This window comes from Stegodyphus dumicola, chromosome 11 (assembly GCF_044657685.1).
Source record: "Stegodyphus dumicola isolate Sdum_Otavi_A_Nest chromosome 11, ASM4465768v1".
NCBI lineage: Eukaryota > Metazoa > Arthropoda > Arachnida > Araneae > Eresidae > Stegodyphus > Stegodyphus dumicola.
Window position 1 is genome coordinate 70,596,233 of NC_140778.1, and position 72,089 is coordinate 70,668,321.

The following is a 72,089-nucleotide window of genomic DNA, read 5'->3' on the forward strand; positions in this document are numbered from 1 at the left end:
CGATTTCATCAAAAATCTGTCTGTCAACAACAATAAGACAGGAAAATTGTTGCCAAAATCGCATTTTTAAAGATGTGAGATGTGAGAAGTGTACTCGGAAGCTTCATTTAAAAGATCTTTTAAAAATACAAAATATTATCATTTTTCCAAAATTCTTTTTGTAAAAGCATTCGCAAGGATGAAAGTTTAACGTGTCCAAAAATCAAAGAAAAATAAACTGTACATTTTTAAAAATAAACTTTTTTAGAAAAAATCCCATTGAAAAAGTGTTAAGCTCTTTTTGTTCAATAAATTCGTATTTAATCGATTTATTAAAACACGAAATTTATTTTAAGTTCGTAAAATAGCTAAGTTCCTACGTTTCATGACGTTGTGAAAATGTAGTGTGTAGAGTAAAATCTCGCATTCCTATAGCCCATTATGTTTCAAAATGATACGATTTCGTCACAAAACATGAAATAAAAAAAAATTCGAATTCGAATTTCGAAAAAATCGCTTCGAAGTGCACTGGCTCTTGTGTAGATGTACCTATGTACCAAATTTCGTAGCCGTGGGCCTATTAGCTTACGCGCAGCGCGAACGAAAGGCACACACACAGACACTTTCTTTTATTATATGTAGAGAAGATATGTAGAGATAAGATTGTTTAAGGGAAGGAAACTTTTAAGTTTCGCAGCTGTACCTCCTGCGGCATTAAGACGGTCATCACGGAGAGTCTAGCCTTTTGCAATTCTCTTGAGAGCTCACCGAACAATATTTAGTAATCAATCTCACTTAGCGGAATCATTGAAGTAAAATTCTGGGAGGGATGGGAAATAACAAAAGAACTGCTTGACAATTTTCAGAGGTTTAGGGTTATTTTCGCGACATTTTACGGGAAGTTCGGTCCAAAACTAGCGACAGTTTTAAAGGGACTCGCAGAAAATCACTCGACAGGCTAAGGGTTAAAGTATTAATTTGAGATTGGTGCTTTTTCGCTAGTTATTTTGATGCAGAAGTACCTGAGATAGCTGCCACAAAAATTTTACAAATACATTTTCAAACAAACGTTCTATCACTTGCACATCTTTTTGGTAAGTAATTAAAAATGTACTTGATGCATTTTTGCTAAGCAAAGGATATTTGGGAAAATACAGATGAAACTACCTACTTTTCCAACCAGAATAAAGATATAAAAACCTAACAGAGTTCGATGATTCAATGCTACATGTTGAACTACGAGGGCAATTCGCAAATTAACCTCGTTTTGCCGTAAATAAAAAGCCCGCATAGACTCTGCAAATTTTTGTATACATGCGAAAGGTACAGCTACCTCTATTTTTTAAATGGTCACCCATTGTACATTCAACCATTTGCGATAGCGTTTTCCTAACTTAGCAAATTTGTTCTGCAAAACTTCAGCCGCATGCGACTTCAACCAACCTGTCACAGAGATTTAAAGTTGCTCATCATCAGCTAAGTGTTGTCTCCAAAGCCACTTGTTCATTGCGAGGAACAGACTGTAATCAGGCGTTCTATTCTGTTTTGTCTGTATTCGTACTCTGTTCAAAAACTCCTCCCCTGCCGTGTGGTACCGGGCAAACGTCGAGACTGCAGGGGGATGTTGAAACACGTCCCATCTGAATTGGCGCAAAAAGATCGTGTGTTCACTGATCACTGTGAGAACCCACCCCGATGTCCGTGGGCCGTGACTTTTGTTGTGGATGGCCCTCTTCTCAAAGTGTTAAAGTATACTTCAGGACTGATTATCGAACCACTTTTATGGATTCGACAAACAAGATTCCATTAGCATTCCTAATCACGGCGACCATAACCTTTCTTCCATGACGAATTTCGACAGGCTTTTCTCAGCCGGGATTGCCATTGACCCTGTTGTTGCCATGCAGTTGACTGTTGGTCTCAGCGTTCACATGCGCTACCAAAGTCTCATCGTCAGTCACTGGTCAGTTCAAAAATTCCTCCCCTTCCATATGGTATCGGATAAAAAAGTCCTTAGACTTTTTTAATCCGATACCATCCTACCAGTCCTCAGACTTTTTTATCCGAGTCAGCGACCATTCGACTGGTTTTGTCGATCTTCGTGAGAATTTTCGGTACCACCATCAACTTCTGGTTCTGGTAGCCTAATTTTCCGACGATTACCCCGTACAAAACAGTCCGAGAAATGTTCGGAAATTGTTGCAGAATTTCCGAGATTGTGAATCGACGGATCTGACGGATCTTGTGGTCATTATAAGTAAGATACTAGTGTCATCAACAATTTCTCTAAAATTACTTATACATATACAAAATTCGTAACAATACTGATCAACACAGGAGAGAAACTTCGTGTGTTTTGAGGAAAAGTTACACTAAAAAGAACATATACTTGTCTATATTATAAGGCATATTGGATACAGGAAAGAAACTTCCCTACATGATGTACATAATTTCTTATTTCATCTAAGTGTTTAATAAATCATTTATTCATTTCCGTAAAAGAAAAACTTATTGTAAGCAAAATAAATCTCAAGCAATTTTAATAATCGTATAGCTTTATCGTTTTGAAATTATTCCGAAAGTTAAGCCATTTTGAACCGTCATCTCCACAGAATCAAGGAATATGGTATTTTGGAACTTTAATATGAATGCTATCAGAGTTAGAAATTTTTTCTAATCGAGGCGCTCGTAGGTTGTGACGACTTCAACTTTCGAAAATTCTTCGGTTTTTTTCTTCGCACGAAATTGCCAAAGCAATACCTTTTCTATTACTTGTGTAGTTTCAAATTCGATATCAGATTTCCCAAGCTTCAAAAGTGGTTTAAGCTGTTGATTCATTAAGGCTAGGGGCTCAAATTTAATGAAGAGAATTTCTATAAGCTCATCTAGCATTTAATTCTGTGTTGATAACTCAGGTTCTAAAACCTAAGCCAGCTATTAACTAACTTAGGGACAGTTCTTCTCAGCGATTTGCGCTTACCTTTTAATAACTTATATGATTGTGCTTCGGCCATATTTTAAAACATATGTGAATTTCCAGAATACTGTAAATTCAAATTAATTTCAAAAGATAAAAATTTTCAGTAAAACTCAGTTTATTCGAATGTATACAAAACACAATTAACTTTATCAATGTAAACTCACCTTATCAACTCACCTTTAAATTCGAAATGTTAAGCTTCAGTTTTTCTCAATGATAAAATAAACACAAGCTCGACATTCAAGTTATTTCAAAATTATTCCTAGTTTCGATTTCAGTATTATTAATTATTCAATCTAAAATTAATTATTTAAACTCAGAGTCTCGGTAGAGATGTCATGTTCAAAAACTATAACAATTTTCAATTCAAAATTCTAAATTAAGAAAAAAGATTTCACTTACCTTTTTTCTTTCAAAAGTTTTTTTCGAGGCGAGTTTAAGAGGTAGAAAATCATCAAACACTATTTGAAGCCTAATTTTTGTAGAAAACACTTTTATTTTTATAATTCTTACATGTCGACACGAAAAAAAAATATGTACACAGAAACAGACGATCGAAAACGAATTAAGCCGACGTGTAATGTCATTGATGTCAGCATTAATGACATGAAAAGCATAACATATCGCGCCGCGTGCCATCTGTTGGAAATAGAAGTGCTATTCCTTTTAATTATGTTTTTTTCTTTGGAGGCTACTCTCGACTGCTCATGATAGGCGGAGCTTAGTAATTAGGTGGTGCTAAAGTTGGAAGTTATGGTCTCTAACTAGGAATTACAGAGCTCGCAGATTTAGATTTCACTATAGCTGAAATTCCGGTAATAGTGAAAACAGTGATAAAAATCTTAATTAATATTACTCGTACATAGGAGTTTAGTTCTTTCAATGCTAAGAATTTTAGTAACATCTGAATGAAGAGGCGTAGTCAATAAAAAGTACCGCAGATAGACGGTTCTAATTGTTAGATTTATTATTGTATATCATGGCCAGAACTTAAAAGAGAAGGGCTAGCTCATAGAGCTCTTCCCCCTGAAACAGGCAGTGGGGAGTGATGACGTAGCAATGATGCCACTGAGCGAAGATGCAGTTGACAACATAGAAATTAGCGTTTTAAATTTGAAGAACCAGCGTTTAAAATGAGCTGTGTGTGAAAGATAGCTATAATTTGGAAGAGACAATGTTACTGCAGTATGCATTTTACACTGAACATTAAAAAATTTAATAGTTCTTAAACAATTTTATAATAATCGATAAAATGCGCTAATCTTAGCATAAAAGTTCACCCCTTCTTTTTTTTTTTAATTTGCATAGATTTTTTTTTCTTTAAATGCCTGTTTGTTTCTAATCATTTCTTTTATCTGCATGTTAACTAAGAGAACTTTACTACTGCTTCTAAGATAACTATAATAACAGCTATTTAAAATTAATCAATAAACAACCTTAAATTGGCACAGTTTTAAACATGTATGGTTATATATGGCAAAATTTCTGCTAATCTAAGTTTGAATTTCAGCGTAATTGTAAATTTTACATTCGCATATTTTTCTCACGATTCAATATATATATTCTTTATATTAATAAATTAATTAATAACAAATTTATATTAATATTATTAATTTTGTAACTTAGGCTTACATCAATATTTCATTTAAATAAATACATGTAAGGTTCTTATCTTAATTTAGACAAAACAACTTTACTCACAGTACCTAAAAAAATTATTTAATTTTTCAGAAGTGGGAGTTAAGGGGACAGGTCTTCTTATGCCATTATTACTTTAATGTTATACTTTATATATATATATATTGTCTGGAATGCTAAGCTAGCACAAAATCGAATCAATAATAACAGAGAATACAATAAAAATAACTGTAACAATAACTTAACAGAATTAGTTCTCATCTGAAATATGCTTTACGCTATTAACTTCTAAAATGTCATTTAGAAATACAAATCAAAACATATTATATATACTTACTTGTACAGTCGCAATGCAACTACAAGTTGTTGAAACATTATTTATTGGCTGTCACATTCGAAGCAATCCATTTTTTTACCTTTTGTGTTGCTTTGCTTTGGGAAAAAACATATGCATTTCTATTTAAGAAACATATTCTAATAAACGTTCGCACTCTGCAAAATAAACGAATTGCTTCTCTGTTAACTTCAGGATAATGTTTCTCCAGTTTATTAATTAAAGAGCCAATTACATGCTTCCATTTATACTAAGTTGTACCATGAACTGCACAAAATATGTTTTCGAACTCATAAACTGTATTCATCCTTGAATGAGAAGGTGTAGTCGAACTTCCTAAGGACAATAATTTAATCAATTCTGAATTAAATATTGGTTCAGGAGCACTATTTTTAGATATTGTTCCCAATGATGGGTCTTTATCTCGCACACGATAGGCAATATAACCTGCAACATATGTTAATGCTTCTTTTCGGGGGTCGAAAATTGTCTGTCGGAATTCAATTCTAATTCCCAAGCCATAGATGGTTCCTCTATGAAATCCAAATCCAAATCATCAATAGCATTTAATGGAAAAGCATCTTTCTCCTCAGTATTGAAAGCCCTTTCAAGTATTTCTGATGTTAAATATGAATCAATATTTCTGCTTTCTTTAGCCATGGATACTTTTGAAGACAAATTTGGCAGCTTATTAGCGAGTATTAATGGCTTTAAGCGGCGTATAACTTCACTAGGTGATGGATGGTCATTAAACCTACCAAGCCTACGAATCTGAATAAAGAGACTTTCAAGTGAACCCTGAGTTAAGCTAGAGTTTAAATACATTTAGCGTCATACGATGATTTCAAATCCTGGTGTAGGCCAAAAAGAGAATTTATTGAAATTATTATTCCTTTTTGGAAAGGCAGTAAGTTGGCTTTTCCCTGAACTCTTAATCAACCAATGAATTTCTTCAGTAATTCCAAAACTTGAATTTTTTTTTCATGATGTTCATTTAATCCAAATGCTGCTTTAAGTATTATCTGAAGGAGGGTATGGTTTGGCACTATTCATAATATCGAAAAATTTGTCGATTAACTCAAAAAAGTCGGATGCTTTTTATTTCCTGTGAGTGGAGTACACCTTTTGCGGTAGTTCTTGAAAATAATGTTTTCGCTGGAGCGACCTTTTGTCTCTCGTTTCCCTTGACCATTAAATAATTTGGTTTTAGCTTATGACGCAATTTAATTTTTCCTGAATCTTTATTTAAAACCTCTTTAATAATATCACCATTTTAAAACAGTTCCATTTTCTAAAATAAGTCCTTTATCTAAAAAGTGGTTTCTCAGTAAATTGCGGCGGGTGCGCTAAATCTGCAAAAACCCATATATTTTCGTTTGCAATACTGGATTTGGAAACTGAGAACTATTAATCGAAATCTGTAACTCTTTCCGCAAATTACTAGATCCTCCTTAATCAGACACGGTTGCTTTCACTTCTACTCCAGATTATTGAATATGTCTTATGAGTGAAAAAAGAAATTCTTTCTTCATTGGAGTGTTAAAATCAAACAATATTGGTTGTTTCCACCGCGAAATGAGACCTCTGATTAAAACAAACTGCACTTTTTGAAAAGGACCGAGAATTTGGTCCAGTTTAGAGTCATAGCACAGTTTAGAATCTACGTGCTATTCGTCGAAACTGAGAACGCAAATTTTTTCTACAGAATTCAAATATTCGCATCTTTCCTTCATTACAGCAAGAACATCACTCTGAATTCCTGAACTACATGAAAATTTAGCGCACATTTAATGTGCTAGTGCTAGATAAAGGAATTCCCATTTTTTCTTTCCAAAAATCGTAGCTTTTAGATGACAGAGCTCTTATGACAATGCAACGTGAAATATCTTCACTAGTCCACATGATCTTTTCCTTCTTCTCTAGCAATGCGTTAATCTCCGTCTTTGTAAAAATATGCTTTAGACATTTTTCCAAATTCTGTGATCTTTTCTGTTTTTTTTTTTTTTTTTTTTTTTTTTTTTTTTTTTTTTTTTTTTCCCCTAAATTTTGCTGTTCGGGATTTTAATTTCTGAATTTCCGATACAAATTTCTTTCTAGATGTCGTCCACCTTCTTTGTCGCTGAGCAAACGTTCTAAATTTTTTCTTTTCTCTATTTTTCAATATTTTATTAGAATTTTCTAAGGATATTATTTTGTTCTTCAAATTATGAATACATTCTTGTTTATCTTTACACTTAGGGCATTCAGGGATATTGTCACATAGGGCATTGTCTTTTGTAAGTTTTATTTCAAAATCATTCACATTTGATTTATTATCATCGGCTTCAATTTTGTTCTCGGCCTCAAAATAAATTTTCTTTAGGCTAAATTCATGTAGTCTTTCAAAAGCACTCTGCATTAGTTTTCTTTTCAAATGTCTCCGATTTCTTGGTGTTATTTCGTTCACTGCACACGATAAATTTACTTCTGGCGCAGTATTGCATTTCAACAGGTTTTTTTTTTCTTTTCTTTTTTCTTTTTTTTTTTTTTTCTTTTTTTTTTTTTGGCAATACAATCAAGCGATTTCTCAAGTCATCTTCATAATCACTGCACAGAAAATGTTCCCTGCAAATTCTTGCGTTTTTCACATTAATAGAATCCTGCCTTCGACATTTATGTATCCATTCTTTCGACAAAAGCAAACTGTCCTTTGGGAAAGCATGAAAAACAATATCTCTTCCTCTCCTATTTCTATAAGTGTTACGGCACGTTGCTAGAGCACAAGAAGCCATATTACATAAAGAATACTTTAAACATAGAATTTAAAAGGAAAACTGACTAAAACTATAGTACACAAATTATTAAATACTTGCATTATTAGAAAATAAATAGGTATGATTAAAATTAATTTGGGATATGCGACCTCCAGAAAATCGTCTCGCAACTGAATGAAACTACAGTTTTAAACGCGCGAAATCAGAGCAGGTGCAACAGAGACACGTCAGATTACTTCCAGTTCACCCCCTCCATGAGTCTCGCGTCGACGAGGAGTCGGAAAAAGGAATGAGCTAGCCCTTCTATTTATCCCTGTATCATGGCAATGAGAAGGAGTCCATTATGTTTTTAAGTGTAAAAATATAATGTATTTATTTAACTTTATCATTTGTGAATGGCACTTAAAAAATTACTATGAAAAATAACATTAAATTTTACAAATGAAATGTTTCTCGGTATTAATAAACAACAGACACAGGAAACTAAGTGAGTTTACCTGAATTTATCTATTTATATATCAAAATTGGCAACATGTACTAGCTTCCCTTTATAGGTATTGTAAAGCACCTAGGCAAGCACTTTAAACTCAGTGTCATTGTCTAAAGAAGCTCGCACATGCGCATTACTTTTTCTAAGCCACGCCTATTAAGGCTATGTTTTCCACCATTTTTGGTTTCCAGTTGGCAGCAAGAACATCTCCATGTGTCTTATCTCCTTAGCCAGCTAAAAGGATGGACAAATGCCAGCTAAAAGGATATCCAGTCTCTGCAGATTATACAAAATAAGATTCTCGGGATTATCACTGGAGCCCCGAACTTTGTACGAAATAAAAGTCTTCACGATTACCTGAAATTTGAGCTCCTCTCCTGGTTTCTGCACAGACTAAATTCAAAATTTTATTACTAGGCCATCAGAAATACGTCAGCCTGCCTTTCGGACATCTTTGCCTATAAAATACTGGATGAGGACATTAATATCAGGCCCTACGCAGCATTTCTTCAAAAGTCAGAAAATGCAGAGCCAAGACATCAGCAGCAGATTGTCCTTTTTAAGACCATGCCTTAACGATTTCTTTCAAAATAATTCTATCATTTAGAGAAAAAATAATTTCCAGTTCATTCTGTTCAATTCAATTCTTTTCTGCCTACCTATAAAGTTCTGCATAAGATTTTTTATTTATTGTTAATTTAATTTATTAGCTCGAAGCGGCATTTTGTTCTGTTTCACTATAAAAGTCGTGTTTTCTTGCAAATTGTTGTTACCAAATATTATCGCCCTGTGTTATATTTAAAGAAATTAAATATAGAAGAATCTGCATGAATACATGCATGTTTCTCGCACTGTGACAAAAACGACGGTATCTAGAGCCATCAAATTTTGAATGATGTAATCTTCCACCCCAACATGGGCCTCTGGACGGTCGAATTTCGAATTTGTTTTAATCTATTTCATATTTTTTAAAACTTTGACGAATTTTTGATTAACAAACACAACGTGTTCAGAGCGAGCGCTGTACGGAAAATAACAGCTTTATCTCCAGTGCGGAAATTCTAAAAATATGCTGTTTTCAAATGTATGTGGTTTACGGGCGAAGAACATGATATTCAATAAATATAGGTAACGCACAAAACGTTAAAGAAACAGTTCCTTTTGTGCGTAATATAAAATCTAAGTGCTTCTAGATTCTTCTAGATTTGATCTTTTTTTTTTCCCCCTTCATTACACTCAGAAAATTTTATGCTCCGAATTTTATAAATTATTAAAATAAATAATGCACTTTAATGTTAATACTTTAATGATGATATATTCAAATAAATGATCGTTTTCCAATGTTATTATAGTTTTGAAAATCACTTCCTGAAAATGTTCATTAAATTTTTTAAAAAAATTATCCGATCTTGTTTAATTTTACGTTATTTATTTCAAAGCATCACGTACTATCAACCTTATTAAATTTTACTTAATTTTTACGCAATATTAGGTTCATAAATTTTGTGCTTAGAGTTTTTACCGTTTTACCAAGAATTATGCGTGAAAAAAATGCGCGAAATGCAGTAAAAAGTGCTTTAACTGTGACTTTCATAATCTCATCACTATACAACGTACTACATTTAATAATTAAAAACAGTTATGTGATAACAAACGTTATAGGTTTCAGTGTTAAAGTAAACCAGATCGTCCCTACTCTTTCTTGCGGACATGTCGGTGACGCACGCCCCGCCCACTGGTTTAGTTTAGCTGTTATAAGAACATGCCAAAGTATCTCTTTAGCCTAGACGGTTCCCGAAGAGTGCGCCGCGAAGGCCAGGTGTGGCCCTTCCTTACTTCACTTGCGCTGAATGCTCGGGAATAATTTTTATTAATTATACGTTCATTAATTTTATTCTATTTCTTAAAACACTAGTTAATAAATTTTTCTCAGTATTTTGATTTCAATTTGTCATCTAATTCCATTTAAATTATATTTTTATTTCTCCTTTTAATCTAAAGTGCTTACTATCAAATTCCTTTCTTTTAAAGAACTATTTTATTCTATCACCTTGCAATAATTTTATGTGTTTGTTTCAGATTCTACTCGATTATTCTCATATACTTAACTCCCTACAGATTCTTTGCTATCACTTCCTTGAATTTACTTAGCGAAATTCATGTTTATGGATTTTATTTTGCTAGGATGCGATTTCACTTTACAGGAAATCATTTCTCAATTCAAAGAAATCCCAACATATATTCACATAATACTAATCATGTGCGCAATAGGCCGAAAATGGCATTTTACTCAACGCGTAATCACTTACTACACATGTTGGGTTCTTTTCTTTAACTACATCCCACCACAAAGCGGGATTCCAAAAATACTTTCAAGCTCATTATAATGTTCCTCTCCACGGTAATCTTTAGTAAAAGACGAAAGATTAACTCGAGTGATGAAGGGAAACCAGACATAACAAAAAAAGTTTGAAAAACATCTAAAATTTACTTCTGTCAGTACAAAAACTGGTAGATAGTGACTATAAATATTAGTTTTTGTTTGAGATTAATCATTCTTAGAACCATTTCTTCAAATAAACAGTCAAGAATTAATTAATCTCACTTATTAATCTTAAAAGTATTGCATTTTTTAGTTTGAATTTATTTATTTACGGATGTTACTAAAATCAGACGGGAATTTGTTATTTGTTTAATTTAAATTAATGCAGTTGCTGTTGGTGACAAATGACAATTTTATATTCGAAGCATAATCTCGTCTAGAACCTTAGCATAAGAATTTTTCATAAATTTCTTAACTTACTTTTACATAGTAAATTTCAATTAACATAGTAACTTACATTTTTTATAAGCTGACTGAAATCTGGTAAGGCCTGACATACTATTATTTAAACCATCGGATGTTTTTACAACTCTATATTAAGTATAATTAATAAATGGCGTATGTTATGCATCTTATTTACGGAATAAACGTTTTTAGAATAACTTTTTTTATATGACACTATCTTTTTTCCTATATGTTGGCAAATATCACCTAAACAGAATGATTAATTCGATAAAATTTCGTACCAATTTTTGTCACCAGTTTTGGAAGTTTTCGTACCAGTTTTTGGTACCTGACCACGCCTTAACGATATTTTTCAAATTCTATCATTCAGAGAAAAAGAAAAAAATCCAGTTCATTTTGCTCAATTCAATTCTTTTTTGCTTGCCTGTAAAGTTTCTATGTGCGAATCTTATGAAAATGCGAATGCATGTTCTACAAATTCTGTTATCAATAAAAAAAGTAGTGAAAAATTAGATCGCATCCTCTAATTGGATGCATAAAAGATACACCTTCCAGGGCTCTGAGTTGGAAACATTTTTAGTGATTGAAGGAAGCTCATTTTCTTCATCAAATGTACTTTTACCAGTTAATCAGGCCATCGCCTGCAGAGTGAAATAACTAGAACTGAGCCCAGAAAAATAGATTATTTTCAAGTCAAAAAGCAAATTGGAACTGTGCAGGGGGGACGGTACACCCATTTCTAATACAAGGCGGGAAATAAGTGCGGAGCATCTAGAGTTGAAACTACAGTTCCCAGGACTTAAAAGAGAAGGGAGAGAGCTTTTCCCCTTGAAACAGACAGTGGGGAATGATGACGTAGCAATGATGCCACTGAGCAAAGATGCAATTGACAACATAGAAATTAGCGTTTTAAATTTGAAGAACCAGCGTTTAAAATTAGCTGTGTGTGAAAGATAACTATAATTTGGAAGAGACAATGTTACTGCAGTATGCATTCTATATTGAACATTAAAAAATTTAATAGTACTTATTCCATTTTAAAATAATAGATAAAATCCGCTACTCTTAGCATAAAGTTTTTTTTTTTTTTAATTTGCAGGGATCTTTTTTTTTTTCTTTTTTTCTTTAAATGCCTGTTTGTTTCTAATCATTTCTTTTATCTGCATGTTAACTAAGAGAACTGTACTACTGCTTCTAAGATAACTATAATAACAGCTATTTAAAATTAATCAATAAACAACCTTAAATTGGCACAGTTTTAAACATGTATGGTTATATATGGCAAAATTTCTGCTAATCTAAGTTTGAATTTCAGCGTAATTGTAAATTTTACATTCGCATATTTTTCTCACGATTCAATATATATATTCTTTATATTAATAAATTAATTAATAACAAATTTATATTAATATTATTAATTTTGTAACTTAGGCTTACATCAATATTTCATTTAAATAAATACATGTAAGGTTCTTATCTTAATTTAGACAAAACAACTTTACTCACAGTACCTAAAAAAATTATTTAATTTTTCAGAAGTGGGAGTTAAGGGGACAGGTCTTCTTATGCCATTATTACTTTAATGTTATACTTTATATATATATATATTGTCTGGAATGCTAAGCTAGCACAAAATCGAATCAATAATAACAGAGAATACAATAAAAATAACTGTAACAATAACTTAACAGAATTAGTTCTCATCTGAAATATGCTTTACGCTATTAACTTCTAAAATGTCATTTAGAAATACAAATCAAAACATATTATATATACTTACTTGTACAGTCGCAATGCAACTACAAGTTGTTGAAACATTATTTATTGGCTGTCACATTCGAAGCAATCCATTTTTTTACCTTTTGTGTTGCTTTGCTTTGGGAAAAAACATATGCATTTCTATTTAAGAAACATATTCTAATAAACGTTCGCACTCTGCAAAATAAACGAATTGCTTCTCTGTTAACTTCAGGATAATGTTTCTCCAGTTTATTAATTAAAGAGCCAATTACATGCTTCCATTTATACTAAGTTGTACCATGAACTGCACAAAATATGTTTTCGAACTCATAAACTGTATTCATCCTTGAATGAGAAGGTGTAGTCGAACTTCCTAAGGACAATAATTTAATCAATTCTGAATTAAATATTGGTTCAGGAGCACTATTTTTAGATATTGTTCCCAATGATGGGTCTTTATCTCGCACACGATAGGCAATATAACCTGCAACATATATTAATGCTTCTTTTTCGGGGGTCGAAAATTGTCTGTCGGAATTCAATTCTAATTCCCAAGCCATAGATGGTTCCTCTATGAAATCCAAATCCAAATCATCAATAGCATTTAATGGAAAAGCATCTTTCTCCTCAGTATTGAAAGCCCTTTCAAGTATTTCTGATGTTAAATATGAATCAATATTTCTGCTTTCTTTAGCCATGGATACTTTTGAAGACAAATTTGGCAGCTTATTAGCGAGTATTAATGGCTTTAAGCGGCGTATAACTTCACTAGGTGATGGATGGTCATTAAACCTACCAAGCCTACGAATCTGAATAAAGAGACTTTCAAGTGAACCCTGAGTTAAGCTAGAGTTTAAATACATTTAGCGTCATACGATGATTTCAAATCCTGGTGTAGGCCAAAAAGAGAATTTATTGAAATTATTATTCCTTTTTGGAAAGGCAGTAAGTTGGCTTTTCCCTGAACTCTTAATCAACCAATGAATTTCTTCAGTAATTCCAAAACTTGAATTTTTTTTTCATGATGTTCATTTAATCCAAATGCTGCTTTAAGTATTATCTGAAGGAGGGTATGGTTTGGCACTATTCATAATATCGAAAAATTTGTCGATTAACTCAAAAAAGTCGGATGCTTTTTATTTCCTGTGAGTGGAGTACACCTTTTGCGGTAGTTCTTGAAAATAATGTTTTCGCTGGAGCGACCTTTTGTCTCTCGTTTCCCTTGACCATTAAATAATTTGGTTTTAGCTTATGACGCAATTTAATTTTTCCTGAATCTTTATTTAAAACCTCTTTAATAATATCACCATTTTAAAACAGTTCCATTTTCTAAAATAAGTCCTTTATCTAAAAAGTGGTTTCTCAGTAAATTGCGGCGGGTGCGCTAAATCTGCAAAAACCCATATTTTTTTCGTTTGCAATACTGGATTTGGAAACTGAGAACTATTAATCGAAATCTGTAACTCTTTCCGCAAATTACTAGATCCTCCTTAATCAGACACGGTTGCTTTCACTTCTACTCCAGATTATTGAATATGTCTTATGAGTGAAAAAAGAAATTCTTTCTTCATTGGAGTGTTAAAATCAAACAATATTGGTTGTTTCCACCGCGAAATGAGACCTCTGATTAAAACAAACTGCACTTTTTGAAAAGGACCGAGAATTTGGTCCAGTTTAGAGTCATAGCACAGTTTAGAATCTACGTGCTATTCGTCGAAACTGAGAACGCAAATTTTTTCTACAGAATTCAAATATTCGCATCTTTCCTTCATTACAGCAAGAACATCACTCTGAATTCCTGAACTACATGAAAATTTAGCGCACATTTAATGTGCTAGTGCTAGATAAAGGAATTCCCATTTTTTCTTTCCAAAAATCGTAGCTTTTAGATGACAGAGCTCTTATGACAATGCAACGTGAAATATCTTCACTAGTCCACATGATCTTTTCCTTCTTCTCTAGCAATGCGTTAATCTCCGTCTTTGTAAAAATATGCTTTAGACATTTTTCCAAATTCTGTGATCTTTTCTGTTTTTTTTTTTTTTTTTTTTTTTTTTTTTTTTTTTTTTTCCCTAAATTTTGCTGTTCGGGATTTTAATTTCTGAATTTCCGATACAAATTTCTTTCTAGATGTCGTCCACCTTCTTTGTCGCTGAGCAAACGTTCTAAATTTTTTCTTTTCTCTATTTTTCAATATTTTATTAGAATTTTCTAAGGATATTATTTTGTTCTTCAAATTATGAATACATTCTTGTTTATCTTTACACTTAGGGCATTCAGGGATATTGTCACATAGGGCATTGTCTTTTGTAAGTTTTATTTCAAAATCATTCACATTTGATTTATTATCATCGGCTTCAATTTTGTTCTCGGCCTCAAAATAAATTTTCTTTAGGCTAAATTCATGTAGTCTTTCAAAAGCACTCTGCATTAGTTTTCTTTTCAAATGTCTCCGATTTCTTGGTGTTATTTCGTTCACTGCACACGATAAATTTACTTCTGGCGCAGTATTGCATTTCAACAGGTTTTTTTTTTCTTTTCTTTTTTTCTTTTTTTTTTTTTCTTTTTTTTTTTTTTGGCAATACAATCAAGCGATTTCTCAAGTCATCTTCATAATCACTGCACAGAAAATGTTCCCTGCAAATTCTTGCGTTTTTCACATTAATAGAATCCTGCCTTCGACATTTATGTATCCATTCTTTCGACAAAAGCAAACTGTCCTTTGGGAAAGCATGAAAAACAATATCTCTTCCTCTCCTATTTCTATAAGTGTTACGGCACGTTGCTAGAGCACAAGAAGCCATATTACATAAAGAATACTTTAAACATAGAATTTAAAAGGAAAACTGACTAAAACTATAGTACACAAATTATTAAATACTTGCATTATTAGAAAATAAATAGGTATGATTAAAATTAATTTGGGATATGCGACCTCCAGAAAATCGTCTCGCAACTGAATGAAACTACAGTTTTAAACGCGCGAAATCAGAGCAGGTGCAACAGAGACACGTCAGATTACTTCCAGTTCACCCCCTCCATGAGTCTCGCGTCGACGAGGAGTCGGAAAAAGGAATGAGCTAGCCCTTCTATTTATCCCTGTATCATGGCAATGAGAAGGAGTCCATTATGTTTTTAAGTGTAAAAATATAATGTATTTATTTAACTTTATCATTTGTGAATGGCACTTAAAAAATTACTATGAAAAATAACATTAAATTTTACAAATGAAATGTTTCTCGGTATTAATAAACAACAGACACAGGAAACTAAGTGAGTTTACCTGAATTTATCTATTTATATATCAAAATTGGCAACATGTACTAGCTTCCCTTTATAGGTATTGTAAAGCACCTAGGCAAGCACTTTAAACTCAGTGTCATTGTCTAAAGAAGCTCGCACATGCGCATTACTTTTTCTAAGCCACGCCTATTAAGGCTATGTTTTCCACCATTTTTGGTTTCCAGTTGGCAGCAAGAACATCTCCATGTGTCTTATCTCCTTAGCCAGCTAAAAGGATGGACAAATGCCAGCTAAAAGGATATCCAGTCTCTGCAGATTATACAAAATAAGATTCTCGGGATTATCACTGGAGCCCCGAACTTTGTACGAAATAAAAGTCTTCACGATTACCTGAAATTTGAGCTCCTCTCCTGGTTTCTGCACAGACTAAATTCAAAATTTTATTACTAGGCCATCAGAAATACGTCAGCCTGCCTTTCGGACATCTTTGCCTATAAAATACTGGATGAGGACATTAATATCAGGCCCTACGCAGCATTTCTTCAAAAGTCAGAAAATGCAGAGCCAAGACATCAGCAGCAGATTGTCCTTTTTAAGACCATGCCTTAACGATTTCTTTCAAAATAATTCTATCATTTAGAGAAAAAATAATTTCCAGTTCATTCTGTTCAATTCAATTCTTTTCTGCCTACCTATAAAGTTCTGCATAAGATTTTTTATTTATTGTTAATTTAATTTATTAGCTCGAAGCGGCATTTTGTTCTGTTTCACTATAAAAGTCGTGTTTTCTTGCAAATTGTTGTTACCAAATATTATCGCCCTGTGTTATATTTAAAGAAATTAAATATAGAAGAATCTGCATGAATACATGCATGTTTCTCGCACTGTGACAAAAACGACGGTATCTAGAGCCATCAAATTTTGAATGATGTAATCTTCCACCCCAACATGGGCCTCTGGACGGTCGAATTTCGAATTTGTTTTAATCTATTTCATATTTTTTAAAACTTTGACGAATTTTTGATTAACAAACACAACGTGTTCAGAGCGAGCGCTGTACGGAAAATAACAGCTTTATCTCCAGTGCGGAAATTCTAAAAATATGCTGTTTTCAAATGTATGTGGTTTACGGGCGAAGAACATGATATTCAATAAATATAGGTAACGCACAAAACGTTAAAGAAACAGTTCCTTTTGTGCGTAATATAAAATCTAAGTGCTTCTAGATTCTTCTAGATTTGATCTTTTTTTTTTCCCCCTTCATTACACTCAGAAAATTTTATGCTCCGAATTTTATAAATTACTAAAATAAATAATGCACTTTAATGTTAATACTTTAATGATGATATATTCAAATAAATGATCGTTTTCCAATGTTATTATAGTTTTGAAAATCACTTCCTGAAAATGTTCATTAAATTTTTTAAAAAAATTATCCGATCTTGTTTAATTTTACGTTATTTATTTCAAAGCATCACGTACTATCAACCTTATTAAATTTTACTTAATTTTTACGCAATATTAGGTTCATAAATTTTGTGCTTAGAGTTTTTACCGTTTTACCAAGAATTATGCGTGAAAAAAATGCGCGAAATGCAGTAAAAAGTGCTTTAACTGTGACTTTCATAATCTCATCACTATACAACGTACTACATTTAATAATTAAAAACAGTTATGTGATAACAAACGTTATAGGTTTCAGTGTTAAAGTAAACCAGATCGTCCCTACTCTTTCTTGCGGACATGTCGGTGACGCACGCCCCGCCCACTGGTTTAGTTTAGCTGTTATAAGAACATGCCAAAGTATCTCTTTAGCCTAGACGGTTCCCGAAGAGTGCGCCGCGAAGGCCAGGTGTGGCCCTTCCTTACTTCACTTGCGCTGAATGCTCGGGAATAATTTTTATTAATTATACGTTCATTAATTTTATTCTATTTCTTAAAACACTAGTTAATAAATTTTTCTCAGTATTTTGATTTCAATTTGTCATCTAATTCCATTTAAATTATATTTTTATTTCTCCTTTTAATCTAAAGTGCTTACTATCAAATTCCTTTCTTTTAAAGAACTATTTTATTCTATCACCTTGCAATAATTTTATGTGTTTGTTTCAGATTCTACTCGATTATTCTCATATACTTAACTCCCTACAGATTCTTTGCTATCACTTCCTTGAATTTACTTAGCGAAATTCATGTTTATGGATTTTATTTTGCTAGGATGCGATTTCACTTTACAGGAAATCATTTCTCAATTCAAAGAAATCCCAACATATATTCACATAATACTAATCATGTGCGCAATAGGCCGAAAATGGCATTTTACTCAACGCGTAATCACTTACTACACATGTTGGGTTCTTTTCTTTAACTACATCCCACCACAAAGCGGGATTCCAAAAATACTTTCAAGCTCATTATAATGTTCCTCTCCACGGTAATCTTTAGTAAAAGACGAAAGATTAACTCGAGTGATGAAGGGAAACCAGACATAACAAAAAAAGTTTGAAAAACATCTAAAATTTACTTCTGTCAGTACAAAAACTGGTAGATAGTGACTATAAATATTAGTTTTTGTTTGAGATTAATCATTCTTAGAACCATTTCTTCAAATAAACAGTCAAGAATTAATTAATCTCACTTATTAATCTTAAAAGTATTGCATTTTTTAGTTTGAATTTATTTATTTACGGATGTTACTAAAATCAGACGGGAATTTGTTATTTGTTTAATTTAAATTAATGCAGTTGCTGTTGGTGACAAATGACAATTTTATATTCGAAGCATAATCTCGTCTAGAACCTTAGCATAAGAATTTTTCATAAATTTCTTAACTTACTTTTACATAGTAAATTTCAATTAACATAGTAACTTACATTTTTTATAAGCTGACTGAAATCTGGTAAGGCCTGACATACTATTATTTAAACCATCGGATGTTTTTACAACTCTATATTAAGTATAATTAATAAATGGCGTATGTTATGCATCTTATTTACGGAATAAACGTTTTTAGAATAACTTTTTTTATATGACACTATCTTTTTTCCTATATGTTGGCAAATATCACCTAAACAGAATGATTAATTCGATAAAATTTCGTACCAATTTTTGTCACCAGTTTTGGAAGTTTTCGTACCAGTTTTTGGTACCTGACCACGCCTTAACGATATTTTTCAAATTCTATCATTCAGAGAAAAAGAAAAAAATCCAGTTCATTTTGCTCAATTCAATTCTTTTTTGCTTGCCTGTAAAGTTTCTATGTGCGAATCTTATGAAAATGCGAATGCATGTTCTACAAATTCTGTTATCAATAAAAAAAGTAGTGAAAAATTAGATCGCATCCTCTAATTGGATGCATAAAAGATACACCTTCCAGGGCTCTGAGTTGGAAACATTTTTAGTGATTGAAGGAAGCTCATTTTCTTCATCAAATGTACTTTTACCAGTTAATCAGGCCATCGCCTGCAGAGTGAAATAACTAGAACTGAGCCCAGAAAAATAGATTATTTTCAAGTCAAAAAGCAAATTGGAACTGTGCAGGGGGGACGGTACACCCATTTCTAATACAAGGCGGGAAATAAGTGCGGAGCATCTAGAGTTGAAACTACAGTTCCCAGGACTTAAAAGAGAAGGGAGAGAGCTTTTCCCCTTGAAACAGACAGTGGGGAATGATGACGTAGCAATGATGCCACTGAGCAAAGATGCAATTGACAACATAGAAATTAGCGTTTTAAATTTGAAGAACCAGCGTTTAAAATTAGCTGTGTGTGAAAGATAACTATAATTTGGAAGAGACAATGTTACTGCAGTATGCATTCTATATTGAACATTAAAAAATTTAATAGTACTTATTCCATTTTAAAATAATAGATAAAATCCGCTACTCTTAGCATAAAGTTTTTTTTTTTTTTAATTTGCAGGGATCTTTTTTTTTTTTCTTTTTTTCTTTAAATGCCTGTTTGTTTCTAATCATTTCTTTTATCTGCATGTTAACTAAGAGAACTGTACTACTGCTTCTAAGATAACTATAATAACAGCTATTTAAAATTAATCAATAAACAACCTTAAATTGGCACAGTTTTAAACATGTATGGTTATATATGGCAAAATTTCTGCTAATCTAAGTTTGAATTTCAGCGTAATTGTAAATTTTACATTCGCATATTTTTCTCACGATTCAATATATATATTCTTTATATTAATAAATTAATTAATAACAAATTTATATTAATATTATTAATTTTGTAACTTAGGCTTACATCAATATTTCATTTAAATAAATACATGTAAGGTTCTTATCTTAATTTAGACAAAACAACTTTACTCACAGTACCTAAAAAAATTATTTAATTTTTCAGAAGTGGGAGTTAAGGGGACAGGTCTTCTTATGCCATTATTACTTTAATGTTATACTTTATATATATATATATTGTCTGGAATGCTAAGCTAGCACAAAATCGAATCAATAATAACAGAGAATACAATAAAAATAACTGTAACAATAACTTAACAGAATTAGTTCTCATCTGAAATATGCTTTACGCTATTAACTTCTAAAATGTCATTTAGAAATACAAATCAAAACATATTATATATACTTACTTGTACAGTCGCAATGCAACTACAAGTTGTTGAAACATTATTTATTGGCTGTCACATTCGAAGCAATCCATTTTTTTACCTTTTGTGTTGCTTTGCTTTGGGAAAAAACATATGCATTTCTATTTAAGAAACATATTCTAATAAACGTTCGCACTCTGCAAAATAAACGAATTGCTTCTCTGTTAACTTCAGGATAATGTTTCTCCAGTTTATTAATTAAAGAGCCAATTACATGCTTCCATTTATACTAAGTTGTACCATGAACTGCACAAAATATGTTTTCGAACTCATAAACTGTATTCATCCTTGAATGAGAAGGTGTAGTCGAACTTCCTAAGGACAATAATTTAATCAATTCTGAATTAAATATTGGTTCAGGAGCACTATTTTTAGATATTGTTCCCAATGATGGGTCTTTATCTCGCACACGATAGGCAATATAACCTGCAACATATATTAATGCTTCTTTTTCGGGGGTCGAAAATTGTCTGTCGGAATTCAATTCTAATTCCCAAGCCATAGATGGTTCCTCTATGAAATCCAAATCCAAATCATCAATAGCATTTAATGGAAAAGCATCTTTCTCCTCAGTATTGAAAGCCCTTTCAAGTATTTCTGATGTTAAATATGAATCAATATTTCTGCTTTCTTTAGCCATGGATACTTTTGAAGACAAATTTGGCAGCTTATTAGCGAGTATTAATGGCTTTAAGCGGCGTATAACTTCACTAGGTGATGGATGGTCATTAAACCTACCAAGCCTACGAATCTGAATAAAGAGACTTTCAAGTGAACCCTGAGTTAAGCTAGAGTTTAAATACATTTAGCGTCATACGATGATTTCAAATCCTGGTGTAGGCCAAAAAGAGAATTTATTGAAATTATTATTCCTTTTTGGAAAGGCAGTAAGTTGGCTTTTCCCTCAACTCTTAATCAACCAATGAATTTCTTCAGTAATTCCAAAACTTGAATTTTTTTTTCATGATGTTCATTTAATCCAAATGCTGCTTTAAGTATTATCTGAAGGAGGGTATGGTTTGGCACTATTCATAATATCGAAAAATTTGTCGATTAACTCAAAAAAGTCGGATGCTTTTTATTTCCTGTGAGTGGAGTACACCTTTTGCGGTAGTTCTTGAAAATAATGTTTTCGCTGGAGCGACCTTTTGTCTCTCGTTTCCCTTGACCATTAAATAATTTGGTTTTAGCTTATGACGCAATTTAATTTTTCCTGAATCTTTATTTAAAACCTCTTTAATAATATCACCATTTTAAAACAGTTCCATTTTCTAAAATAAGTCCTTTATCTAAAAAGTGGTTTCTCAGTAAATTGCGGCGGGTGCGCTAAATCTGCAAAAACCCATATTTTTTTCGTTTGCAATACTGGATTTGGAAACTGAGAACTATTAATCGAAATCTGTAACTCTTTCCGCAAATTACTAGATCCTCCTTAATCAGACACGGTTGCTTTCACTTCTACTCCAGATTATTGAATATGTCTTATGAGTGAAAAAAGAAATTCTTTCTTCATTGGAGTGTTAAAATCAAACAATATTGGTTGTTTCCACCGCGAAATGAGACCTCTGATTAAAACAAACTGCACTTTTTGAAAAGGACCGAGAATTTGGTCCAGTTTAGAGTCATAGCACAGTTTAGAATCTACGTGCTATTCGTCGAAACTGAGAACGCAAATTTTTTCTACAGAATTCAAATATTCGCATCTTTCCTTCATTACAGCAAGAACATCACTCTGAATTCCTGAACTACATGAAAATTTAGCGCACATTTAATGTGCTAGTGCTAGATAAAGGAATTCCCATTTTTTCTTTCCAAAAATCGTAGCTTTTAGATGACAGAGCTCTTATGACAATGCAACGTGAAATATCTTCACTAGTCCACATGATCTTTTCCTTCTTCTCTAGCAATGCGTTAATCTCCGTCTTTGTAAAAATATGCTTTAGACATTTTTCCAAATTCTGTGATCTTTTCTGTTTTTTTTTTTTTTTTTTTTTTTTTTTTTTTTTTTTTTTTCCCCTAAATTTTGCTGTTCGGGATTTTAATTTCTGAATTTCCGATACAAATTTCTTTCTAGATGTCGTCCACCTTCTTTGTCGCTGAGCAAACGTTCTAAATTTTTTCTTTTCTCTATTTTTCAATATTTTATTAGAATTTTCTAAGGATATTATTTTGTTCTTCAAATTATGAATACATTCTTGTTTATCTTTACACTTAGGGCATTCAGGGATATTGTCACATAGGGCATTGTCTTTTGTAAGTTTTATTTCAAAATCATTCACATTTGATTTATTATCATCGGCTTCAATTTTGTTCTCGGCCTCAAAATAAATTTTCTTTAGGCTAAATTCATGTAGTCTTTCAAAAGCACTCTGCATTAGTTTTCTTTTCAAATGTCTCCGATTTCTTGGTGTTATTTCGTTCACTGCACACGATAAATTTACTTCTGGCGCAGTATTGCATTTCAACAGGTTTTTTTTTTCTTTTCTTTTTTCTTTTTTTTTTTTTTTCTTTTTTTTTTTTTTTGGCAATACAATCAAGCGATTTCTCAAGTCATCTTCATAATCACTGCACAGAAAATGTTCCCTGCAAATTCTTGCGTTTTTCACATTAATAGAATCCTGCCTTCGACATTTATGTATCCATTCTTTCGACAAAAGCAAACTGTCCTTTGGGAAAGCATGAAAAACAATATCTCTTCCTCTCCTATTTCTATAAGTGTTACGGCACGTTGCTAGAGCACAAGAAGCCATATTACATAAAGAATACTTTAAACATAGAATTTAAAAGGAAAACTGACTAAAACTATAGTACACAAATTATTAAATACTTGCATTATTAGAAAATAAATAGGTATGATTAAAATTAATTTGGGATATGCGACCTCCAGAAAATCGTCTCGCAACTGAATGAAACTACAGTTTTAAACGCGCGAAATCAGAGCAGGTGCAACAGAGACACGTCAGATTACTTCCAGTTCACCCCCTCCATGAGTCTCGCGTCGACGAGGAGTCGGAAAAAGGAATGAGCTAGCCCTTCTATTTATCCCTGTATCATGGCAATGAGAAGGAGTCCATTATGTTTTTAAGTGTAAAAATATAATGTATTTATTTAACTTTATCATTTGTGAATGGCACTTAAAAAATTACTATGAAAAATAACATTAAATTTTACAAATGAAATGTTTCTCGGTATTAATAAACAACAGACACAGGAAACTAAGTGAGTTTACCTGAATTTATCTATTTATATATCAAAATTGGCAACATGTACTAGCTTCCCTTTATAGGTATTGTAAAGCACCTAGGCAAGCACTTTAAACTCAGTGTCATTGTCTAAAGAAGCTCGCACATGCGCATTACTTTTTCTAAGCCACGCCTATTAAGGCTATGTTTTCCACCATTTTTGGTTTCCAGTTGGCAGCAAGAACATCTCCATGTGTCTTATCTCCTTAGCCAGCTAAAAGGATGGACAAATGCCAGCTAAAAGGATATCCAGTCTCTGCAGATTATACAAAATAAGATTCTCGGGATTATCACTGGAGCCCCGAACTTTGTACGAAATAAAAGTCTTCACGATTACCTGAAATTTGAGCTCCTCTCCTGGTTTCTGCACAGACTAAATTCAAAATTTTATTACTAGGCCATCAGAAATACGTCAGCCTGCCTTTCGGACATCTTTGCCTATAAAATACTGGATGAGGACATTAATATCAGGCCCTACGCAGCATTTCTTCAAAAGTCAGAAAATGCAGAGCCAAGACATCAGCAGCAGATTGTCCTTTTTAAGACCATGCCTTAACGATTTCTTTCAAAATAATTCTATCATTTAGAGAAAAAATAATTTCCAGTTCATTCTGTTCAATTCAATTCTTTTCTGCCTACCTATAAAGTTCTGCATAAGATTTTTTATTTATTGTTAATTTAATTTATTAGCTCGAAGCGGCATTTTGTTCTGTTTCACTATAAAAGTCGTGTTTTCTTGCAAATTGTTGTTACCAAATATTATCGCCCTGTGTTATATTTAAAGAAATTAAATATAGAAGAATCTGCATGAATACATGCATGTTTCTCGCACTGTGACAAAAACGACGGTATCTAGAGCCATCAAATTTTGAATGATGTAATCTTCCACCCCAACATGGGCCTCTGGACGGTCGAATTTCGAATTTGTTTTAATCTATTTCATATTTTTTAAAACTTTGACGAATTTTTGATTAACAAACACAACGTGTTCAGAGCGAGCGCTGTACGGAAAATAACAGCTTTATCTCCAGTGCGGAAATTCTAAAAATATGCTGTTTTCAAATGTATGTGGTTTACGGGCGAAGAACATGATATTCAATAAATATAGGTAACGCACAAAACGTTAAAGAAACAGTTCCTTTTGTGCGTAATATAAAATCTAAGTGCTTCTAGATTCTTCTAGATTTGATCTTTTTTTTTTCCCCCTTCATTACACTCAGAAAATTTTATGCTCCGAATTTTATAAATTACTAAAATAAATAATGCACTTTAATGTTAATACTTTAATGATGATATATTCAAATAAATGATCGTTTTCCAATGTTATTATAGTTTTGAAAATCACTTCCTGAAAATGTTCATTAAATTTTTTAAAAAAATTATCCGATCTTGTTTAATTTTACGTTATTTATTTCAAAGCATCACGTACTATCAACCTTATTAAATTTTACTTAATTTTTACGCAATATTAGGTTCATAAATTTTGTGCTTAGAGTTTTTACCGTTTTACCAAGAATTATGCGTGAAAAAAATGCGCGAAATGCAGTAAAAAGTGCTTTAACTGTGACTTTCATAATCTCATCACTATACAACGTACTACATTTAATAATTAAAAACAGTTATGTGATAACAAACGTTATAGGTTTCAGTGTTAAAGTAAACCAGATCGTCCCTACTCTTTCTTGCGGACATGTCGGTGACGCACGCCCCGCCCACTGGTTTAGTTTAGCTGTTATAAGAACATGCCAAAGTATCTCTTTAGCCTAGACGGTTCCCGAAGAGTGCGCCGCGAAGGCCAGGTGTGGCCCTTCCTTACTTCACTTGCGCTGAATGCTCGGGAATAATTTTTATTAATTATACGTTCATTAATTTTATTCTATTTCTTAAAACACTAGTTAATAAATTTTTCTCAGTATTTTGATTTCAATTTGTCATCTAATTCCATTTAAATTATATTTTTATTTCTCCTTTTAATCTAAAGTGCTTACTATCAAATTCCTTTCTTTTAAAGAACTATTTTATTCTATCACCTTGCAATAATTTTATGTGTTTGTTTCAGATTCTACTCGATTATTCTCATATACTTAACTCCCTACAGATTCTTTGCTATCACTTCCTTGAATTTACTTAGCGAAATTCATGTTTATGGATTTTATTTTGCTAGGATGCGATTTCACTTTACAGGAAATCATTTCTCAATTCAAAGAAATCCCAACATATATTCACATAATACTAATCATGTGCGCAATAGGCCGAAAATGGCATTTTACTCAACGCGTAATCACTTACTACACATGTTGGGTTCTTTTCTTTAACTACATCCCACCACAAAGCGGGATTCCAAAAATACTTTCAAGCTCATTATAATGTTCCTCTCCACGGTAATCTTTAGTAAAAGACGAAAGATTAACTCGAGTGATGAAGGGAAACCAGACATAACAAAAAAAGTTTGAAAAACATCTAAAATTTACTTCTGTCAGTACAAAAACTGGTAGATAGTGACTATAAATATTAGTTTTTGTTTGAGATTAATCATTCTTAAAACCATTTCTTCAAATAAACAGTCAAGAATTAATTAATCTCACTTATTAATCTTAAAAGTATTGCATTTTTTAGTTTGAATTTATTTATTTACGGATGTTACTAAAATCAGACGGGAATTTGTTATTTGTTTAATTTAAATTAATGCAGTTGCTGTTGGTGACAAATGACAATTTTATATTCGAAGCATAATCTCGTCTAGAACCTTAGCATAAGAATTTTTCATAAATTTCTTAACTTACTTTTACATAGTAAATTTCAATTAACATAGTAACTTACATTTTTTATAAGCTGACTGAAATCTGGTAAGGCCTGACATACTATTATTTAAACCATCGGATGTTTTTACAACTCTATATTAAGTATAATTAATAAATGGCGTATGTTATGCATCTTATTTACGGAATAAACGTTTTTAGAATAACTTTTTTTATATGACACTATCTTTTTTCCTATATGTTGGCAAATATCACCTAAACAGAATGATTAATTCGATAAAATTTCGTACCAATTTTTGTCACCAGTTTTGGAAGTTTTCGTACCAGTTTTTGGTACCTGACCACGCCTTAACGATATTTTTCAAATTCTATCATTCAGAGAAAAAGAAAAAAATCCAGTTCATTTTGCTCAATTCAATTCTTTTTTGCTTGCCTGTAAAGTTTCTATGTGCGAATCTTATGAAAATGCGAATGCATGTTCTACAAATTCTGTTATCAATAAAAAAAGTAGTGAAAAATTAGATCGCATCCTCTAATTGGATGCATAAAAGATACACCTTCCAGGGCTCTGAGTTGGAAACATTTTTAGTGATTGAAGGAAGCTCATTTTCTTCATCAAATGTACTTTTACCAGTTAATCAGGCCATCGCCTGCAGAGTGAAATAACTAGAACTGAGCCCAGAAAAATAGATTATTTTCAAGTCAAAAAGCAAATTGGAACTGTGCAGGGGGGACGGTACACCCATTTCTAATACAAGGCGGGAAATAAGTGCGGAGCATCTAGAGTTGAAACTACAGTTCCCAGGACTTAAAAGAGAAGGGAGAGAGCTTTTCCCCTTGAAACAGACAGTGGGGAATGATGACGTAGCAATGATGCCACTGAGCAAAGATGCAATTGACAACATAGAAATTAGCGTTTTAAATTTGAAGAACCAGCGTTTAAAATTAGCTGTGTGTGAAAGATAACTATAATTTGGAAGAGACAATGTTACTGCAGTATGCATTCTATATTGAACATTAAAAAATTTAATAGTACTTATTCCATTTTAAAATAATAGATAAAATCCGCTACTCTTAGCATAAAGTTTTTTTTTTTTTTAATTTGCAGGGATCTTTTTTTTTTTCTTTTTTTCTTTAAATGCCTGTTTGTTTCTAATCATTTCTTTTATCTGCATGTTAACTAAGAGAACTGTACTACTGCTTCTAAGATAACTATAATAACAGCTATTTAAAATTAATCAATAAACAACCTTAAATTGGCACAGTTTTAAACATGTATGGTTATATATGGCAAAATTTCTGCTAATCTAAGTTTGAATTTCAGCGTAATTGTAAATTTTACATTCGCATATTTTTCTCACGATTCAATATATATATTCTTTATATTAATAAATTAATTAATAACAAATTTATATTAATATTATTAATTTTGTAACTTAGGCTTACATCAATATTTCATTTAAATAAATACATGTAAGGTTCTTATCTTAATTTAGACAAAACAACTTTACTCACAGTACCTAAAAAAATTATTTAATTTTTCAGAAGTGGGAGTTAAGGGGACAGGTCTTCTTATGCCATTATTACTTTAATGTTATACTTTATATATATATATATTGTCTGGAATGCTAAGCTAGCACAAAATCGAATCAATAATAACAGAGAATACAATAAAAATAACTGTAACAATAACTTAACAGAATTAGTTCTCATCTGAAATATGCTTTACGCTATTAACTTCTAAAATGTCATTTAGAAATACAAATCAAAACATATTATATATACTTACTTGTACAGTCGCAATGCAACTACAAGTTGTTGAAACATTATTTATTGGCTGTCACATTCGAAGCAATCCATTTTTTTACCTTTTGTGTTGCTTTGCTTTGGGAAAAAACATATGCATTTCTATTTAAGAAACATATTCTAATAAACGTTCGCACTCTGCAAAATAAACGAATTGCTTCTCTGTTAACTTCAGGATAATGTTTCTCCAGTTTATTAATTAAAGAGCCAATTACATGCTTCCATTTATACTAAGTTGTACCATGAACTGCACAAAATATGTTTTCGAACTCATAAACTGTATTCATCCTTGAATGAGAAGGTGTAGTCGAACTTCCTAAGGACAATAATTTAATCAATTCTGAATTAAATATTGGTTCAGGAGCACTATTTTTAGATATTGTTCCCAATGATGGGTCTTTATCTCGCACACGATAGGCAATATAACCTGCAACATATATTAATGCTTCTTTTTCGGGGGTCGAAAATTGTCTGTCGGAATTCAATTCTAATTCCCAAGCCATAGATGGTTCCTCTATGAAATCCAAATCCAAATCATCAATAGCATTTAATGGAAAAGCATCTTTCTCCTCAGTATTGAAAGCCCTTTCAAGTATTTCTGATGTTAAATATGAATCAATATTTCTGCTTTCTTTAGCCATGGATACTTTTGAAGACAAATTTGGCAGCTTATTAGCGAGTATTAATGGCTTTAAGCGGCGTATAACTTCACTAGGTGATGGATGGTCATTAAACCTACCAAGCCTACGAATCTGAATAAAGAGACTTTCAAGTGAACCCTGAGTTAAGCTAGAGTTTAAATACATTTAGCGTCATACGATGATTTCAAATCCTGGTGTAGGCCAAAAAGAGAATTTATTGAAATTATTATTCCTTTTTGGAAAGGCAGTAAGTTGGCTTTTCCCTGAACTCTTAATCAACCAATGAATTTCTTCAGTAATTCCAAAACTTGAATTTTTTTTTCATGATGTTCATTTAATCCAAATGCTGCTTTAAGTATTATCTGAAGGAGGGTATGGTTTGGCACTATTCATAATATCGAAAAATTTGTCGATTAACTCAAAAAAGTCGGATGCTTTTTATTTCCTGTGAGTGGAGTACACCTTTTGCGGTAGTTCTTGAAAATAATGTTTTCGCTGGAGCGACCTTTTGTCTCTCGTTTCCCTTGACCATTAAATAATTTGGTTTTAGCTTATGACGCAATTTAATTTTTCCTGAATCTTTATTTAAAACCTCTTTAATAATATCACCATTTTAAAACAGTTCCATTTTCTAAAATAAGTCCTTTATCTAAAAAGTGGTTTCTCAGTAAATTGCGGCGGGTGCGCTAAATCTGCAAAAACCCATATTTTTTTCGTTTGCAATACTGGATTTGGAAACTGAGAACTATTAATCGAAATCTGTAACTCTTTCCGCAAATTACTAGATCCTCCTTAATCAGACACGGTTGCTTTCACTTCTACTCCAGATTATTGAATATGTCTTATGAGTGAAAAAAGAAATTCTTTCTTCATTGGAGTGTTAAAATCAAACAATATTGGTTGTTTCCACCGCGAAATGAGACCTCTGATTAAAACAAACTGCACTTTTTGAAAAGGACCGAGAATTTGGTCCAGTTTAGAGTCATAGCACAGTTTAGAATCTACGTGCTATTCGTCGAAACTGAGAACGCAAATTTTTTCTACAGAATTCAAATATTCGCATCTTTCCTTCATTACAGCAAGAACATCACTCTGAATTCCTGAACTACATGAAAATTTAGCGCACATTTAATGTGCTAGTGCTAGATAAAGGAATTCCCATTTTTTCTTTCCAAAAATCGTAGCTTTTAGATGACAGAGCTCTTATGACAATGCAACGTGAAATATCTTCACTAGTCCACATGATCTTTTCCTTCTTCTCTAGCAATGCGTTAATCTCCGTCTTTGTAAAAATATGCTTTAGACATTTTTCCAAATTCTGTGATCTTTTCTGTTTTTTTTTTTTTTTTTTTTTTTTTTTTTCCCCTAAATTTTGCTGTTCGGGATTTTAATTTCTGAATTTCCGATACAAATTTCTTTCTAGATGTCGTCCACCTTCTTTGTCGCTGAGCAAACGTTCTAAATTTTTTCTTTTCTCTATTTTTCAATATTTTATTAGAATTTTCTAAGGATATTATTTTGTTCTTCAAATTATGAATACATTCTTGTTTATCTTTACACTTAGGGCATTCAGGGATATTGTCACATAGGGCATTGTCTTTTGTAAGTTTTATTTCAAAATCATTCACATTTGATTTATTATCATCGGCTTCAATTTTGTTCTCGGCCTCAAAATAAATTTTCTTTAGGCTAAATTCATGTAGTCTTTCAAAAGCACTCTGCATTAGTTTTCTTTTCAAATGTCTCCGATTTCTTGGTGTTATTTCGTTCACTGCACACGATAAATTTACTTCTGGCGCAGTATTGCATTTCAACAGGTTTTTTTTTTCTTTTCTTTTTTTCTTTTTTTTTTTTTTTTTTTTTTTTTTTGGCAATACAATCAAGCGATTTCTCAAGTCATCTTCATAATCACTGCACAGAAAATGTTCCCTGCAAATTCTTGCGTTTTTCACATTAATAGAATCCTGCCTTCGACATTTATGTATCCATTCTTTCGACAAAAGCAAACTGTCCTTTGGGAAAGCATGAAAAACAATATCTCTTCCTCTCCTATTTCTATAAGTGTTACGGCACGTTGCTAGAGCACAAGAAGCCATATTACATAAAGAATACTTTAAACATAGAATTTAAAAGGAAAACTGACTAAAACTATAGTACACAAATTATTAAATACTTGCATTATTAGAAAATAAATAGGTATGATTAAAATTAATTTGGGATATGCGACCTCCAGAAAATCGTCTCGCAACTGAATGAAACTACAGTTTTAAACGCGCGAAATCAGAGCAGGTGCAACAGAGACACGTCAGATTACTTCCAGTTCACCCCCTCCATGAGTCTCGCGTCGACGAGGAGTCGGAAAAAGGAATGAGCTAGCCCTTCTATTTATCCCTGTATCATGGCAATGAGAAGGAGTCCATTATGTTTTTAAGTGTAAAAATATAATGTATTTATTTAACTTTATCATTTGTGAATGGCACTTAAAAAATTACTATGAAAAATAACATTAAATTTTACAAATGAAATGTTTCTCGGTATTAATAAACAACAGACACAGGAAACTAAGTGAGTTTACCTGAATTTATCTATTTATATATCAAAATTGGCAACATGTACTAGCTTCCCTTTATAGGTATTGTAAAGCACCTAGGCAAGCACTTTAAACTCAGTGTCATTGTCTAAAGAAGCTCGCACATGCGCATTACTTTTTCTAAGCCACGCCTATTAAGGCTATGTTTTCCACCATTTTTGGTTTCCAGTTGGCAGCAAGAACATCTCCATGTGTCTTATCTCCTTAGCCAGCTAAAAGGATGGACAAATGCCAGCTAAAAGGATATCCAGTCTCTGCAGATTATACAAAATAAGATTCTCGGGATTATCACTGGAGCCCCGAACTTTGTACGAAATAAAAGTCTTCACGATTACCTGAAATTTGAGCTCCTCTCCTGGTTTCTGCACAGACTAAATTCAAAATTTTATTACTAGGCCATCAGAAATACGTCAGCCTGCCTTTCGGACATCTTTGCCTATAAAATACTGGATGAGGACATTAATATCAGGCCCTACGCAGCATTTCTTCAAAAGTCAGAAAATGCAGAGCCAAGACATCAGCAGCAGATTGTCCTTTTTAAGACCATGCCTTAACGATTTCTTTCAAAATAATTCTATCATTTAGAGAAAAAATAATTTCCAGTTCATTCTGTTCAATTCAATTCTTTTCTGCCTACCTATAAAGTTCTGCATAAGATTTTTTATTTATTGTTAATTTAATTTATTAGCTCGAAGCGGCATTTTGTTCTGTTTCACTATAAAAGTCGTGTTTTCTTGCAAATTGTTGTTACCAAATATTATCGCCCTGTGTTATATTTAAAGAAATTAAATATAGAAGAATCTGCATGAATACATGCATGTTTCTCGCACTGTGACAAAAACGACGGTATCTAGAGCCATCAAATTTTGAATGATGTAATCTTCCACCCCAACATGGGCCTCTGGACGGTCGAATTTCGAATTTGTTTTAATCTATTTCATATTTTTTAAAACTTTGACGAATTTTTGATTAACAAACACAACGTGTTCAGAGCGAGCGCTGTACGGAAAATAACAGCTTTATCTCCAGTGCGGAAATTCTAAAAATATGCTGTTTTCAAATGTATGTGGTTTACGGGCGAAGAACATGATATTCAATAAATATAGGTAACGCACAAAACGTTAAAGAAACAGTTCCTTTTGTGCGTAATATAAAATCTAAGTGCTTCTAGATTCTTCTAGATTTGATCTTTTTTTTTTCCCCCTTCATTACACTCAGAAAATTTTATGCTCCGAATTTTATAAATTACTAAAATAAATAATGCACTTTAATGTTAATACTTTAATGATGATATATTCAAATAAATGATCGTTTTCCAATGTTATTATAGTTTTGAAAATCACTTCCTGAAAATGTTCATTAAATTTTTTAAAAAAATTATCCGATCTTGTTTAATTTTACGTTATTTATTTCAAAGCATCACGTACTATCAACCTTATTAAATTTTACTTAATTTTTACGCAATATTAGGTTCATAAATTTTGTGCTTAGAGTTTTTACCGTTTTACCAAGAATTATGCGTGAAAAAAATGCGCGAAATGCAGTAAAAAGTGCTTTAACTGTGACTTTCATAATCTCATCACTATACAACGTACTACATTTAATAATTAAAAACAGTTATGTGATAACAAACGTTATAGGTTTCAGTGTTAAAGTAAACCAGATCGTCCCTACTCTTTCTTGCGGACATGTCGGTGACGCACGCCCCGCCCACTGGTTTAGTTTAGCTGTTATAAGAACATGCCAAAGTATCTCTTTAGCCTAGACGGTTCCCGAAGAGTGCGCCGCGAAGGCCAGGTGTGGCCCTTCCTTACTTCACTTGCGCTGAATGCTCGGGAATAATTTTTATTAATTATACGTTCATTAATTTTATTCTATTTCTTAAAACACTAGTTAATAAATTTTTCTCAGTATTTTGATTTCAATTTGTCATCTAATTCCATTTAAATTATATTTTTATTTCTCCTTTTAATCTAAAGTGCTTACTATCAAATTCCTTTCTTTTAAAGAACTATTTTATTCTATCACCTTGCAATAATTTTATGTGTTTGTTTCAGATTCTACTCGATTATTCTCATATACTTAACTCCCTACAGATTCTTTGCTATCACTTCCTTGAATTTACTTAGCGAAATTCATGTTTATGGATTTTATTTTGCTAGGATGCGATTTCACTTTACAGGAAATCATTTCTCAATTCAAAGAAATCCCAACATATATTCACATAATACTAATCATGTGCGCAATAGGCCGAAAATGGCATTTTACTCAACGCGTAATCACTTACTACACATGTTGGGTTCTTTTCTTTAACTACATCCCACCACAAAGCGGGATTCCAAAAATACTTTCAAGCTCATTATAATGTTCCTCTCCACGGTAATCTTTAGTAAAAGACGAAAGATTAACTCGAGTGATGAAGGGAAACCAGACATAACAAAAAAAGTTTGAAAAACATCTAAAATTTACTTCTGTCAGTACAAAAACTGGTAGATAGTGACTATAAATATTAGTTTTTGTTTGAGATTAATCATTCTTAGAACCATTTCTTCAAATAAACAGTCAAGAATTAATTAATCTCACTTATTAATCTTAAAAGTATTGCATTTTTTAGTTTGAATTTATTTATTTACGGATGTTACTAAAATCAGACGGGAATTTGTTATTTGTTTAATTTAAATTAATGCAGTTGCTGTTGGTGACAAATGACAATTTTATATTCGAAGCATAATCTCGTCTAGAACCTTAGCATAAGAATTTTTCATAAATTTCTTAACTTACTTTTACATAGTAAATTTCAATTAACATAGTAACTTACATTTTTTATAAGCTGACTGAAATCTGGTAAGGCCTGACATACTATTATTTAAACCATCGGATGTTTTTACAACTCTATATTAAGTATAATTAATAAATGGCGTATGTTATGCATCTTATTTACGGAATAAACGTTTTTAGAATAACTTTTTTTATATGACACTATCTTTTTTCCTATATGTTGGCAAATATCACCTAAACAGAATGATTAATTCGATAAAATTTCGTACCAATTTTTGTCACCAGTTTTGGAAGTTTTCGTACCAGTTTTTGGTACCTGACCACGCCTTAACGATATTTTTCAAATTCTATCATTCAGAGAAAAAGAAAAAAATCCAGTTCATTTTGCTCAATTCAATTCTTTTTTGCTTGCCTGTAAAGTTTCTATGTGCGAATCTTATGAAAATGCGAATGCATGTTCTACAAATTCTGTTATCAATAAAAAAAGTAGTGAAAAATTAGATCGCATCCTCTAATTGGATGCATAAAAGATACACCTTCCAGGGCTCTGAGTTGGAAACATTTTTAGTGATTGAAGGAAGCTCATTTTCTTCATCAAATGTACTTTTACCAGTTAATCAGGCCATCGCCTGCAGAGTGAAATAACTAGAACTGAGCCCAGAAAAATAGATTATTTTCAAGTCAAAAAGCAAATTGGAACTGTGCAGGGGGGACGGTACACCCATTTCTAATACAAGGCGGGAAATAAGTGCGGAGCATCTAGAGTTGAAACTACAGTTCCCAGGACTTAAAAGAGAAGGGAGAGAGCTTTTCCCCTTGAAACAGACAGTGGGGAATGATGACGTAGCAATGATGCCACTGAGCAAAGATGCAATTGACAACATAGAAATTAGCGTTTTAAATTTGAAGAACCAGCGTTTAAAATTAGCTGTGTGTGAAAGATAACTATAATTTGGAAGAGACAATGTTACTGCAGTATGCATTCTATATTGAACATTAAAAAATTTAATAGTACTTATTCCATTTTAAAATAATAGATAAAATCCGCTACTCTTAGCATAAAGTTTTTTTTTTTTTTTAATTTGCAGGGATCTTTTTTTTTTTTCTTTTTTTCTTTAAATGCCTGTTTGTTTCTAATCATTTCTTTTATCTGCATGTTAACTAAGAGAACTGTACTACTGCTTCTAAGATAACTATAATAACAGCTATTTAAAATTAATCAATAAACAACCTTAAATTGGCACAGTTTTAAACATGTATGGTTATATATGGCAAAATTTCTGCTAATCTAAGTTTGAATTTCAGCGTAATTGTAAATTTTACATTCGCATATTTTTCTCACGATTCAATATATATATTCTTTATATTAATAAATTAATTAATAACAAATTTATATTAATATTATTAATTTTGTAACTTAGGCTTACATCAATATTTCATTTAAATAAATACATGTAAGGTTCTTATCTTAATTTAGACAAAACAACTTTACTCACAGTACCTAAAAAAATTATTTAATTTTTCAGAAGTGGGAGTTAAGGGGACAGGTCTTCTTATGCCATTATTACTTTAATGTTATACTTTATATATATATATATTGTCTGGAATGCTAAGCTAGCACAAAATCGAATCAATAATAACAGAGAATACAATAAAAATAACTGTAACAATAACTTAACAGAATTAGTTCTCATCTGAAATATGCTTTACGCTATTAACTTCTAAAATGTCATTTAGAAATACAAATCAAAACATATTATATATACTTACTTGTACAGTCGCAATGCAACTATAAGTTGTTGAAACATTATTTATTGGCTGTCACATTCGAAGCAATCCATTTTTTTACCTTTTGTGTTGCTTTGCTTTGGGAAAAAACATATGCATTTCTATTTAAGAAACATATTCTAATAAACGTTCGCACTCTGCAAAATAAACGAATTGCTTCTCTGTTAACTTCAGGATAATGTTTCTCCAGTTTATTAATTAAAGAGCCAATTACATGCTTCCATTTATACTAAGTTGTACCATGAACTGCACAAAATATGTTTTCGAACTCATAAACTGTATTCATCCTTGAATGAGAAGGTGTAGTCGAACTTCCTAAGGACAATAATTTAATCAATTCTGAATTAAATATTGGTTCAGGAGCACTATTTTTAGATATTGTTCCCAATGATGGGTCTTTGTCTCGCACACGATAGGCAATATAACCTGCAACATATGTTAATGCTTCTTTTCGGGGGTCGAAAATTGTCTGTCGGAATTCAATTCTAATTCCCAAGCCATAGATGGTTCCTCTATGAAATCCAAATCCAAATCATCAATAGCATTTAATGAAAAAGCATCTTCCTCCTCAGTTTTGAAAGCCCTTTCAAGTATTTCTGATGTTAAATATGAATCAATATTTCTGCTTTCTTTAGCCATGGATACTTTTGAAGACAAATTTGGCAGCTTATTAGCGAGTATTAATGGCTTTAAGCGGCGTATAACTTCACTAGGTGATGGATGGTCATTAAACCTACCAAGCCTACGAATCTGAATAAAGAGACTTTCAAGTGAACCCTGAGTTAAGCTAGAGTTTAAATACATTTAGCGTCATACGATGATTTCAAATCCTGGTGTAGGCCAAAAAGAGAATTTATTGAAATTATTATTCCTTTTTGGAAAGGCAGTAAGTTGGCTTTTCCCTGAACTCTTAATCAACCAATGAATTTCTTCAGTAATTCCAAAACTTGAATTTTTTTTTCATGATGTTCATTTAATCCAAATGCTGCTTTAAGTATTATCTGAAGGAGGGTATGGTTTGGCACTATTCATAATATCGAAAAATTTGTCGATTAACTCAAAAAAGTCGGATGCTTTTTATTTCCTGTGAGTGGAGTACACCTTTTGCGGTAGTTCTTGAAAATAATGTTTTCGCTGGAGCGACCTTTTGTCTCTCGTTTCCCTTGACCATTAAATAATTTGGTTTTAGCTTATGACGCAATTTAATTTTTCCTGAATCTTTATTTAAAACCTCTTTAATAATATCACCATTTTAAAACAGTTCCATTTTCTAAAATAAGTCCTTTATCTAAAAAGTGGTTTCTCAGTAAATTGCGGCGGGTGCGCTAAATCTGCAAAAACCCATATTTTTTTCGTTTGCAATACTGGATTTGGAAACTGAGAACTATTAATCGAAATCTGTAACTCTTTCCGCAAATTACTAGATCCTCCTTAATCAGATACGGTTGCTTTCACTTCTACTCCAGATTATTGAATATGTCTTATGAGTGAAAAAAGAAATTCTTTCTTCATTGGAGTGTTAAAATCAAACAATATTGGTTGTTTCCACCGCGAAATGAGAGCTCTGATTAAAACAAACTGCACTTTTTGAAAAGGACCGAGAATTTGGTCCAGTTTAGAGTCATAGCACAGTTTAGAATCTACGTGCTATTCGTCGAAACTGAGAACGCAAATTTTTTCTACAGAATTCAAATATTCGCATCTTTCCTTCATTACAGCAAGAACATCACTCTGAATTCCTGAACTACATGAAAATTTAGCGCACATTTAATGTGCTAGTGCTAGATAAAGGAATTCCCATTTTTTCTTTCCAAAAATCGTAGCTTTTAGATGACAGAGCTCTTATGACAATGCAACGTGAAATATCTTCACTAGTCCACATGATCTTTTCCTTCTTCTCTAGCAATGCGTTAATCTCCGTCTTTGTAAAAATATGCTTTAGACATTTTTCCAAATTCTGTGATCTTTTCTGTTTTATTTTTTTTTTTCCCTAAATTTTGCTGTTCGGGATTTTAATTTCTGAATTTCCGATACAAATTTCTTTCTAGATGTCGTCCACCTTCTTTGTCGCTGAGCAAACGTTCTAAATTTTTTCTTTTCTCTATTTTTCAATATTTTATTACAATTTTCTAAGGATATTATTTTGTTCTTCAAATTATGAATACATTCTTGTTTATCTTTACACTTAGGGCATTCAGGGATATTGTCACATAGGGCATTGTCTTTTGTAAGTTTTATTTCAAAATCATTCACATTTGATTTATTATCATCGGCTTCAATTTTGTTCTCGGCCTCAAAATAAATTTTCTTTAGGCTAAATTCATGTAGTCTTTCAAAAGCACTCTGCATTAGTTTTCTTTTCAAATGTATCCGATTTCTTGGTGTTATTTCGTTCACTGCACACGATAAATTTACTTCTGGCGCAGTATTGCATTTCAACAGTTTTTTTTTTTTTTTTTTTTTTTTTTGCAATACAATCAAGCGATTTCTCACGTCATCTTCATAATCACTGCACAGAAAATGTTCCCTGCAAATTCTTGCGTTTTTCACATTAATAGAATCCTGCCTTCGACATTTATGTATCCATTCTTTCGACAAAAGCAAACTGTCCTTTGGGAAAGCATGAAAAACAATATCTCTTCCTCTCCTATTTCTATAAGTGTTACGGCACGTTGCTAGAGCACAAGAAGCCATATTACATGAAGAATACTTTAAACATAGAATTTAAAAGGAAAACGGACTAAAACTATAGTACACAAATTATTAAATACTTGCATTATTAGAAAATAAATAGGTATGATTAAAATTAATTTGGGATATGCGACCTCCAGAAAATCGTCTCGCAACTGAATGAAACTACAGTTTTAAACGCGCGAAATCAGAGCAGGTGCAACAGAGACACGTCAGATTACTTCCAGTTCACCCCCTCCATGAGTCTCGCGTCGACGAGGAGTCGGAAAAAGGAATGAGCTAGCCCTTCTATTTATCCCTGTATCATGGCAATGAGAAGGAGTCCATTATGTTTTTAAGTGTAAAAATATAATGTATTTATTTAACTTTATCATTTGTGAATGGCACTTAAAAAATTACTATGAAAAATAACATTAAATTTTACAAATGAAATGTTTCTCGGTATTAATAAACAACAGACACAGGAAACTAAGTGAGTTTACCTGAATTTATCTATTTATATATCAAAATTGGCAACATGTACTAGCTTCCCTTTATAGGTATTGTAAAGCACCTAGGCAAGCACTTTAAACTCAGTGTCATTGTCTAAAGAAGCTCGCACATGCGCATTACTTTTTCTAAGCCACGCCTATTAAGGCTATGTTTTCCACCATTTTTGGTTTCCAGTTGGCAGCAAGAACATCTCCATGTGTCTTATCTCCTTAGCCAGCTAAAAGGATGGACAAATGCCAGCTAAAAGGATATCCAGTCTCTGCAGATTATACAAAATAAGATTCTCGGGATTATCACTGGAGCCCCGAACTTTGTACGAAATAAAAGTCTTCACGATTACCTGAAATTTGAGCTCCTCTCCTGGTTTCTGCACAGACTAAATTCAAAATTTTATTACTAGGCCATCAGAAATACGTCAGCCTGCCTTTCGGACATCTTTGCCTATAAAATACTGGATGAGGACATTAATATCAGGCCCTACGCAGCATTTCTTCAAAAGTCAGAAAATGCAGAGCCAAGACATCAGCAGCAGATTGTCCTTTTTAAGACCATGCCTTAACGATTTCTTTCAAAATAATTCTATCATTTAGAGAAAAAATAATTTCCAGTTCATTCTGTTCAATTCAATTCTTTTCTGCCTACCTATAAAGTTCTGCATAAGATTTTTTATTTATTGTTAATTTAATTTATTAGCTCGAAGCGGCATTTTGTTCTGTTTCACTATAAAAGTCGTGTTTTCTTGCAAATTGTTGTTACCAAATATTATCGCCCTGTGTTATATTTAAAGAAATTAAATATAGAAGAATCTGCATGAATACATGCATGTTTCTCGCACTGTGACAAAAACGACGGTATCTAGAGCCATCAAATTTTGAATGATGTAATCTTCCACCCCAACATGGGCCTCTGGACGGTCGAATTTCGAATTTGTTTTAATCTATTTCATATTTTTTAAAACTTTGACGAATTTTTGATTAACAAACACAACGTGTTCAGAGCGAGCGCTGTACGGAAAATAACAGCTTTATCTCCAGTGCGGAAATTCTAAAAATATGCTGTTTTCAAATGTATGTGGTTTACGGGCGAAGAACATGATATTCAATAAATATAGGTAACGCACAAAACGTTAAAGAAACAGTTCCTTTTGTGCGTAATATAAAATCTAAGTGCTTCTAGATTCTTCTAGATTTGATCTTTTTTTTTTCCCCCTTCATTACACTCAGAAAATTTTATGCTCCGAATTTTATAAATTACTAAAATAAATAATGCACTTTAATGTTAATACTTTAATGATGATATATTCAAATAAATGATCGTTTTCCAATGTTATTATAGTTTTGAAAATCACTTCCTGAAAATGTTCATTAAATTTTTTAAAAAAATTATCCGATCTTGTTTAATTTTACGTTATTTATTTCAAAGCATCACGTACTATCAACCTTATTAAATTTTACTTAATTTTTACGCAATATTAGGTTCATAAATTTTGTGCTTAGAGTTTTTACCGTTTTACCAAGAATTATGCGTGAAAAAAATGCGCGAAATGCAGTAAAAAGTGCTTTAACTGTGACTTTCATAATCTCATCACTATACAACGTACTACATTTAATAATTAAAAACAGTTATGTGATAACAAACGTTATAGGTTTCAGTGTTAAAGTAAACCAGATCGTCCCTACTCTTTCTTGCGGACATGTCGGTGACGCACGCCCCGCCCACTGGTTTAGTTTAGCTGTTATAAGAACATGCCAAAGTATCTCTTTAGCCTAGACGGTTCCCGAAGAGTGCGCCGCGAAGGCCAGGTGTGGCCCTTCCTTACTTCACTTGCGCTGAATGCTCGGGAATAGTTTTTATTAATTATACGTTCATTAATTTTATTCTATTTCTTAAAACACTAGTTAATAAATTTTTCTCAGTATTTTGATTTCAATTTGTCATCTAATTCCATTTAAATTATATTTTTATTTCTCCTTTTAATCTAAAGTGCTTACTATCAAATTCCTTTCTTTTAAAGAACTATTTTATTCTATCACCTTGCAATAATTTTATGTGTTTGTTTCAGATTCTACTCGATTATTCTCATATACTTAACTCCCTACAGATTCTTTGCTATCACTTCCTTGAATTTACTTAGCGAAATTCATGTTTATGGATTTTATTTTGCTAGGATGCGATTTCACTTTACAGGAAATCATTTCTCAATTCAAAGAAATCCCAACATATATTCACATAATACTAATCATGTGCGCAATAGGCCGAAAATGGCATTTTACTCAACGCGTAATCACTTACTACACATGTTGGGTTCTTTTCTTTAACTACATCCCACCACAAAGCGGGATTCCAAAAATACTTTCAAGCTCATTATAATGTTCCTCTCCACGGTAATCTTTAGTAAAAGACGAAAGATTAACTCGAGTGATGAAGGGAAACCAGACATAACAAAAAAAGTTTGAAAAACATCTAAAATTTACTTCTGTCAGTACAAAAACTGGTAGATAGTGACTATAAATATTAGTTTTTGTTTGAGGTTAATCATTCTTAGAACCATTTCTTCAAATAAACAGTCAAGAATTAATTAATCTCACTTATTAATCTTAAAAGTATTGCATTTTTTAGTTTGAATTTATTTATTTACGGATGTTACTAAAATCAGACGGGAATTTGTTATTTGTTTAATTTAAATTAATGCAGTTGCTGTTGGTGACAAATGACAATTTTATATTCGAAGCATAATCTCGTCTAGAACCTTAGCATAAGAATTTTTCATAAATTTCTTAACTTACTTTTACATAGTAAATTTCAATTAACATAGTAACTTACATTTTTTATAAGCTGACTGAAATCTGGTAAGGCCTGACATACTATTATTTAAACCATCGGATGTTTTTACAACTCTATATTAAGTATAATTAATAAATGGCGTATGTTATGCATCTTATTTACGGAATAAACGTTTTTAGAATAACTTTTTTTATATGACACTATCTTTTTTCCTATATGTTGGCAAATATCACCTAAACAGAATGATTAATTCGATAAAATTTCGTACCAATTTTTGTCACCAGTTTTGGAAGTTTTCGTACCAGTTTTTGGTACCTGACCACGCCTTAACGATATTTTTCAAATTCTATCATTCAGAGAAAAAGAAAAAAATCCAGTTCATTTTGCTCAATTCAATTCTTTTTTGCTTGCCTGTAAAGTTTCTATGTGCGAATCTTATGAAAATGCGAATGCATGTTCTACAAATTCTGTTATCAATAAAAAAAGTAGTGAAAAATTAGATCGCATCCTCTAATTGGATGCATAAAAGATACACCTTCCAGGGCTCTGAGTTGGAAACATTTTTAGTGATTGAAGGAAGCTCATTTTCTTCATCAAATGTACTTTTACCAGTTAATCAGGCCATCGCCTGCAGAGTGAAATAACTAGAACTGAGCCCAGAAAAATAGATTATTTTCAAGTCAAAAAGCAAATTGGAACTGTGCAGGGGGGACGGTACACCCATTTCTAATACAAGGCGGGAAATAAGTGCGGAGCATCTAGAGTTGAAACTACAGTTCCCAGGACTTAAAAGAGAAGGGAGAGAGCTTTTCCCCTTGAAACAGACAGTGGGGAATGATGACGTAGCAATGATGCCACTGAGCAAAGATGCAATTGACAACATAGAAATTAGCGTTTTAAATTTGAAGAACCAGCGTTTAAAATTAGCTGTGTGTGAAAGATAACTATAATTTGGAAGAGACAATGTTACTGCAGTATGCATTCTATATTGAACATTAAAAAATTTAATAGTACTTATTCCATTTTAAAATAATAGATAAAATCCGCTACTCTTAGCATAAAGTTTTTTTTTTTTTTTTAATTTGCAGGGATCTTTTTTTTTTTTCTTTTTTTCTTTAAATGCCTGTTTGTTTCTAATCATTTCTTTATCTGCATTTTAACTAAGAGAACTGTACTACTGCTTCTAAGATAACTATAATAACAGCTATTTAAAATTAATCAATAAACAACCTTAAATTGGCACAGTTTTAAACATGTATGGTTATATATGGCAAAATTTCTGCTAATCTAAGTTTGAATTTCAGCGTAATTGTAAATTTTACATTCGCATATTTTTCTCACGATTCAATATATATATTCTTTATATTAATAAATTAATTAATAACAAATTTATATTAATATTATTAATTTTGTAACTTAGGCTTACATCAATATTTCATTTAAATAAATACATGTAAGGTTCTTATCTTAATTTAGACAAAACAACTTTACTCACAGTACCTAAAAAAATTATTTAATTTTTCAGAAGTGGGAGTTAAGGGGACAGGTCTTCTTATGCCATTATTACTTTAATGTTATACTTTATATATATATATATTGTCTGGAATGCTAAGCTAGCACAAAATCGAATCAATAATAACAGAGAATACAATAAAAATAACTGTAACAATAACTTAACAGAATTAGTTCTCATCTGAAATATGCTTTACGCTATTAACTTCTAAAATGTCATTTAGAAATACAAATCAAAACATATTATATATACTTACTTGTACAGTCGCAATGCAACTACAAGTTGTTGAAACATTATTTATTGGCTGTCACATTCGAAGCAATCCATTTTTTTACCTTTTGTGTTGCTTTGCTTTGGGAAAAAACATATGCATTTCTATTTAAGAAACATATTCTAATAAACGTTCGCACTCTGCAAAATAAACGAATTGCTTCTCTGTTAACTTCAGGATAATGTTTCTCCAGTTTATTAATTAAAGAGCCAATTACATGCTTCCATTTATACTAAGTTGTACCATGAACTGCACAAAATATGTTTTCGAACTCATAAACTGTATTCATCCTTGAATGAGAAGGTGTAGTCGAACTTCCTAAGGACAATAATTTAATCAATTCTGAATTAAATATTGGTTCAGGAGCACTATTTTTAGATATTGTTCCCAATGATGGGTCTTTGTCTCGCACACGATAGGCAATATAACCTGCAACATATGTTAATGCTTCTTTTCGGGGGTCGAAAATTGTCTGTCGGAATTCAATTCTAATTCCCAAGCCATAGATGGTTCCTCTATGAAATCCAAATCCAAATCATCAATAGCATTTAATGAAAAAGCATCTTCCTCCTCAGTTTTGAAAGCCCTTTCAAGTATTTCTGATGTTAAATATGAATCAATATTTCTGCTTTCTTTAGCCATGGATACTTTTGAAGACAAATTTGGCAGCTTATTAGCGAGTATTAATGGCTTTAAGCGGCGTATAACTTCACTAGGTGATGGATGGTCATTAAACCTACCAAGCCTACGAATCTGAATAAAGAGACTTTCAAGTGAACCCTGAGTTAAGCTAGAGTTTAAATACATTTAGCGTCATACGATGATTTCAAATCCTGGTGTAGGCCAAAAAGAGAATTTATTGAAATTATTATTCCTTTTTGGAAAGGCAGTAAGTTGGCTTTTCCCTGAACTCTTAATCAACCAATGAATTTCTTCAGTAATTCCAAAACTTGAATTTTTTTTTCATGATGTTCATTTAATCCAAATGCTGCTTTAAGTATTATCTGAAGGAGGGTATGGTTTGGCACTATTCATAATATCGAAAAATTTGTCGATTAACTCAAAAAAGTCGGATGCTTTTTATTTCCTGTGAGTGGAGTACACCTTTTGCGGTAGTTCTTGAAAATAATGTTTTCGCTGGAGCGACCTTTTGTCTCTCGTTTCCCTTGACCATTAAATAATTTGGTTTTAGCTTATGACGCAATTTAATTTTTCCTGAATCTTTATTTAAAACCTCTTTAATAATATCACCATTTTAAAACAGTTCCATTTTCTAAAATAAGTCCTTTATCTAAAAAGTGGTTTCTCAGTAAATTGCGGCGGGTGCGCTAAATCTGCAAAAACCCATATTTTTTTCGTTTGCAATACTGGATTTGGAAACTGAGAACTATTAATCGAAATCTGTAACTCTTTCCGCAAATTACTAGATCCTCCTTAATCAGACACGGTTGCTTTCACTTCTACTCCAGATTATTGAATATGTCTTATGAGTGAAAAAAGAAATTCTTTCTTCATTGGAGTGTTAAAATCAAACAATATTGGTTGTTTCCACCGCGAAATGAGACCTCTGATTAAAACAAACTGCACTTTTTGAAAAGGACCGAGAATTTGGTCCAGTTTAGAGTCATAGCACAGTTTAGAATCTACGTGCTATTCGTCGAAACTGAGAACGCAAATTTTTTCTACAGAATTCAAATATTCGCATCTTTCCTTCATTACAGCAAGAACATCACTCTGAATTCCTGAACTACATGAAAATTTAGCGCGCATTTAATGTGCTAGTGCTAGATAAAGGAATTCCCATTTTTTCTTTCCAAAAATCGTAGCTTTTAGATGACAGAGCTCTTATGACAATGCAACGTGAAATATCTTCACTAGTCCACATGATCTTTTCCTTCTTCTCTAGCAATGCGTTAATCTCCGTCTTTGTAAAAATATGCTTTAGACATTTTTCCAAATTCTGTGATCTTTTCTGTTTTTTTTTTTTTTTTTTTTTTTTTTTTTTTTTTTTTTTTCCCTAAATTTTGCTGTTCGGGATTTTAATTTCTGAATTTCCGATACAAATTTCTTTCTAGATGTCGTCCGCCTTCTTTGTCGCTGAGCAAACGTTCTAAATTTTTTCTTTTCTCTATTTTTCAATATTTTATTACAATTTTCTAAGGATATTATTTTGTTCTTCAAATTATGAATACATTCTTGTTTATCTTTACACTTAGGGCATTCAGGGATATTGTCACATAGGGCATTGTCTTTTGTAAGTTTTATTTCAAAATCATTCACATTTGATTTATTATCATCGGCTTCAATTTTGTTCTCGGCCTCAAAATAAATTTTCTTTAGGCTAAATTCATGTAGTCTTTCAAAAGCACTCTGCATTAGTTTTCTTTTCAAATGTATCCGATTTCTTGGTGTTATTTCGTTCACTGCACACGATAAATTTACTTCTGGCGCAGTATTGCATTTCAACAGGTTTTTTTTTTTTTTTTTTTTTTTTTTTTTTTGCAATACAATCAAGCGATTTCTCACGTCATCTTCATAATCACTGCACAGAAAATGTTCCCTGCAAATTCTTGCGTTTTTCACATTAATAGAATCCTGCCTTCGACATTTATGTATCCATTCTTTCGACAAAAGCAAACTGTCCTTTGGGAAAGCATGAAAAACAATATCTCTTCCTCTCCTATTTCTATAAGTGTTACGGCACGTTGCTAGAGCACAAGAAGCCATATTACATAAAGAATACTTTAAACATAGAATTTAAAAGGAAAACTGACTAAAACTATAGTACACAAATTATTAAATACTTGCATTATTAGAAAATAAATAGGTATGATTAAAATTAATTTGGGATATGCGACCTCCAGAAAATCGTCTCGCAACTGAATGAAACTACAGTTTTAAACGCGCGAAATCAGAGCAGGTGCAACAGAGACACGTCAGATTACTTCCAGTTCACCCCCTCCATGAGTCTCGCGTCGACGAGGAGTCGGAAAAAGGAATGAGCTAGCCCTTCTATTTATCCCTGTATCATGGCAATGAGAAGGAGTCCATTATGTTTTTAAGTGTAAAAATATAATGTATTTATTTAACTTTATCATTTGTGAATGGCACTTAAAAAATTACTATGAAAAATAACATTAAATTTTACAAATGAAATGTTTCTCGGTATTAATAAACAACAGACACAGGAAACTAAGTGAGTTTACCTGAATTTATCTATTTATATATCAAAATTGGCAACATGTACTAGCTTCCCTTTATAGGTATTGTAAAGCACCTAGGCAAGCACTTTAAACTCAGTGTCATTGTCTAAAGAAGCTCGCACATGCGCATTACTTTTTCTAAGCCACGCCTATTAAGGCTATGTTTTCCACCATTTTTGGTTTCCAGTTGGCAGCAAGAACATCTCCATGTGTCTTATCTCCTTAGCCAGCTAAAAGGATGGACAAATGCCAGCTAAAAGGATATCCAGTCTCTGCAGATTATACAAAATAAGATTCTCGGGATTATCACTGGAGCCCCGAACTTTGTACGAAATAAAAGTCTTCACGATTACCTGAAATTTGAGCTCCTCTCCTGGTTTCTGCACAGACTAAATTCAAAATTTTATTACTAGGCCATCAGAAATACGTCAGCCTGCCTTTCGGACATCTTTGCCTATAAAATACTGGATGAGGACATTAATATCAGGCCCTACGCAGCATTTCTTCAAAAGTCAGAAAATGCAGAGCCAAGACATCAGCAGCAGATTGTCCTTTTTAAGACCATGCCTTAACGATTTCTTTCAAAATAATTCTATCATTTAGAGAAAAAATAATTTCCAGTTCATTCTGTTCAATTCAATTCTTTTCTGCCTACCTATAAAGTTCTGCATAAGATTTTTTATTTATTGTTAATTTAATTTATTAGCTCGAAGCGGCATTTTGTTCTGTTTCACTATAAAAGTCGTGTTTTCTTGCAAATTGTTGTTACCAAATATTATCGCCCTGTGTTATATTTAAAGAAATTAAATATAGAAGAATCTGCATGAATACATGCATGTTTCTCGCACTGTGACAAAAACGACGGTATCTAGAGCCATCAAATTTTGAATGATGTAATCTTCCACCCCAACATGGGCCTCTGGACGGTCGAATTTCGAATTTGTTTTAATCTATTTCATATTTTTTAAAACTTTGACGAATTTTTGATTAACAAACACAACGTGTTCAGAGCGAGCGCTGTACGGAAAATAACAGCTTTATCTCCAGTGCGGAAATTCTAAAAATATGCTGTTTTCAAATGTATGTGGTTTACGGGCGAAGAACATGATATTCAATAAATATAGGTAACGCACAAAACGTTAAAGAAACAGTTCCTTTTGTGCGTAATATAAAATCTAAGTGCTTCTAGATTCTTCTAGATTTGATCTTTTTTTTTTCCCCCTTCATTACACTCAGAAAATTTTATGCTCCGAATTTTATAAATTACTAAAATAAATAATGCACTTTAATGTTAATACTTTAATGATGATATATTCAAATAAATGATCGTTTTCCAATGTTATTATAGTTTTGAAAATCACTTCCTGAAAATGTTCATTAAATTTTTTAAAAAAATTATCCGATCTTGTTTAATTTTACGTTATTTATTTCAAAGCATCACGTACTATCAACCTTATTAAATTTTACTTAATTTTTACGCAATATTAGGTTCATAAATTTTGTGCTTAGAGTTTTTACCGTTTTACCAAGAATTATGCGTGAAAAAAATGCGCGAAATGCAGTAAAAAGTGCTTTAACTGTGACTTTCATAATCTCATCACTATACAACGTACTACATTTAATAATTAAAAACAGTTATGTGATAACAAACGTTATAGGTTTCAGTGTTAAAGTAAACCAGATCGTCCCTACTCTTTCTTGCGGACATGTCGGTGACGCACGCCCCGCCCACTGGTTTAGTTTAGCTGTTATAAGAACATGCCAAAGTATCTCTTTAGCCTAGACGGTTCCCGAAGAGTGCGCCGCGAAGGCCAGGTGTGGCCCTTCCTTACTTCACTTGCGCTGAATGCTCGGGAATAATTTTTATTAATTATACGTTCATTAATTTTATTCTATTTCTTAAAACACTAGTTAATAAATTTTTCTCAGTATTTTGATTTCAATTTGTCATCTAATTCCATTTAAATTATATTTTTATTTCTCCTTTTAATCTAAAGTGCTTACTATCAAATTCCTTTCTTTTAAAGAACTATTTTATTCTATCACCTTGCAATAATTTTATGTGTTTGTTTCAGATTCTACTCGATTATTCTCATATACTTAACTCCCTACAGATTCTTTGCTATCACTTCCTTGAATTTACTTAGCGAAATTCATGTTTATGGATTTTATTTTGCTAGGATGCGATTTCACTTTACAGGAAATCATTTCTCAATTCAAAGAAATCCCAACATATATTCACATAATACTAATCATGTGCGCAATAGGCCGAAAATGGCATTTTACTCAACGCGTAATCACTTACTACACATGTTGGGTTCTTTTCTTTAACTACATTCCACCACAAAGCGGGATTCCAAAAATACTTTCAAGCTCATTATAATGTTCCTCTCCACGGTAATCTTTAGTAAAAGACGAAAGATTAACTCGAGTGATGAAGGGAAACCAGACATAACAAAAAAAGTTTGAAAAACATCTAAAATTTACTTCTGTCAGTACAAAAACTGGTAGATAGTGACTATAAATATTAGTTTTTGTTTGAGGTTAATCATTCTTAGAACCATTTCTTCAAATAAACAGTCAAGAATTAATTAATCTCACTTATTAATCTTAAAAGTATTGCATTTTTTAGTTTGAATTTATTTATTTACGGATGTTACTAAAATCAGACGGGAATTTGTTATTTGTTTAATTTAAATTAATGCAGTTGCTGTTGGTGACAAATGACAATTTTATATTCGAAGCATAATCTCGTCTAGAACCTTAGCATAAGAATTTTTCATAAATTTCTTAACTTACTTTTACATAGTAAATTTCAATTAACATAGTAACTTACATTTTTTATAAGCTGACTGAAATCTGGTAAGGCCTGACATACTATTATTTAAACCATCGGATGTTTTTACAACTCTATATTAAGTATAATTAATAAATGGCGTATGTTATGCATCTTATTTACGGAATAAACGTTTTTAGAATAACTTTTTTTATATGACACTATCTTTTTTCCTATATGTTGGCAAATATCACCTAAACAGAATGATTAATCCGATAAAATTTCGTACCAATTTTTGTCACCAGTTTTGGAAGTTTTCGTACCAGTTTTTGGTACCTGACCACGCCTTAACGATATTTTTCAAATTCTATCATTCAGAGAAAAAGAAAAAAATCCAGTTCATTTTGCTCAATTCAATTCTTTTTTGCTTGCCTGTAAAGTTTCTATGTGCGAATCTTATGAAAATGCGAATGCATGTTCTACAAATTCTGTTATCAATAAAAAAAGTAGTGAAAAATTAGATCGCATCCTCTAATTGGATGCATAAAAGATACACCTTCCAGGGCTCTGAGTTGGAAACATTTTTAGTGATTGAAGGAAGCTCATTTTCTTCATCAAATGTACTTTTACCAGTTAATCAGGCCATCGCCTGCAGAGTGAAATAACTAGAACTGAGCCCAGAAAAATAGATTATTTTCAAGTCAAAAAGCAAATTGGAACTGTGCAGGGGGGACGGTACACCCATTTCTAATACAAGGCGGGAAATAAGTGCGGAGCATCTAGAGTTGAAACTACAGTTCCCAGGACTTAAAAGAGAAGGGAGAGAGCTTTTCCCCTTGAAACAGACAGTGGGGAATGATGACGTAGCAATGATGCCACTGAGCAAAGATGCAATTGACAACATAGAAATTAGCGTTTTAAATTTGAAGAACCAGCGTTTAAAATTAGCTGTGTGTGAAAGATAACTATAATTTGGAAGAGACAATGTTACTGCAGTATGCATTCTATATTGAACATTAAAAAATTTAATAGTACTTATTCCATTTTAAAATAATAGATAAAATCCGCTACTCTTAGCATAAAGTTTTTTTTTTTTTTAATTTGCAGGGATCTTTTTTTTTTTCTTTTTTTCTTTAAATGCCTGTTTGTTTCTAATCATTTCTTTTATCTGCATGTTAACTAAGAGAACTGTACTACTGCTTCTAAGATAACTATAATAACAGCTATTTAAAATTAATCAATAAACAACCTTAAATTGGCACAGTTTTAAACATGTATGGTTATATATGGCAAAATTTCTGCTAATCTAAGTTTGAATTTCAGCGTAATTGTAAATTTTACATTCGCATATTTTTCTCACGATTCAATATATATATTCTTTATATTAATAAATTAATTAATAACAAATTTATATTAATATTATTAATTTTGTAACTTAGGCTTACATCAATATTTCATTTAAATAAATACATGTAAGGTTCTTATCTTAATTTAGACAAAACAACTTTACTCACAGTACCTAAAAAAATTATTTAATTTTTCAGAAGTGGGAGTTAAGGGGACAGGTCTTCTTATGCCATTATTACTTTAATGTTATACTTTATATATATATATATTGTCTGGAATGCTAAGCTAGCACAAAATCGAATCAATAATAACAGAGAATACAATAAAAATAACTGTAACAATAACTTAACAGAATTAGTTCTCATCTGAAATATGCTTTACGCTATTAACTTCTAAAATGTCATTTAGAAATACAAATCAAAACATATTATATATACTTACTTGTACAGTCGCAATGCAACTACAAGTTGTTGAAACATTATTTATTGGCTGTCACATTCGAAGCAATCCATTTTTTTACCTTTTGTGTTGCTTTGCTTTGGGAAAAAACATATGCATTTCTATTTAAGAAACATATTCTAATAAACGTTCGCACTCTGCAAAATAAACGAATTGCTTCTCTGTTAACTTCAGGATAATGTTTCTCCAGTTTATTAATTAAAGAGCCAATTACATGCTTCCATTTATACTAAGTTGTACCATGAACTGCACAAAATATGTTTTCGAACTCATAAACTGTATTCATCCTTGAATGAGAAGGTGTAGTCGAACTTCCTAAGGACAATAATTTAATCAATTCTGAATTAAATATTGGTTCAGGAGCACTATTTTTAGATATTGTTCCCAATGATGGGTCTTTGTCTCGCACACGATAGGCAATATAACCTGCAACATATGTTAATGCTTCTTTTCGGGGGTCGAAAATTGTCTGTCGGAATTCAATTCTAATTCCCAAGCCATAGATGGTTCCTCTATGAAATCCAAATCCAAATCATCAATAGCATTTAATGAAAAAGCATCTTCCTCCTCAGTTTTGAAAGCCCTTTCAAGTATTTCTGATGTTAAATATGAATCAATATTTCTGCTTTCTTTAGCCATGGATACTTTTGAAGACAAATTTGGCAGCTTATTAGCGAGTATTAATGGCTTTAAGCGGCGTATAACTTCACTAGGTGATGGATGGTCATTAAACCTACCAAGCCTACGAATCTGAATAAAGAGACTTTCAAGTGAACCCTGAGTTAAGCTAGAGTTTAAATACATTTAGCGTCATACGATGATTTCAAATCCTGGTGTAGGCCAAAAAGAGAATTTATTGAAATTATTATTCCTTTTTGGAAAGGCAGTAAGTTGGCTTTTCCCTGAACTCTTAATCAACCAATGAATTTCTTCAGTAATTCCAAAACTTGAATTTTTTTTTCATGATGTTCATTTAATCCAAATGCTGCTTTAAGTATTATCTGAAGGAGGGTATGGTTTGGCACTATTCATAATATCGAAAAATTTGTCGATTAACTCAAAAAAGTCGGATGCTTTTTATTTCCTGTGAGTGGAGTACACCTTTTGCGGTAGTTCTTGAAAATAATGTTTTCGCTGGAGCGACCTTTTGTCTCTCGTTTCCCTTGACCATTAAATAATTTGGTTTTAGCTTATGACGCAATTTAATTTTTCCTGAATCTTTATTTAAAACCTCTTTAATAATATCACCATTTTAAAACAGTTCCATTTTCTAAAATAAGTCCTTTATCTAAAAAGTGGTTTCTCAGTAAATTGCGGCGGGTGCGCTAAATCTGCAAAAACCCATATTTTTTTCGTTTGCAATACTGGATTTGGAAACTGAGAACTATTAATCGAAATCTGTAACTCTTTCCGCAAATTACTAGATCCTCCTTAATCAGACACGGTTGCTTTCACTTCTACTCCAGATTATTGAATATGTCTTATGAGTGAAAAAAGAAATTCTTTCTTCATTGGAGTGTTAAAATCAAACAATATTGGTTGTTTCCACCGCGAAATGAGACCTCTGATTAAAACAAACTGCACTTTTTGAAAAGGACCGAGAATTTGGTCCAGTTCAGAGTCATAGCACAGTTTAGAATCTACGTGCTATTCGTCGAAACTGAGAACGCAAATTTTTTCTACAGAATTCAAATATTCGCATCTTTCCTTCATTACAGCAAGAACATCACTCTGAATTCCTGAACTACATGAAAATTTAGCGCGCATTTAATGTGCTAGTGCTAGATAAAGGAATTCCCATTTTTTCTTTCCAAAAATCGTAGCTTTTAGATGACAGAGCTCTTATGACAATGCAACGTGAAATATCTTCACTAGTCCACATGATCTTTTCCTTCTTCTCTAGCAATGCGTTAATCTCCGTCTTTGTAAAAATATGCTTTAGACATTTTTCCAAATTCTGTGATCTTTTCTGTTTTTTTTTTTTTTTTTTTTTTTTTTTTTTTTTTTTTTTTTCCCTAAATTTTGCTGTTCGGGATTTTAATTTCTGAATTTCCGATACAAATTTCTTTCTAGATGTCGTCCGCCTTCTTTGTCGCTGAGCAAACGTTCTAAATTTTTTCTTTTCTCTATTTTTCAATATTTTATTACAATTTTCTAAGGATATTATTTTGTTCTTCAAATTATGAATACATTCTTGTTTATCTTTACACTTAGGGCATTCAGGGATATTGTCACATAGGGCATTGTCTTTTGTAAGTTTTATTTCAAAATCATTCACATTTGATTTATTATCATCGGCTTCAATTTTGTTCTCGGCCTCAAAATAAATTTTCTTTAGGCTAAATTCATGTAGTCTTTCAAAAGCACTCTGCATTAGTTTTCTTTTCAAATGTATCCGATTTCTTGGTGTTATTTTGTTCACTGCACACGATAAATTTACTTCTGGCGCAGTATTGCATTTCAACAGTTTTTTTTTTTTTTTTTTTTTTTTTTTTTTTTTTTTTTTTTTGCAATACAATCAAGCGATTTCTCACGTCATCTTCATAATCACTGCACAGAAAATGTTCCCTGCAAATTCTTGCGTTTTTCACATTAATAGAATCCTGCCTTCGACATTTATGTATCCATTCTTTCGACAAAAGCAAACTGTCCTTTGGGAAAGCATGAAAAACAATATCTCTTCCTCTCCTATTTCTATAAGTGTTACGGCACGTTGCTAGAGCACAAGAAGCCATATTACATAAAGAATACTTTAAACATAGAATTTAAAAGGAAAACTGACTAAAACTATAGTACACAAATTATTAAATACTTGCATTATTAGAAAATAAATAGGTATGATTAAAATTAATTTGGGATATGCGACCTCCAGAAAATCGTCTCGCAACTGAATGAAACTACAGTTTTAAACGCGCGAAATCAGAGCAGGTGCAACAGAGACACGTCAGATTACTTCCAGTTCACCCCCTCCATGAGTCTCGCGTCGACGAGGAGTCGGAAAAAGGAATGAGCTAGCCCTTCTATTTATCCCTGTATCATGGCAATGAGAAGGAGTCCATTATGTTTTTAAGTGTAAAAATATAATGTATTTATTTAACTTTATCATTTGTGAATGGCACTTAAAAAATTACTATGAAAAATAACATTAAATTTTACAAATGAAATGTTTCTCGGTATTAATAAACAACAGACACAGGAAACTAAGTGAGTTTACCTGAATTTATCTATTTATATATCAAAATTGGCAACATGTACTAGCTTCCCTTTATAGGTATTGTAAAGCACCTAGGCAAGCACTTTAAACTCAGTGTCATTGTCTAAAGAAGCTCGCACATGCGCATTACTTTTTCTAAGCCACGCCTATTAAGGCTATGTTTTCCACCATTTTTGGTTTCCAGTTGGCAGCAAGAACATCTCCATGTGTCTTATCTCCTTAGCCAGCTAAAAGGATGGACAAATGCCAGCTAAAAGGATATCCAGTCTCTGCAGATTATACAAAATAAGATTCTCGGGATTATCACTGGAGCCCCGAACTTTGTACGAAATAAAAGTCTTCACGATTACCTGAAATTTGAGCTCCTCTCCTGGTTTCTGCACAGACTAAATTCAAAATTTTATTACTAGGCCATCAGAAATACGTCAGCCTGCCTTTCGGACATCTTTGCCTATAAAATACTGGATGAGGACATTAATATCAGGCCCTACGCAGCATTTCTTCAAAAGTCAGAAAATGCAGAGCCAAGACATCAGCAGCAGATTGTCCTTTTTAAGACCATGCCTTAACGATTTCTTTCAAAATAATTCTATCATTTAGAGAAAAAATAATTTCCAGTTCATTCTGTTCAATTCAATTCTTTTCTGCCTACCTATAAAGTTCTGCATAAGATTTTTTATTTATTGTTAATTTAATTTATTAGCTCGAAGCGGCATTTTGTTCTGTTTCACTATAAAAGTCGTGTTTTCTTGCAAATTGTTGTTACCAAATATTATCGCCCTGTGTTATATTTAAAGAAATTAAATATAGAAGAATCTGCATGAATACATGCATGTTTCTCGCACTGTGACAAAAACGACGGTATCTAGAGCCATCAAATTTTGAATGATGTAATCTTCCACCCCAACATGGGCCTCTGGACGGTCGAATTTCGAATTTGTTTTAATCTATTTCATATTTTTTAAAACTTTGACGAATTTTTGATTAACAAACACAACGTGTTCAGAGCGAGCGCTGTACGGAAAATAACAGCTTTATCTCCAGTGCGGAAATTCTAAAAATATGCTGTTTTCAAATGTATGTGGTTTACGGGCGAAGAACATGATATTCAATAAATATAGGTAACGCACAAAACGTTAAAGAAACAGTTCCTTTTGTGCGTAATATAAAATCTAAGTGCTTCTAGATTCTTCTAGATTTGATCTTTTTTTTTTCCCCCTTCATTACACTCAGAAAATTTTATGCTCCGAATTTTATAAATTACTAAAATAAATAATGCACTTTAATGTTAATACTTTAATGATGATATATTCAAATAAATGATCGTTTTCCAATGTTATTATAGTTTTGAAAATCACTTCCTGAAAATGTTCATTAAATTTTTTAAAAAAATTATCCGATCTTGTTTAATTTTACGTTATTTATTTCAAAGCATCACGTACTATCAACCTTATTAAATTTTACTTAATTTTTACGCAATATTAGGTTCATAAATTTTGTGCTTAGAGTTTTTACCGTTTTACCAAGAATTATGCGTGAAAAAAATGCGCGAAATGCAGTAAAAAGTGCTTTAACTGTGACTTTCATAATCTCATCACTATACAACGTACTACATTTAATAATTAAAAACAGTTATGTGATAACAAACGTTATAGGTTTCAGTGTTAAAGTAAACCAGATCGTCCCTACTCTTTCTTGCGGACATGTCGGTGACGCACGCCCCGCCCACTGGTTTAGTTTAGCTGTTATAAGAACATGCCAAAGTATCTCTTTAGCCTAGACGGTTCCCGAAGAGTGCGCCGCGAAGGCCAGGTGTGGCCCTTCCTTACTTCACTTGCGCTGAATGCTCGGGAATAATTTTTATTAATTATACGTTCATTAATTTTATTCTATTTCTTAAAACACTAGTTAATAAATTTTTCTCAGTATTTTGATTTCAATTTGTCATCTAATTCCATTTAAATTATATTTTTATTTCTCCTTTTAATCTAAAGTGCTTACTATCAAATTCCTTTCTTTTAAAGAACTATTTTATTCTATCACCTTGCAATAATTTTATGTGTTTGTTTCAGATTCTACTCGATTATTCTCATATACTTAACTCCCTACAGATTCTTTGCTATCACTTCCTTGAATTTACTTAGCGAAATTCATGTTTATGGATTTTATTTTGCTAGGATGCGATTTCACTTTACAGGAAATCATTTCTCAATTCAAAGAAATCCCAACATATATTCACATAATACTAATCATGTGCGCAATAGGCCGAAAATGGCATTTTACTCAACGCGTAATCACTTACTACACATGTTGGGTTCTTTTCTTTAACTACATTCCACCACAAAGCGGGATTCCAAAAATACTTTCAAGCTCATTATAATGTTCCTCTCCACGGTAATCTTTAGTAAAAGACGAAAGATTAACTCGAGTGATGAAGGGAAACCAGACATAACAAAAAAAGTTTGAAAAACATCTAAAATTTACTTCTGTCAGTACAAAAACTGGTAGATAGTGACTATAAATATTAGTTTTTGTTTGAGGTTAATCATTCTTAGAACCATTTCTTCAAATAAACAGTCAAGAATTAATTAATCTCACTTATTAATCTTAAAAGTATTGCATTTTTTAGTTTGAATTTATTTATTTACGGATGTTACTAAAATCAGACGGGAATTTGTTATTTGTTTAATTTAAATTAATGCAGTTGCTGTTGGTGACAAATGACAATTTTATATTCGAAGCATAATCTCGTCTAGAACCTTAGCATAAGAATTTTTCATAAATTTCTTAACTTACTTTTACATAGTAAATTTCAATTAACATAGTAACTTACATTTTTTATAAGCTGACTGAAATCTGGTAAGGCCTGACATACTATTATTTAAACCATCGGATGTTTTTACAACTCTATATTAAGTATAATTAATAAATGGCGTATGTTATGCATCTTATTTACGGAATAAACGTTTTTAGAATAACTTTTTTTATATGACACTATCTTTTTTCCTATATGTTGGCAAATATCACCTAAACAGAATGATTAATCCGATAAAATTTCGTACCAATTTTTGTCACCAGTTTTGGAAGTTTTCGTACCAGTTTTTGGTACCTGACCACGCCTTAACGATATTTTTCAAATTCTATCATTCAGAGAAAAAGAAAAAAATCCAGTTCATTTTGCTCAATTCAATTCTTTTTTGCTTGCCTGTAAAGTTTCTATGTGCGAATCTTATGAAAATGCGAATGCATGTTCTACAAATTCTGTTATCAATAAAAAAAGTAGTGAAAAATTAGATCGCATCCTCTAATTGGATGCATAAAAGATACACCTTCCAGGGCTCTGAGTTGGAAACATTTTTAGTGATTGAAGGAAGCTCATTTTCTTCATCAAATGTACTTTTACCAGTTAATCAGGCCATCGCCTGCAGAGTGAAATAACTAGAACTGAGCCCAGAAAAATAGATTATTTTCAAGTCAAAAAGCAAATTGGAACTGTGCAGGGGGGACGGTACACCCATTTCTAATACAAGGCGGGAAATAAGTGCGGAGCATCTAGAGTTGAAACTACAGTTCCCAGGACTTAAAAGAGAAGGGAGAGAGCTTTTCCCCTTGAAACAGACAGTGGGGAATGATGACGTAGCAATGATGCCACTGAGCAAAGATGCAATTGACAACATAGAAATTAGCGTTTTAAATTTGAAGAACCAGCGTTTAAAATTAGCTGTGTGTGAAAGATAACTATAATTTGGAAGAGACAATGTTACTGCAGTATGCATTCTATATTGAACATTAAAAAATTTAATAGTACTTATTCCATTTTAAAATAATAGATAAAATCCGCTACTCTTAGCATAAAGTTTTTTTTTTTTTTTTAATTTGCAGGGATCTTTTTTTTTTTTCTTTTTTTCTTTAAATGCCTGTTTGTTTCTAATCATTTCTTTTATCTGCATGTTAACTAAGAGAACTGTACTACTGCTTCTAAGATAACTATAATAACAGCTATTTAAAATTAATCAATAAACAACCTTAAATTGGCACAGTTTTAAACATGTATGGTTATATATGGCAAAATTTCTGCTAATCTAAGTTTGAATTTCAGCGTAATTGTAAATTTTACATTCGCATATTTTTCTCACGATTCAATATATATATTCTTTATATTAATAAATTAATTAATAACAAATTTATATTAATATTATTAATTTTGTAACTTAGGCTTACATCAATATTTCATTTAAATAAATACATGTAAGGTTCTTATCTTAATTTAGACAAAACAACTTTACTCACAGTACCTAAAAAAATTATTTAATTTTTCAGAAGTGGGAGTTAAGGGGACAGGTCTTCTTATGCCATTATTACTTTAATGTTATACTTTATATATATATATATTGTCTGGAATGCTAAGCTAGCACAAAATCGAATCAATAATAACAGAGAATACAATAAAAATAACTGTAACAATAACTTAACAGAATTAGTTCTCATCTGAAATATGCTTTACGCTATTAACTTCTAAAATGTCATTTAGAAATACAAATCAAAACATATTATATATACTTACTTGTACAGTCGCAATGCAACTACAAGTTGTTGAAACATTATTTATTGGCTGTCACATTCGAAGCAATCCATTTTTTTACCTTTTGTGTTGCTTTGCTTTGGGAAAAAACATATGCATTTCTATTTAAGAAACATATTCTAATAAACGTTCGCACTCTGCAAAATAAACGAATTGCTTCTCTGTTAACTTCAGGATAATGTTTCTCCAGTTTATTAATTAAAGAGCCAATTACATGCTTCCATTTATACTAAGTTGTACCATGAACTGCACAAAATATGTTTTCGAACTCATAAACTGTATTCATCCTTGAATGAGAAGGTGTAGTCGAACTTCCTAAGGACAATAATTTAATCAATTCTGAATTAAATATTGGTTCAGGAGCACTATTTTTAGATATTGTTCCCAATGATGGGTCTTTGTCTCGCACACGATAGGCAATATAACCTGCAACATATGTTAATGCTTCTTTTCGGGGGTCGAAAATTGTCTGTCGGAATTCAATTCTAATTCCCAAGCCATAGATGGTTCCTCTATGAAATCCAAATCCAAATCATCAATAGCATTTAATGAAAAAGCATCTTCCTCCTCAGTTTTGAAAGCCCTTTCAAGTATTTCTGATGTTAAATATGAATCAATATTTCTGCTTTCTTTAGCCATGGATACTTTTGAAGACAAATTTGGCAGCTTATTAGCGAGTATTAATGGCTTTAAGCGGCGTATAACTTCACTAGGTGATGGATGGTCATTAAACCTACCAAGCCTACGAATCTGAATAAAGAGACTTTCAAGTGAACCCTGAGTTAAGCTAGAGTTTAAATACATTTAGCGTCATACGATGATTTCAAATCCTGGTGTAGGCCAAAAAGAGAATTTATTGAAATTATTATTCCTTTTTGGAAAGGCAGTAAGTTGGCTTTTCCCTGAACTCTTAATCAACCAATGAATTTCTTCAGTAATTCCAAAACTTGAATTTTTTTTTCATGATGTTCATTTAATCCAAATGCTGCTTTAAGTATTATCTGAAGGAGGGTATGGTTTGGCACTATTCATAATATCGAAAAATTTGTCGATTAACTCAAAAAAGTCGGATGCTTTTTATTTCCTGTGAGTGGAGTACACCTTTTGCGGTAGTTCTTGAAAATAATGTTTTCGCTGGAGCGACCTTTTGTCTCTCGTTTCCCTTGACCATTAAATAATTTGGTTTTAGCTTATGACGCAATTTAATTTTTCCTGAATCTTTATTTAAAACCTCTTTAATAATATCACCATTTTAAAACAGTTCCATTTTCTAAAATAAGTCCTTTATCTAAAAAGTGGTTTCTCAGTAAATTGCGGCGGGTGCGCTAAATCTGCAAAAACCCATATTTTTTTCGTTTGCAATACTGGATTTGGAAACTGAGAACTATTAATCGAAATCTGTAACTCTTTCCGCAAATTACTAGATCCTCCTTAATCAGATACGGTTGCTTTCACTTCTACTCCAGATTATTGAATATGTCTTATGAGTGAAAAAAGAAATTCTTTCTTCATTGGAGTGTTAAAATCAAACAATATTGGTTGTTTCCACCGCGAAATGAGACCTCTGATTAAAACAAACTGCACTTTTTGAAAAGGACCGAGAATTTGGTCCAGTTTAGAGTCATAGCACAGTTTAGAATCTACGTGCTATTCGTCGAAACTGAGAACGCAAATTTTTTCTACAGAATTCAAATATTCGCATCTTTCCTTCATTACAGCAAGAACATCACTCTGAATTCCTGAACTACATGAAAATTTAGCGCACATTTAATGTGCTAGTGCTAGATAAAGGAATTCCCATTTTTTCTTTCCAAAAATCGTAGCTTTTAGATGACAGAGCTCTTATGACAATGCAACGTGAAATATCTTCACTAGTCCACATGATCTTTTCCTTCTTCTCTAGCAATGCGTTAATCTCCGTCTTTGTAAAAATATGCTTTAGACATTTTTCCAAATTCTGTGATCTTTTCTGTTTTTTTTTTTTTTTTTTTTTTTTTTTTTCCCTAAATTTTGCTGTTCGGGATTTTAATTTCTGAATTTCCGATACAAATTTCTTTCTAGATGTCGTCCACCTTCTTTGTCGCTGAGCAAACGTTCTAAATTTTTTCTTTTCTCTATTTTTCAATATTTTATTACAATTTTCTAAGGATATTATTTTGTTCTTCAAATTATGAATACATTCTTGTTTATCTTTACACTTAGGGCATTCAGGGATATTGTCACATAGGGCATTGTCTTTTGTAAGTTTTATTTCAAAATCATTCACATTTGATTTATTATCATCGGCTTCAATTTTGTTCTCGGCCTCAAAATAAATTTTCTTTAGGCTAAATTCATGTAGTCTTTCAAAAGCACTCTGCATTAGTTTTCTTTTCAAATGTATCCGATTTCTTGGTGTTATTTCGTTCACTGCACACGATAAATTTACTTCTGGCGCAGTATTGCATTTCAACAGGTTTTTTTTTTTTTTTTTTTTTGGCAATACAATCAAGCGATTTCTCACGTCATCTTCATAATCACTGCACAGAAAATGTTCCCTGCAAATTCTTGCGTTTTTCACATTAATAGAATCCTGCCTTCGACATTTATGTATCCATTCTTTCGACAAAAGCAAACTGTCCTTTGGGAAAGCATGAAAAACAATATCTCTTCCTCTCCTATTTCTATAAGTGTTACGGCACGTTGCTAGAGCACAAGAAGCCATATTACATAAAGAATACTTTAAATATAGAATTTAAAAGGAAAACTGACTAAAACTATAGTACACAAATTATTAAATACTTGCATTATTAGAAAATAAATAGGTATGATTAAAATTAATTTGGGATATGCGACCTCCAGAAAATCGTCTCGCAACTGAATGAAACTACAGTTTTAAACGCGCGAAATCAGAGCAGGTGCAACAGAGACACGTCAGATTACTTCCAGTTCACCCCCTCCATGAGTCTCGTGTCGACGAGGAGTCGGAAAAAGGAATGAGCTAGCCCTTCTATTTATCCCTGTATCATGGCAATGAGAAGGAGTCCATTATGTTTTTAAGTGTAAAAATATAATGTATTTATTTAACTTTATCATTTGTGAATAGCACTTAAAAAATTACTATGAAAAATAACATTAAATTTTACAAATGAAATGTTTCTCGGTATTAATAAACAACAGACACAGGAAACTAAGTGAGTTTACCTGAATTTATCTATTTATATATCAAAATTGGCAACATGTACTAGCTTCCCTTTATAGGTATTGTAAAGCACCTAGGCAAGCACTTTAAACTCAGTGTCATTGTCTAAAGAAGCTCGCACATGCGCATTACTTTTTCTAAGCCACGCCTATTAAGGCTATGTTTTCCACCATTTTTGGTTTCCAGTTGGCAGCAAGAACATCTCCATGTGTCTTATCTCCTTAGCCAGCTAAAAGGATGGACAAATGCCAGCTAAAAGGATATCCAGTCTCTGCAGATTATACAAAATAAGATTCTCGGGATTATCACTGGAGCCCCGAACTTTGTACGAAATAAAAGTCTTCACGATTACCTGAAATTTGAGCTCCTCTCCTGGTTTCTGCACAGACTAAATTCAAAATTTTATTACTAGGCCATCAGAAATACGTCAGCCTGCCTTTCGGACATCTTTGCCTATAAAATACTGGATGAGGACATTAATATCAGGCCCTACGCAGCATTTCTTCAAAAGTCAGAAAATGCAGAGCCAAGACATCAGCAGCAGATTGTCCTTTTTAAGACCATGCCTTAACGATTTCTTTCAAAATAATTCTATCATTTAGAGAAAAAATAATTTCCAGTTCATTCTGTTCAATTCAATTCTTTTCTGCCTACCTATAAAGTTCTGCATAAGATTTTTTATTTATTGTTAATTTAATTTATTAGCTCGAAGCGGCATTTTGTTCTGTTTCACTATAAAAGTCGTGTTTTCTTGCAAATTGTTGTTACCAAATATTATCGCCCTGTGTTATATTTAAAGAAATTAAATATAGAAGAATCTGCATGAATACATGCATGTTTCTCGCACTGTGACAAAAACGACGGTATCTAGAGCCATCAAATTTTGAATGATGTAATCTTCCACCCCAACATGGGCCTCTGGACGGTCGAATTTCGAATTTGTCTTAATCTATTTCATATTTTTTAAAACTTTGACGAATTTTTGATTAACAAACACAACGTGTTCAGAGCGAGCGCTGTACGGAAAATAACAGCTTTATCTCCAGTGCGGAAATTCTAAAAATATGCTGTTTTCAAATGTATGTGGTTTACGGGCGAAGAACATGATATTCAATAAATATAGGTAACGCACAAAACGTTAAAGAAACAGTTCCTTTTGTGCGTAATATAAAATCTAAGTGCTTCTAGATTCTTCTAGATTTGATCTTTTTTTTTTCCCCCTTCATTACACTCAGAAAATTTTATGCTCCGAATTTTATAAATTACTAAAATAAATAATGCACTTTAATGTTAATACTTTAATGATGATATATTCAAATAAATGATCGTTTTCCAATGTTATTATAGTTTTGAAAATCACTTCCTGAAAATGTTCATTAAATTTTTTAAAAAAATTATCCGATCTTGTTTAATTTTACGTTATTTATTTCAAAGCATCACGTACTATCAACCTTATTAAATTTTACTTAATTTTTACGCAATATTAGGTTCATAAATTTTGTGCTTAGAGTTTTTACCGTTTTACCAAGAATTATGCGTGAAAAAAATGCGCGAAATGCAGTAAAAAGTGCTTTAACTGTGACTTTCATAATCTCATCACTATACAACGTACTACATTTAATAATTAAAAACAGTTATGTGATAACAAACGTTATAGGTTTCAGTGTTAAAGTAAACCAGATCGTCCCTACTCTTTCTTGCGGACATGTCGGTGACGCACGCCCCGCCCACTGGTTTAGTTTAGCTGTTATAAGAACATGCCAAAGTATCTCTTTAGCCTAGACGGTTCCCGAAGAGTGCGCCGCGAAGGCCAGGTGTGGCCCTTCCTTACTTCACTTGCGCTGAATGCTCGGGAATAATTTTTATTAATTATACGTTCATTAATTTTATTCTATTTCTTAAAACACTAGTTAATAAATTTTTCTCAGTATTTTGATTTCAATTTGTCATCTAATTCCATTTAAATTATATTTTTATTTCTCCTTTTAATCTAAAGTGCTTACTATCAAATTCCTTTCTTTTAAAGAACTATTTTATTCTATCACCTTGCAATAATTTTATGTGTTTGTTTCAGATTCTACTCGATTATTCTCATATACTTAACTCCCTACAGATTCTTTGCTATCACTTCCTTGAATTTACTTAGCGAAATTCATGTTTATGGATTTTATTTTGCTAGGATGCGATTTCACTTTACAGGAAATCATTTCTCAATTCAAAGAAATCCCAACATATATTCACATAATACTAATCATGTGCGCAATAGGCCGAAAATGGCATTTTACTCAACGCGTAATCACTTACTACACATGTTGGGTTCTTTTCTTTAACTACATCCCACCACAAAGCGGGATTCCAAAAATACTTTCAAGCTCATTATAATGTTCCTCTCCACGGTAATCTTTAGTAAAAGACGAAAGATGAACTCGAGTGATGAAGGGAAACCAGACATAACAAAAAAAGTTTGAAAAACATCTAAAATTTACTTCTTTCAGTACAAAAACTGGTAGATAGTGACTATAAATATTAGTTTTTGTTTGAGATTAATCATTCTTAGAACCATTTCTTCAAATAAACAGTCAAGAATTAATTAATCTCACTTATTAATCTTAAAAGTATTGCATTTTTTAGTTTGAATTTATTTATTTACGGATGTTACTAAAATCAGACGGGAATTTGTTATTTGTTTAATTTAAATTAATGCAGTTGCTGTTGGTGACAAATGACAATTTTATATTCGAAGCATAATCTCGTCTAGAACCTTAGCATAAGAATTTTTCATAAATTTCTTAACTTACTTTTACATAGTAAATTTCAATTAACATAGTAACTTACATTTTTTATAAGCTGACTGAAATCTGGTAAGGCCTGACATACTATTATTTAAACCATCGGATGTTTTTACAACTCTATATTAAGTATAATTAATAAATGGCGTATGTTATGCATCTTATTTACGGAATAAACGTTTTTAGAATAACTTTTTTTATATGACACTATCTTTTTTCCTATATGTTGGCAAATATCACCTAAACAGAATGATTAATCCGATAAAATTTCGTACCAATTTTTGTCACCAGTTTTGGAAGTTTTCGTACCAGTTTTTGGTACCTGACCACGCCTTAACGATATTTTTCAAATTCTATCATTCAGAGAAAAAGAAAAAAATCCAGTTCATTTTGCTCAATTCAATTCTTTTTTGCTTGCCTGTAAAGTTTCTATGTGCGAATCTTATGAAAATGCGAATGCATGTTCTACAAATTCTGTTATCAATAAAAAAAGTAGTGAAAAATTAGATCGCATCCTCTAATTGGATGCATAAAACATACACCTTCCAGGGCTCTGAGTTGGAAACATTTTTAGTGATTGAAGGAAGCTCATTTTCTTCATCAAATGTACTTTTACCAGTTAATCAGGCCATCGCCTGCAGAGTGAAATAACTAGAACTGAGCCCAGAAAAATAGATTATTTTCAAGTCAAAAAGCAAATTGGAACTGTGCAGGGGGGACGGTACACCTATTTCTAATACAAGGCGGGAAATAAGTGCGGAGCATCTAGAGTTGAAACTACAGTTCCCAGGACTTAAAAGAGAAGGGAGAGAGCTTTTCCCCTTGAAACAGACAGTGGGGAATGATGACGTAGCAATGATGCCACTGAGCAAAGATGCAATTGACAACATAGAAATTAGCGTTTTAAATTTGAAGAACCAGCGTTTAAAATTAGCTGTGTGTGAAAGATAACTATAATTTGGAAGAGACAATGTTACTGCAGTATGCATTCTATATTGAACATTAAAAAATTTAATAGTACTTATTCCATTTTAAAATAATAGATAAAATCCGCTACTCTTAGCATAAAGTTTTTTTTTTTTTTTTTTTAATTTGCAGGGATCTTTTTTTTTTTTTTTCTTTAAATGCCTGTTTGTTTCTAATCATTTCTTTATCTGCATTTTAACTAAGAGAACTGTACTACTGCTTCTAAGATAACTATAATAACAGCTATTTAAAATTAATCAATAAACAACCTTAAATTGGCACAGTTTTAAACATGTATGGTTATATATGGCAAAATTTCTGCTAATCTAAGTTTGAATTTCAGCGTAATTGTAAATTTTACATTCGCATATTTTTCTCACGATTCAATATATATATTCTTTATATTAATAAATTAATTAATAACAAATTTATATTAATATTATTAATTTTGTAACTTAGGCTTACATCAATATTTCATTTAAATAAATACATGTAAGGTTCTTATCTTAATTTAGACAAAACAACTTTACTCACAGTACCTAAAAAAATTATTTAATTTTTCAGAAGTGGGAGTTAAGGGGACAGGTCTTCTTATGCCATTATTACTTTAATGTTATACTTTATATATATATATAATTTGAAATGCTAAGCTAGCACAAAATCGAATCAATAATAACAGAGAATACAATAAAAATAACTGAAACAATAACTTAACAGAATTAGTTCTTATCTGAAATATGCTTTACGTTATTAACTTCTAAAATGTCATCTAGAAATACAAATGAAAACATATTATATATACTTACTTGTACAGTCGCAATGGAACTACAAGTTGTTGAAACATTATTTATTGGCTGCCACATTCGAAGCAATCCATTTTTTGCCTTTTGTGTTGCTTTGCTTTGGAAAAAAACATATGCATTTCTATTTAAGAAAAATATTCTAATAAAAGTTCGCACCCTGCAAAATAAACGAATTGATTCTCTGTTAACTTCAGGATAATTTTTCTCCAGTATATTAAATAAAGAGCCAATTACATGCTTCCCTTTATACTAAGTTGTACCATGAACTGCACAAAATATGTTTTCGAACTCATAAACTGTATTCATCCATGAATGAGAAGGTGTAGTCAAACCTCCTAAGGACAATAATTTATTCAGGTCTGAATTAAATATTGGTTCAGGAGCACTATTTTTAGATATTGTTCCCAATGATGGGTCTTTATCTCGCACACGATAGGCAATATAACCTGCAACATATGTTAATGCTTCTTTTTCGGGGGTCGAAAATTGTCTGTCGGAATTCAATTCTAATTCCCAAGCCATAGATGGTTCCTCTATGAAATCCAAATCCAAATCATCAATAGCATTTAATGGAAAAGCATCTTTCTCCTCAGTATTGAAAGCCCTTTCAAGTATTTCTGATGTTAAATATGAATCCATATTTCTGCTTTCCTTAGTCAAGCATACTTTTGAAGATAAATTTGGCAGCTTATTAGCGAGTATCAATGGCTTTAAGCGGGGTATAACTTCACTAGTTGATGGATGGTCATTAAACCTAACAAGCCCTCGAATCTGACTAAAGAGACTTTCAAGTGCACCCTGAGTTAAGCTAGAGTTTAAATATATTTAGCATCATACGATGATTTCAAATCCTGGTGTAGGCCAAAAAGAGAATTTATTGAAATTATTATTCCTTTTTGGAAAGGCAGTAAGTTGGCTTTTCCCTGAACTCTTAATCAACCAATGAATTTCTTCATTAATTCCAAAACTTGAATTTTTTTTTTCATGATGCTCATTTAATCCAAATGCTGCTTTAAGTATTATCTGAGGGAGAGTATGGTTTGGCACTATTAATAATATCGAAAAACTTGTCGATTAACTCAAAAAAGTCGGATGCTCTTTTATTTCCTGTGAGTGGAGTACACATTTTGCAGTAGTTCTTGAAAATAATGTTTTCGCTGGAGCGACTTTTTGTCTCTCGTTTCGCTTGACCATTAAATAATTTGGTTTTAGTTTATGACGCAATTTAATTTTTCCTGAATCTTTATTTAAAACCTCTTTAATAATATCACCATTTTAAAATAGTTCCATTTTCTAAAATAAGTCCTTTATCTATTCGCGTCATGGACGCCAAGAGTGACGGACGTACGAGCTCTGAGGCCCGTAATGTTAGCGATGGAGCCACGAATACGGCGCCGCCAGGAGGCAATCAATCCACTTCTCCTCCGCCTCTACATATTCTGACTGATATGGATACCACTACTTCAACTCCTCCTGCTTCTCCTTCTGCACTAGAGCTTTCTAAAAGTGCACTCCAGATCTACTCTCTCAAAACTCGCCATACTGACCTTCTCTTCGACATACAGCGACTACAACGACCTGAGACACCGAATAAGGACCTTATGCTGAAACAACTACAGGATGAGGGTGAGAAAATTTTATTTTCTTTACATACACTCTGTACCAAACTTAACATCAATTTATTCACTTTACCTGCTACCGAAGAAGAGTTTATCAAAGAAATGAAAAAAATCTACAATAGCCCCTGATTCTGACTCCAAAACTCCTAAACCAAAATCACCCTCATCCTTAGACAATCAGAACCCACCTAAAGAAATTTCTAAGCAAGACTGAAAAAAACGCACCAGACCAGTCGACAGTGACGGCTTTGCAATCCCCCCTAAACACTTGATTGCAAAGAAATTACCCAGCACTAGTGAAAATACCAACAACATTCCAACATCAAACTCATACGCAAACATTCAAAACATCACAGAAAACACTGAAAACGTAACACAGCAGCCGGCTGATACTCCAAACCCAAAATTCAAACTCCACCACCCATATTCATTAAACCACGTGCTGATTGGTTCCTTTTGCTAAATCAGTTACGCAGACACGCACCAACTGTCCTATCCAAACATGACATAGAATTAAGACACAATAACACGCCGAATAAATACTAATTCAGAAGTCAAACAACAAAAATCAGCGTTATATTTACAAAATTTTCACAGGACTAGTTTCGATGGTTTTACCGAACCACCGATTTACCGATTTTTTCATAAAAATCTTTCTTTTCTAGTTAACGATCCTAATTCCAATCCAAATTTGCCTTCGGCCTTTAAACAAATTATGTTTTAGTTCTGGTTTTACCAACAGATGGCGCCACTTGCATATTCTTGTCCAGGCTTTCTTATCTTATCTAATCATTATTTCCTATCTTGTTCATTTGCGGTTTTGCAGCTGAAGATGGTGGTTCGGTAAAACCATCGAAACTAGTCCTGTGAAAATTTTGTAAATATAACGCTGATTTTTGTTGCTTGACTTCTGAATTAGTAATGACATAGAAATTTTACGCCTCACCACCACTAATGAAACAGATTACAGGACAGTTGTTAGATTCCTTACAGAAAACAACATACAATTTAAATCACATACATTAAAATCAGACAGACCACTCAAAGTGGTCATTAGGGGATTACCCTCAAACACACCGATCAACGTTGTGCAGACTGCGGTCGAAGTGCTTGGTTTTAAAATCCACAAGATATCTCAATTAAAGAAATGGAAGACCAAAATGCCGATGCCTCTTTTCTACATTCAGATACATAACAGCCTCAAAGCATCTGAAATCTACTCCATCACAGAACTCCTTGGTACGGAAGTCGCCATGGAACTCTTCAAAGGGCAGAAAGGTCCCTCTCAATGCTGGCGTTGCCAGGGATTCTTCCATTCATCGGAAGTATGCACATTACCACAACGCTGTGTCAGATGCGCTGGTCCGCATCAGGCTAAAGATTGTACCAAGCCCTTTGAAGAACCCAACAAATGTGCTAACTGTTCCGGTAACCACGCAGCTAACTGGAGATCATGCCCAAGATTCCCAGGATCCAAAAATAGACAGCCACCAAAACCAAGTACCAAGCCCAGTCAGACCGTTGACAACACAAACAAATTTAATCTACAAAGCACTACATTCCCAACACTGCCGGCTGCACACACACCCAGTGCAAATAATATTCGCCCTGGAGTTTCCTACTCCGCTACCCTTACGGGTATGCAACAGACTGCACCCCAACTTATTCTAAATTTATCGGACCCCATTGGAGTTAATTCGAACCTAAATTGTACGAAATCCTTTTGGCTATTATCCAAATTTCTAACCAGCCTGGTATTGACCAGAGAAGACCACTTTTGGCATTCAAAAACGCCTTACCGCAGCTCAGAGTGGCTCCATCTGGTGCTGACGCGGCTTACTACATCTTTGAGAGTTATGTCACTCTCCAATTTTCTGATTCCCACAATCATTAAAATTCAATACTTTGAAAGGGTTGAAAAATCTTAAACTATGCACCTGGAAAGCAAATGGCATTCTTTCCAAATTCCATGAGTTTAGAGACTATGTAGAAGAGAAGGAATTTGATATCATTTTTGTCCAAGAGACCAAACTCCAGCCAGGGAGAGCACCCAAGCTTGTAAATTATGCATTGTATAAAAATGACAGACAAGCTTCAGATACACGTGATGTTTATCATGGTGGCACTTGTGTCTACATAAAAAATTCAATACCACATAGAGGAATTGACACACCGAGTATGAGCAAACCCGAAGCAACAATTATCGAAATTTTTATTCAAAATTCGCCTTCCCTAGTTATGATCTCTGCCTATCTCCCACCAGGTGGAAATTTTCCTGTGGTAGATTTCAACAAACTGCTCAATTTTTCAAATAATCTAATCATAGCTGGTGATTTAAATTGTCACCATCAGCATTGGCGTTGTCGCAGATCAAACCCTGCTGGTCGTAGCCTCCTAAAATGGGCTCAGTGCGCCCAAATTAAAATTATTGCGCCGGATTCCCCCACTAGATATGGTTCACGGGGTGCCCCCTCATTCATTGACTTGGCACTTTTTAGAAACATCCCTTTTGGATACAAAGTGACTGTTGAAAATTGTTTATCATCAGATCACAACCCCGTGATCATCGACCTTAGCTGTACTGTTTTTACTCAAAATTTTCCGGCACTCGTCTCTACAAATTGGGACAATTTTCGTTTTAAACTTAATACTAAAATTTTGCCCTCCCTCGAAATTAAATCCAGCCATGATATAGACACGGCAGTAGATCAGTTAACGAACACCTTAACTCATACTTATAAGGAAGTATCAAAACCCACCCTCAGACCCAATTTTCATAAATTACCTCAAGAAATTAAACTCAAAATTAAAGAAAAGAATAAATACGGAGACTTTCAAAAAGAAATAGAAATCCTGGCTTAAAAATTCCACTCCGTACTCTCCAAAATGAGATCAAGGCATCATGTGACCAGTTCTTCCAATCACAATACACGAATTACATTCAGTCCTTAACGACCAATGATAAAAGTCTTTGGCGCGCATCTGCCCGCCTACGCAAACACAAATCTCACATTCCGTCCTTAGCTACGGACGCAGTGGTGGCTCACACAGACGCTGAGAAATCCGAACTAATTGCGGATTCTCTTCAAACACAATCTACACCACATAATGAAGGAATTTTTGCGAACAACGCAAGTTCTTTCCCACAAGATGTTGAACGCTTCCTCTCCTCTCCTTTCGCGAGCGAAATACAGTGCACTTCCATGAGCGAGGTAAATGAATACATTACC

The 72,089-nt window shown here is 32.4% G+C and overlaps 8 non-coding genes across 8 annotated transcripts; all 8 read right to left on the reverse strand.

Annotated features, from left to right (window-relative positions):
- Positions 1-10,513: 10,513 nt before the first annotated feature.
- On the reverse strand, positions 10,514-10,631 carry LOC146994085 (U5 spliceosomal RNA). The gene has a single exon (XR_015044201.1). It is a non-coding gene; the product is annotated as a U5 spliceosomal RNA (small nuclear RNA).
- Positions 10,632-18,317: 7,686 nt separating this feature from the next.
- Positions 18,318-18,435, reverse strand: LOC146994086 (U5 spliceosomal RNA). Its single transcript, XR_015044202.1, has one exon. It is a non-coding gene; the product is annotated as a U5 spliceosomal RNA (small nuclear RNA).
- A 7,691-nt stretch (positions 18,436-26,126) lies between these two features.
- LOC146994087 (U5 spliceosomal RNA) lies at positions 26,127-26,244 on the reverse strand. The gene has a single exon (XR_015044203.1). It is a non-coding gene; the product is annotated as a U5 spliceosomal RNA (small nuclear RNA).
- A 7,676-nt stretch (positions 26,245-33,920) lies between these two features.
- LOC146994088 (U5 spliceosomal RNA) lies at positions 33,921-34,038 on the reverse strand. The gene has a single exon (XR_015044204.1). It is a non-coding gene; the product is annotated as a U5 spliceosomal RNA (small nuclear RNA).
- A 7,636-nt stretch (positions 34,039-41,674) lies between these two features.
- Positions 41,675-41,792, reverse strand: LOC146994089 (U5 spliceosomal RNA). Its single transcript, XR_015044205.1, has one exon. It is a non-coding gene; the product is annotated as a U5 spliceosomal RNA (small nuclear RNA).
- A 7,666-nt stretch (positions 41,793-49,458) lies between these two features.
- LOC146994090 (U5 spliceosomal RNA) lies at positions 49,459-49,576 on the reverse strand. The gene has a single exon (XR_015044207.1). It is a non-coding gene; the product is annotated as a U5 spliceosomal RNA (small nuclear RNA).
- Positions 49,577-57,251: 7,675 nt separating this feature from the next.
- LOC146994091 (U5 spliceosomal RNA) lies at positions 57,252-57,369 on the reverse strand. Its single transcript, XR_015044208.1, has one exon. It is a non-coding gene; the product is annotated as a U5 spliceosomal RNA (small nuclear RNA).
- A 7,647-nt stretch (positions 57,370-65,016) lies between these two features.
- LOC146994092 (U5 spliceosomal RNA) lies at positions 65,017-65,134 on the reverse strand. The gene has a single exon (XR_015044211.1). It is a non-coding gene; the product is annotated as a U5 spliceosomal RNA (small nuclear RNA).
- Positions 65,135-72,089: the final 6,955 nt, after the last annotated feature.